Here is a 72,089-nt window from a genome sequence, read left to right on the forward strand (position 1 = left end):
TAAGTAGTTTTATAATAAGTTTCGAGTAGGTTGTTTTATACATAAGGACTAAAATAAAAAATTTCAATAAAATCAAAAATGCGAAATATTATTTTTTGCGAATACCGTTCGGCTTGTAAAAGAACGGCACATATACAAATATAAACCGAATTCGCTCTTATAAGAGACTGTTGGGTCAGTAAATTAACCCAAAGAAGACAAAAGTCACGTGAAAGAACAAAAAAAAGTATAATAAAGAAGTAGGTGAAACGACTGCGAAGCCACAGAGCCGAATGCGACGGCAGCAAATCGTCTTTTAAGCGCATTTTTAGTGTTTTCCTTCTCGTGCATTATACTCCTTTTATCCAATTTGAGCGGATTTTCACTTAATTTCCTTTCATATTCTTAATTTCTTTCGCGAACTTTTTATTCACTTCATATATACTACCCAACCGTTTATCTTTTTTGTTTTTAAATATAATGTTCTTTTGAGCTTTGTTAATTTCGTCAAATGTATTATCTAAATTATCACGAAATAATAACCCGCACAACAAAGAAGGAACACAAAAAGGAAAAATGCAACAAAAACAAGGAAGAACGCTATAGTCGAGTACCTCGACTATCAGATACCCGTTACTCAGCTAAAGGGACCAAAGGAAAATGGAGATATGCAAGCAGCAAAGCGAGATTGAAATGCGCCACCTACCGGCGGTAGACAGATTTAAGCGTTGTGAGCGTTAGAGTGGGCGTCGATCAATCGATAGGTATTGACGAGACCAATACATTTCAGTTAAAATTTTTTATCTAGCATGAAAATTGTGGGCGCCACAGGCTTGGGCGGTTTGTGGGCGTTAGAGTGGGCGTGGCATATTCGCGTAACAAACTTGCGCTGCGCTCAAGCCTACGGAATCTAAATCTGAAATCTCGTTTCTCTATCCTTGATATTTTCCGAGATATCTGCGTTCATATTTACGATTTTTTGAAGTTTGTGGGCGGTTTGTGAGCTTTACAGTGGGCGTGGCAAACTTTTTTCAATCGATAGGTATTGATGAGAACAATAAATTTCAGTTAAAATTTTTATTCTAGTATCAAAACTGTAGGAGCCACAGTTTTGGCGGTTTGTGGGCGTTAGAGTGGACGTGGCACTATGCTGAAACAAACTTGCGCTGCGTAAGAAGCTCAGGAATCTGCACGCCTCAATAGCCTAGCTTTTATAGTTTCCGAGATCTCAGCGTTCATCCGGACAGACAAACGGACATGGCTAGATCGACTCGGCTAGTGATGCTGATCAAGAATATATGTATATACTTCATGGGGTCGGAAATGCTTCCTTTTGCCTGTCACATACTTTCCGACGAATCTAGTATACCCATTTACTCTACGAGTAACGGGTATTAAAACGTAAGCCTGGACATGCCTTAACATTAAGAATTTATTGTATTTTTATTTTACTCACCTTTAAGCTGTACTTTTCTCTTTTTTATAACACTTAAATTAAATTATGCGTTTAAACACTTTTATCTCTCTATTAAACACTTTTATCACGATCAGGAGAGCAGCTTACAGCGTGACCGCGCCGGACCAAACGAGAAATACCAATTTGGTCTTAAAAATACTATTTCATATTTTACAAAATACCACTATAAATACCATAACAAATAAATGGACTGGAAATTTAAATTATAATATGTAATATGTAAAAATAATAATTGACTTAATAAGGTTTTTCCCATTGCAAAAAATGTTTGTTTTTTATTTAATGCTAGAGACCAGTTGCTCCTTCATCACAGGTGCCAGTACATTGTACGTAAGCGAAGCTGTTTTGGTGCGTTTGCAGTAAAACCCTTGCGCAATGGCACTATCGGGAAACGCATGCTTGATCACATCGCTAATATGGTCCATTGCTCTCATTGATATGTTGTGTTCAGCAATCGCTGCAGCGAACATGATTTCTGCCTTTTTTAAGGAGGCAGCTAGAGTGTTACCCGACTCTTTTAAAAACGATTAAATCTGAAAAACGAATAGTTATTATTTACATATAATTTAAAAGCATATATAGAACTCATCTTTGATTTTCCACAGAAGTATTTCATATTTTCTTTATGTTTTTGTTTAGCCGCGTGCTGCTTAAGTGACGCCAGCCTACTCAAAATGTCCGTCTGGCACGCTTTGCAGTGCGCATCCATCTTATTTGCGCTCCTGCCCAGCCATTTTTGATTTTCCGGCATAGTCTCCCACTCAGCTGTATATTTTTGCTTATTACTCATGTTCACTATTTGTTTGTTTTAATAGATTATCACAAAATTAAGACTTGATTCGATTTGCTATTCAATAAATAGAGAGCGTCTCATTTGTTAAGGTGTGACCAAACCGAAAACACCATAAAATCTAAGAAAAATTCTACTAAATACCTATATACCATTAAAATACTTTTGAGCAAAATCAAAGCTGACAAAATACCAAAAAGTATTTAAAAAAAAAAAATATTCGGTCACGCTGACCGCTTACTTTGCAGTGATCGCCGGACTCGCTGCGAAGCAGGGTGTCAAAATATTTCGTGTATACATACATACATATGCATGTGTGCAAAAAGCACGGACAAATTCTGTCGCGTGCCGTTACTTTACAATAGAGGTCAAAGTCATAAGGAAGAAAACGAGAAAATATTTACATATAAGTCCTGAAGTTTTATAACATGTATATGTCAATTGAGTAATATTTATTTTATTTATTATGTGAACATATCTAATTGTCAAAACATCGCTACACAAGAAATATTTATGTTTTTATGCACATAAATATTTTCTTGACCGCCATAAATAGTAATTACAAAGCCAAATCTTATGATAATTGTCATGGAAATAGAAAGAGGCTGCCGGTGGTTGGGCAGCCGTAACTAAAACCATAATCCTTAAATATCAAAGCTGTTTTTCTTTTGCAAACCTAACGCACCCAATCAGTTGTGGCATCAGCTTTGGTATTTCCTGCGGACGATGGGCCAGCCAACAGATTAGGGCCAATAAGACCTCGCCCTCGGAATTGACACCTAAAGAATCCTGGTACGTCATGGTCATCACATCCTCGAAGGGCATCTGCCGAAAATGAATTTCCCCCACCACGGCCAGAAAATAAACCCCGATCCTCTGAAGCATCATCTTGCGGAGCTCTTCGAGCTCGGGATACTTAAATTTAATAACATAATTTAAATTATGTTGTGTATATGGGTTACAAATTTAATACATACATATATGTAATTTGAGTTATATTTTACAATTATTTGGTCAAATAGAAATCTTAAAATCGTTCTATATTCAAAATAAAAGACATCATATTCCGAACAAATTGAAAAAGTATTTACTCGAAATATAAAAAACCATCAAATATACTATGAATTTAACTACTTCTTATAATAGTTAAAACCAAGATGGCCACATTGGATTGGAATGTGACTAACTTGTTTTTAAATAAAATTCACTTTGAATTGAATACTTACATATTTGACATAAGGTGTAGATATGTTTTTTATTTAAATGAAAGGTTTATATATTAAGGCCGCTGAAACTAGCTCGAACTTTTTGTTCACAAAATGGAAAGTTACTGTGATATAGGCTTCATTTGCACGGGAAATCCATCCATCCACGGTAATTGCAACATACTGGACCCCTTCGAGCTCATATGCAAGGTCCTTTCCCAACTCGATGTATAGCTTAGGTAGCATTATGTCTCTGAAATAGGTTCTGCTCGTCATTTTATAATTAGGGTCCATGCGCTGCATCAAATCACGGAATCCATCGTCGTCAACCATACTTAACGGCTAAACGTCCCGTGCTTTCATTAGCATTACATACTTATCCAATGATGTTTTTTGTTGGGACTCTGACGCATACTCTACATTCCGTTGCATGTAACTATCCAACCTAGGTGACTGATTATCTATTTCACAAACACTATAGTTTAGATGAATCCGTTTAAGGTGGTCCATTAGGTTAGTTGTATTTCCCGCAGTTTTTTCTGCTGTTTTTCTTTTGCAAATCTAACGCACCCAATCAGTTGTGGCATCAGCTTTGGTATTTCCTGCGGACGATGGGCCAGCCAACAGATTAGGGCCAATAAGACCTCGCCCTCGGAATTGACACCCAAAGAATCCTGGTACATCATGGTCAGCACATCCTCGAAGGGCATCTGCCGAAAATGAATTCCCCCCACCACGGCCAGAAAATGAACCCCGATCCTCTGAAGCATCATCTTGCGGAGCTCTTCGAGCTCGGGAACTTAAATTTAATAACATAATTTAAATTATGTTGTGTATATGGGTTACAAATTTAATACATACATATATGTAATTTGAGTTATATTTTACATTTATTTGGTCAAATAGAATTCTTAAAATCGTTCTATATTCAAAATAAAAGACATTATATTCCGAACAAATTGAAAAAGTATTTACTCGAAATATAAAGAACCATCAAATATACTATAAATTTAACTACTTTTTATAATAGTTAAAACCAAGATGGCCACATTGGACTTGAATGTGACTAACTTGTTTTTAAATAAAATTCTCTTTGAATTGAATACTTACATATTTGACATAAGGCGTATATATGTTTTTTATTTAAATGAAAGGTTTATATATTAAGGCCGCTGAAACTAGCTCGAACTTTTTGTTCACAAAATGGAAAGTTACTGTGATATAGGCTTCATTTGCACGGGAAATCCATCCATCCACGGTAATTGCAACATACTGGACCCCTTCGAGCTCATATGCAAGGTCCTTTCCCAACTCGATGTATAGCTTAGGTAGCATTATGTCTCTGAAATAGGTTCTGCTCGTCATTTTATAATTAGGGTCCATGCGCTGCATCAAATCACGGAATCCATCGTCGTCAACCATACTTAGCGGCTAAACGTCCCGTGCTTTCATTAGCATTACATACTTATCCAATGATGTTTTTTGTTGGGACTCTGACGCATACTCTACATTCCGTTGCATGTAACTATCCAACCTAGGTGCCTGATTATCTATTTCACAAACACTATAGTTTAGATGAATCCGTTTAAGGTGGTCCATTAGGTTAGTTGTATTTCCCGCAGTTTTTTCTGCTGTTTTTCTTTTGCAAATCTAACGCACCCAATCAGTTGTGGCATCAGCTTTGGTATTTCCTGCGGACGATGGGCCAGCCAACAGATTAGGGCCAATAAGACCTCACCCTCGGAATTGACACCCAAAGAATCCTGGTACATCATGGTCATCACATCCTCGAAGGGCATCTGCCGAAAATGAATTCCCCCCACCACGGCCAGAAAATGAACCCCGATCCTCTGAAGCATCATCTTGCGGAGCTCTTCGAGCTCGGGAACTTAAATTTAATAACATAATTTAAATTATGTTGTGTATATGGGTTACAAATTTAATACATACATATATGTAATTTGAGTTATATTTTACAATTATTTGGTCAAATAGAAATCTTAAAATCGTTCTATATTCAAAATAAAAGACATCATATTCCGAACAAATTGAAAAAGTATTTACTCGAAATATAAAAAACCATCAAATATACTATGAATTTAACTACTTCTTATAATAGTTAAAACCAAGATGGCCACATTGGATTTGAATGTGACTAACTTGTTTTTAAATAAAATTCACTTTGAATTGAATACTTACATATTTGACATAAGGCGTAGATATGTTTTTTATTTAAATGAAAGGTTTATATATTAAGGCCGCTGAAACTAGCTCGAACTTTTTGTTCACAAAATGGAAAGTTACTGTGATATAGGCTTCATTTGCACGGGAAATCCATCCATCCACGGTAATTGCAACATACTGGACCCCTTCGAGCTCATATGCAAGGTCCTTTCCCAACTCGATGTATAGCTTAGGTAGCATTATGTCTCTGAAATAGGTTCTGCTCGTCATTTTATAATTAGGGTCCATGCGCTGCATCAAATCACGGAATCCATCGTCGTCAACCATACTTAGCGGCTAAACGTCCCGTGCTTTCATTAGCATTACATACTTATCCAATGATGTTTTTTGTTGGGACTCTGACGCATACTCTACATTCCGTTGCATGTAACTATCCAACCTAGGTGACTGATTATCTATTTCACAAACACTATAGTTTAGATGAATCCGTTTAAGGTGGTCCATTAGGTTAGTTGTATTTCCCGCAGTTTTTTCTGCTGTTTTTCTTTTGCAAATCTAACGCACCCAATCAGTTGTGGCATCAGCTTTGGTATTTCCTGCGGACGATGGGCCAGCCAACAGATTAGGGCCAATAAGACCTCGCCCTCGGAATTGACACCCAAAGAATCCTGGTACATCATGGTCATCACATCCTCGAAGGGCATCTGCCGAAAATGAATTCCCCCCACCACGGCCAGAAAATGAACCCCGATCCTCTGAAGCATCATCTTGCGGAGCTCTTCGAGCTCGGGAACTTAAATTTAATAACATAATTTAAATTATGTTGTGTATATGGGTTACAAATTTAATACATACATATATGTAATTTGAGTTATATTTTACATTTATTTGGGCAAATAGAATTCTTAAAATCGTTCTATATTCAAAATAAAAGACTTTATATTCCGAACAAATTGAAAAAGTATTTACTCGAAATATAAAGAACCATCAAATATACTATAAATTTAACTACTTTTTATAATAGTTAAAACCAAGATGGCCACATTGGACTTGAATGTGACTAACTTGTTTTTAAATAAAATTCTCTTTGAATTGAATACTTACATATTTGACATAAGGCGTAAATATGTTTTTTATTTAAATGAAAGGTTTATATATTAAGGCCGCTGAAACTAGCTCGAACTTTTTGTTCACAAAATGGAAAGTTACTGTGATATAGGCTTCATTTGCACGGGAAATCCATCCATCTGCGGTAATTGCAACATACTGGACCCCTTCGAGCTCATATTCAAGATCCTTTCTCAACTCGTTGTATAGCTTAGGTAGCATTATGTCTCTGAAATAGGTTCTGCTCGTAATTTTATATTTAGGGTCCACGCGCTGCATCAAATCACGGAATCCATCGTCGTCAACCATTCTATACGGCTGAACGTCCCGTGCTATCATTAGCATTACATACTTATCCAATGATGTTTTTTGTTTGGACTCTGACGGATACTCTACATTCCGTTGCATGTAACTATCCAACCTAGGTGACTGATTATCTATTTCACAAACACTATAGTTTGGATGAATCCGTTTGAGGTGGTCCATTAGGTTAGTTGTATTTCCCGCCGTTTTTAACGATTTCTCACAATAAACACAGGTGGCCTTCGTCTTGTCCTCGGTTTTTTTTTAAAGTGCTGCCACACACATGATGATTCTAGCTTTCTTTTCGGAGACGGACCTTCAACGTTTTCCTTCGTTGTACCTATAATATAAAAAAAGGACACATGGAATTGGCCGCAACACGTGGGACGTGCACAATCTACTACAGTGCTTGCAGTTGGCCATGCACTGCGCAGTTTTAAAATTACTTACGGTTAAAGAACGTAGGCTCGGTTCAAGTTCGTCGGATGTCGGGGTTCTTCCCTGCTGGCAGGTACTATATACTCTGACACATTTATTTAGTGCGCGTTTTCAATGAAACAATGTTAATATGGTACTAGGACATTATGCGCCGACATGCCAAATAACAACTGGGAATTTAATAAGTTAGGGAATTTGATGTTATTTTTCCCTAAGTCTTTACCGTCCCTACCTTGACAATGTCATTTGGAGTCAGTGGCCCCAACTTTAGAGACCCACACTTCGTTTTCAAGCGGTGGCCATCTTAGTGACGTCACAATCTTCGCCTCAATCCTTACAAGATCAAATTGACGCATCTTTGCTGATTTTGACTAGAAAGGTAAAGAAAAAAGTAAAAAACCTTTTCAATTTATTTATGTTTCAGCAGTGCCAGAGCAAAGATTTGTGGAAAACCAAGTCAGATAAATATTTACAAGTATTAATAAGACCTTTAGCAACAGTTCTTGGTATACTCATAAAATTATTTTTCCAAATACTAGAAAAATCGCCCTAAGCATGAAATCGCCCTAACATTAAGAAAAATCGGCCTAAGTATAGAAAAAAATCGACATAGAAAATATGTTTTAGGGATAATTTTTCTAAAATTTCTATTATTTAGGGCGAATTTTTCCGAGCGTATGGTTTTAATATTTTATCATATGTAGGGTAAATCGCCTGATTTCGTAGAACATAAAATCATTTAAAATCGCCATTGAAACTAGAAAATCGACCTTGAAATTTGAAGTTCGGTGGCCTAGCGGTCTAATGCGTTAAACTGTTAAACTCAACTAAATGGCGTGAGTTCGAGCCCACAAAGAGTCAACCCTTATTTTTCTTTTTTGTGCAAGTTTTTAGAATTGAATTCTTAAACAATTTTGTGTGCAAAGGCAAAAAAAAATTTATAACACGACAAAATAACAAATAAAGTAATGTATATTACATTAAAATAATAGTTTTTTAATGTATTTAGTCTAAGGTAAAATAAAACATAATTTGTTGTCGTTAGTGAGAATATTTCTTAGAATTAAATTGAGAATTGGTTCTTAGAAAAAATTGAGATATGCACCCTTTTTGCGCGTCGCCTAGCGCGATGCGTCTTCGGTGCAGCGGTAGTGCTCTCGACTGCAAACCCAGCGGTCGTGAGTTCGATTCTCGCTGCGACCACAAAGATTTTTCTCAAGAAGTAAGTTGTTTTATATTAATGTTATTTCCCTGATTCTGTTTAATGACTACTTTTCAGTTCATATGACTCTAATTAGCAGTTTACCAACATGCGTGGAGCGGCCAAATAATAACCTTGCCCTTTTCTCACCCTCTCAAATTATAGTGAAAAAGGGACACTAAGTCAAATAATCCTAAAAAATTCCTGAAAAAGGACTTCAGATAATGTTTGCCGAGAACCAGTAAACATGTCCAAACACGATTTTTTTTTATAAAAATTAGTTTTAATATTTAGGACACTTGCTCTTGTTTTTAGGGCGCTTCACCATAATTTCAAGAAATACCGCCGTTGATGCCTAAAATATTTTTTCATACGGTAAGGGTATTTACCTTTAAAAAACAGAAAAATCGCCCTAGACTTAAGAAAATTAACCCTAGATCTAAGAAAAATCGCCCTATTTTTAGAAAATGTTGCCCTTATTTTGTTACCCAGCCCAGTATTTAGAAAAATAATTTTATGAGTGCACTTATAGAAATTTTACTGTAAAATTGCCCTAAAAACAAGAAAAATCGCCATAAAACGGGGGTCAATGGCGACTGGGTAACAAAATAAGGGCAACAGGGTAAAGACTTAGGGAAAAATAACATCAAATTCCCTAACTTATTAAATTCCCAGTTGTTATTTGGCGTGTCGGCGCATAATGTCCTAGTACCATATTAACATTGTTTCATTGAAACCGCGCACTAAATAAATGTGTCAGAGTATATAGTACCTGCCAGCAGGGAAGAACCCCGACATCCGACGAACTTGAACCGAGCCTACGTTCTTTAAAAAACATCATTGGATAAGTATGTAATGCTAATGAAAGCACGGGACGTTCAGCCGTTAAGCATGGTTGACGACGATGGATTCCGTGATTTGATGCAGCGCATGGACCCTAATTATAAAATGACGAGCAGAACCTATTTCAGAGACATAATGCTACCTAAGCTATACAACGAGTTGGGAAAGGATCTTGAATATTAGCTCGAAGGGGTCCAGTATGGTGCAATTACCGCGGATGGATGGATTTCCCGTGCAAATGAAGCCTATATCACACTAACTTTCCATTTTGTGAACAAAAAGTTCGAGCTAGTTTCAGCGGCCTTAATATAAAAACCTTTCATTTAAATAAAAAACATATTTAAATTATGTTATTAAATTTAAGTATCCCGAGCTCGAAGCGCTCCGCAAGATGATGCTTCAGAGGATCGGGGTTCATTTTCTGGCCGTGGTGGGGGGAATTCATTTTCGGCAGATGCCCTTCGAGGATGTGGTGACCATGATGTACCAGGATTCTTTGGGTGTCAATTCCGAGGACGAGGTCTTATTGGCCCTAATCTGTTGGCTGGCCCATCGTCCGCAGGAAATACCAAAGCTGATGCCACAACTGATTGGGTGCGTTAGGTTTGCAAAAGAAAAACAGCTTTGATATTTAAGGATTATGGTTTTAGTTACGGCTGCCCAACCACCGGCAGCCTCTTTCTATTTCCATGACAATTATCATAAGATTTGGCTTAGTAATTACTATTTATGGCGGTCAAGAAAATATTTATGTGCATAAAAACATAAATATTTCTTGTGTAGCGATGTTTTGACAATTAGATATGTTCACATAATAAATAAAATAAATATTACTCAATTGACATATACATGTTATAAAACTTCAGGACTTATATGTAAATATTTTCTCGTTTTCTTCCTTATGACTTTGACCTCTATTGTAAAGTAACGGCACGCGACAGAATTTGTCCGTGCTTTTTGCACACATGCATATGTATGTATACACGAAATATTTTGACACTCCGCTTCGTAGCGAGTCCGGCGATCACTGCAAAGTAAGCGGTCAGCGTGACCGAATATTTTGTATTTTTAAATACTTTTTGGTATTTTATCAGCTCTGATTTTGCTCAAAAGTATTTTAATGGTATATAGGTATTTAGTAACATTTTTTTTGGATTTTATGGTGCTTTTGGCTTGGTCACACTTTAACAAATGTGACGCTCTCTATTTATTGAATAGCAAATCGAATCAAGTCTTATTTTTGTGATAATCTATTAAAACAAACAAATAGTGAACATGAGTAGTATATATATTCTTGGTTAGGATCACTAGCCGAGTCGATCTAGCCATGTCCGTCTGTCCGTCTGGAAACTATAAAAGCTAGGCTATTGAGATTTGGCGTGCAGATTCCTGAGCTTCTTAAGCAGCGCAAGTTTGTTTCAGCATAGTGCCACGCCCACTCTAACGCCCACAAACCGCCCAAAACTGTGGCTCCTACAGTTTTGATACTAGAATAAATATTTTAACATAAATGTATTGTTCTCATCAATACCTATCGATTCAAAAAAGTTTTCCACGCCCACTCTAACGCTCACAAACCGCCCACAAACTTCAAAAAAATACTAGAAAAATCGCCCTAAATATAGGAAAAATCGCCATAGAAAATATGTTTTAGGGTTAATTTTACTAAAATTTCTATTATTTAGGGCGAATTTTTCCGAGCATGTGCTTTTAATATTTTCTGATATTTAGGGCAAATCGCCTTATTTCGTAGAACAAAAAATCATCCAAAATCGCCCTTGAACAAAGAAAATCGCCCTTGAAATTTGAAAATCGGTGGCCTAGCGGTCTAATGCGTTGAACTTTCAAACTCATCTAAATGGCGTGAGTTCGAGCCCACGAAGAGTCAACATTTATTTTTCTTTTTTGTGCAAGTTTTTAGAATTGAATTCTTAAACAATTTTGTGTGCAGAGGCAAAAAAAAATTTTGAACACGTCAAAATAACAAATAAAACAAGGAAGAATGCTATAGTCGAGTGTCTCGACTATCAGATACCCGTTACTCAGTTAAAGGGACCAAAGGGAAATGGAGACAAGCAAGCAGAAAAGCAAGACTGAAATGCGCCACCTACCGGCGGTAGGCAGATTTAAGCGTTATGGCCGTTAGGGTGGGCGTGGCAAATTTTTTTTTGGGTCAATCGATAGGTATTGACGAGACCAATACAGTTCAGTTAAAATTTTGTATCTAGCATGAAAATTGTGTGCGCCACAGGTTTGGGCAGCTTGTGGGCGTTAGAGTGGGCGTGGCATATTTGCGTAACAAAATTGCGCTGCGTACAAAGCTACGGAATCTTAATCTGAGATCTTGAATCTCTATCTTTGATAGTTTCCGAGATATCCGCGTTCATATTTATGATTTTTTGAAGTTTGGGGGCGGTTTGTGGGCGATAAAGTGGGCGTGGCAAACTTTTTTTTGGGTCAATCGATAGGTATTGATGAGAACAATACATTTCAGTTTAAATTTTAGTTCTAGCATCAAAACTGTAGGAGCCACAGTTTTGGGCGGTTTGTGGGCGTTAGAGTGGGCGTGGCACTCTACTGAAACAAACTTGCGCTGCGTAAGAAGCTCAGGAATCTGCACGCAAAATCTCAATAGCCTAGCTCTCATAGTTTCCGAGATCTCAGCGTTCATCCGGACAGACAGACGGACATGGCTAGATCGACTCGGCTAGTGATCCTGATCAAGAATATATATACTTTATGGGGTCGGAAACGCTTCCTTCTGCCTGTTACATACTTTCCGACGAATCTAGTATACCCTTTTACTCTACGAGTAACGGGTATAAAAATGTATATTGCATTAAAATAATAGTCTTTTAATGTATTTAGTCTAATTGGGTAAAATAAAGCATAATTTGTTGTCGTTAGTGAGATCATTTTTTTAGAAATAAATTGAGATTTTATTCTTAGAACAAATTGAGATATGGACCCTTTTTGCGCGTCGCCTAGCGCGATGCGTCTTTGGTGCAGCGGTAGTGCTCTCGACTGCGAACCCAGCGGTCGTGAGTTCGATTCTCGCTGCGACCACGAAGATTTTTCTCAAGAAGTAAGTTGTTTTATATTAATGTTATTTCCCTGATTCTGTTTAATGACTACTTTTCAGTTCATATGACTCTAATTAGCAGTTTACCAACATGCGTGGAGCTGCAAAATAATAACCTTGCCCTCTTCTCACCCTCTCAAATTATAGTGAAAAAAGGACACTAAGTCAAATAATCATAAAACAAAATTCCTGGAAAAGGTACCGCAGATAAGTTTGCCAGCAAAACATGTCCAAACACGATTTTTTTTATAAAAATTAGTTTTAATATTTAGGGCACTTGCTCTTGTTTTTAGGGCGTTTCACCATATTTTCAAGAAATACCGCCGTTGGTGCTTAAAATATTATTTCATATATTAAGGGTATTTACCTTTAAAAACAGAAAAATCGCCCTAGACTTAAGAATATTAACCCAAGATCTAAGAAAAATCGCCCCAAATGTAAGACCAATATATGCCTATTTTTAGAAAATGTTGCCCTTATTTTGTTACCCAGTCGCCATTGACCCCCGTTTTAGGGCGATTTTCCTTGTTCTTAGGGCGATTTTACAGTAAAATTTCCATGAGTGTAACAATGATATGTTATATAACAATGTTTTGTAAATCGTTTTAGTAACGACGATTTGCTAACGGGAAAAAATGTTCTAAGGGGAACTGGACCATATGTAATGGGTAGATCAGCGAAATAAAAAAAAATAATCGCCCGGTTTTCTTCAGTGTACTGAATATCCAGTGTAAAATGTAAAAAGAAATCCAAGTTACATGCGGGCCTCGGGCTAAACAGTGGTAAACTTTTGGCTCTCAACACTCACTGCAATCGAATGCTTCATTGTATCCTTTTTCGTTCCTCGTATTTCGGGAACATTTGTAAAACTTTCGTCATGCTCATAAAATTGCTCGTTTAACTCATTTAACTTTTTGTGCTTGGCTTTCAGGCTGTGAGTGTGGGCGACAGTGTTTTTTTAGAAAGTTTGCATAAATTGCAGCAACAAGAAAAGTTAATAATGCCAACAGGCAAAGTCGAGCTGGGGCGACAATGAAAATAATTCAATTAAAACACTTTTGCCAGCTTTTGGTTCTCCGCCATTCACCCCTTAACCTCGAAAACTCCACTGCCGCCCTGGCGTGCATGTCAAGTTAGAATTACGCCGAACCAAATTAACACGTAGACCCTGTGGAAAGCGGGGAGCCATGTGTGGATTGCCCGCGAGGCGTTCTCTGCATAAAGTTCGGACCGGACTGGGCGGTCCTTCTGGGGGCAGGATCCGTTCTGCATTTCGCCTGGCCCTCCCAACCCCGTCTGGTCCCTTGGGCCCAGTGCTACATCTATGCCATGTTTACTTTGGTACTTAGAGCCGTTGTTGTTGCTTAAAGCCGCAAAGAGGCTTCGTTTTCTGGGAATTTAAATGTTTGGCCTGGATTAGTCTCGAAAAACTCTGACCTATTTGCATTCATATACTGCATCAGCTTTCCGTGGCTGCTTAATCCGTCTCTCTGTTTGTGTGAACGCTGAGACCTCGGAAATTATAATCTTTTCAATGTTTAGAATAGGCATAATGCCGAATAAGTAAATTTTTGAAAGTGTATTTATAAAGCCGAATTAACAAGCATTTTTCTTCACAAAATTTAGTATCAGATCTTTTGGAAGCTGAAGGTGCTTTCGTCAGGATCATAAGTTAGAAGTTGTTGTTTTAAAAATCACTAGCACTAGTCTTCTATGTGTCATTCGACGCGCTGTCTAGGCGCGTAAAACTAGGCTAAAAACCTGGGGCTACAGCTCCCATTTTCTAAATTATTGATTTAATAAAAAAAATTATTTTAATGCTCAGCAGAAGAGAGGAAACAACTTAATAAGTCCGATAGACTTCATCATGCAAGGAAGCACAGCAGAATTTGTGGATTCACATTTGTGGATGGGTGCTTAGGGTGACACGACCACTTTTCCAAATTGAATCTAATCTAGGCACAACTCCTACCACTAGAAAAAAAATGATCAAAATACCTTGCGTATTATTATTATAAATTTATGCCAAAAAAACAGGTCAAAGTCCCCATAGTGCACTGCAGATAACATTGAATCTTTTCTAGCACTTATGTTAACCTAATCGGAATTAGACAAGTAAAATTGTTCTTAAATTTAATAAATAGTTTAAATGATTCATTTTTTAACAGAATAAGTTATCCGCGCAGTCTGTTTCCCTTAGCTCTGGCTGTGCTTTTCGCTCACATTTTTCTGCACCTGCTCATGTTTCTGGCATCTAACACGAGTGAGCGAGAATCACTACTTGCTGCATCATGCATTTGTATACATAATCAGAGGGCTTGTTAGAAACAATTCGATATTTAAAAAAAATGGTTTAAAAACTCCGATTATAGGTAATGAACTTGCGTATATATTAAAGTTCAAAAACCCTTTTTTTCTAAAAATGTTTTTTTAATTTAATTTGTTTTTATTTTTTACTTTAAGAACTAGTGTCTTTAAATAAGAAGAAATAAATACAATAGAAATGAAGTCAATACGATAACTTCAGCAGGAAATATAGATATTCAAAAGTACTTTTTGAAGTTTGATGTTTTTTAAAACATTAAATAATTCTAACTAAAAATAATTTTTTTCGACCTTATAGACGTATAGTAGTAGAACGGCCCAAGTGAGCTTTAAAAGATCCGCACCATACATACTGAGAGACTGAGTTACCCGCAACTCTGAAGCCTAGTACTCAGATCGGCTAAGAGTTTCACTAGTCGAAAAATCTTATTCTTTGTAGTGTGACCGAAGTTTTCAAAGTTCACCCGCCATGCATGTGGCATGGTCTTACTATCAAGCAGCCTAGTACTCACATCGACGGAAGCCGCGAGCTAGCCATAGGAGTGAGCGAGAGGCAAACACGCGGCTAAAGCTTTTCCTCGGGTCTGCTTTTCAGCGCGGTACTCAGATGAGCTTAGGAAATACCAGAAAAAGTACCTGATTTAGCGAGTGAATTTCGATGATCGCCGTTAGCCGCGACCTAAAGAACACGAAATTTAATCTTTGGCGGTGATATTATAATACTGGAGGTTCTGCTAAAAAGATACTTATATTAGTACAAAGTAACCAAATTCTTTTGGCCAGGTCTTACTTTATTTACGAGGACACGCCCCGGACGATGTCCATGTAGAGAGCGGAATCCCACTCAGCATGTTCCTTCCTACTGGGATTCTCTAGTGGATCTCCTCCAGCGCTTCAACTATTCTGTGGATTTACCCCGTTGTGGTATTGCTTCCTGTCGGTGAAGTCCCACAATAATGGGCAACAGCTTGGATTAGGTGTCCTTTTTCATCTGCACTGACCTCCCTTAACCGTTTTTGGGGTTTTTCTTCCATTTAAAATTTTTAAATTTCCCACCGCTTCTGCACGAACACCGCCAAAGATTAAATTTCTTATTCTTTGGGCCGCGGCTAACGGCGTTCATCGAAAATTCACTCGCGAAATCTGGTAGTTTTTCTGGTATTTCCTTAGCTCATCTGAGTACCGCGCTGAAAAACAGACCCGACGAAAAGCTTTAGCCGCCTGTTTGCCTCTAGCTCACTCCTATGGTTAGCTCGCGGTTTTCGTCGATGTGAGTACTAGGCTTTAGCCGCGACCTAAAGAGCACGAAATTTAATCTTTGGCGGTGTTCGTGCAAAGACGATGTGGAGACTAAAAATTAAAAATGAAAGGAAAACCCCAAAATCGACAGCAGGAGGTCAGTGCGGATGAATTAGGACGCCTACTCTAATCTGTTGCCCTTGATTGTGTGATTTTACCGACAGGATGCAAAATAACAGGGGCAAATCCGCAGAATAATCGAAGTGCTGGAGGAGATCGACTAGAGAATCCCAGTGGGAAGGAACATGCCGAGTGGAACTTCGCTCTCAACATGAACATCCTGCCGGTCGTGTCCTTGCAAAGAAAGTAAGATCTGGCCAAAAGAATTTGGCTACGTTGTAGTTGTAGTAGAAGTATATTTTAAGCAGAACCAGTAAAATGATCTTCCTCTGACCTCGACCTCTCCATTAGGACTCGGTACACCACCACCACCAGCTACCTGGCAGCTTAAGCGGAGCTGGACGACCCGCTGGCTTCTATAGGGAGGAGGAAAATAGGGCGCCCGCTAAGGAACAGTTTGAGAAGCCATAGGCAGCCACTGCTAGGATGCTGGGCGACTTCCTTTAGTTTCCGTAGACTTGAGCGCAGCGCAAGTTTGTTACGCGAATATGCCACGCCCACTCTACCGCCCACAAGCTGCCCAAATATGTAGCGCCCACAATTTTCATGCTAGATAAAAAATTGTAACTGAAATGTATTGGTCTCGTCAATACCTATCGATTGATCCAAGCCTGTGGCGCCCACAATGTTCGTGCTAGATACAAAATTTTAACTGAAATGTATTGCCACAACGCCCACAACGCTTAAATTTGTCTACCGCCGGTAGGTGGCGCATTTGCTGCTTGCATATCTCAATTTTCCTTTGGTCCCTTTAGCTGAGTAACGGGTATCTGATAGTCGAGGTACTCGACTATAGCGTTCTTCCTTGTTTTTATTTTAATTTCTTTGTGTACCAGCAGACTTCTCCTTTTTAAATTTCTCCAATTGATTCGGTTTCCGTTTGGCAACAGACCCAGCTGCTTGACAGTAAGACCATGCTACATGCATTGCGGGTGAACTATGAAAACTTCGGTCACACTACAAAGAATAAGATTTTTCGACTAGTGAAACTCTTAGCCGACCTGAGTACTAAGCTTAAGGCGGGGAATATACCGATATATAGTGCAGAGGCAGCAAATACCTTGGAAGCATAAATTTAAACCGGCCATGATATGTATTTCGGTCTCTGCCCGAAGCATCTGCGAGCCCTGGCATATGAATTTCGCTCTTACACTTCGCAAACCTGAGGCCACCAATATGGCCCGAGCAACAAGCTTTAACTTGACGAATGTTGGGATATCGTTAATAATAATGGTATTTTATTAGTAATGTAGGAGACAGGTGTGGGGAAAAGCCGTGAATCTATTTTCTTAAACATTTATATTTGTTTAAACATAGAAATGCATTGAATTAGTTTTTCCCTTTGAAGAAAATGTGTTAAGTCTGTTAAAGAAACGCAAATGATATAGTTTTTAGCAAAAGCATATCAAGAGATATTATAACGAATAGTATTTAAACGAATCTCCCAGCCCCCGTCAGCTGCGAATGTATAGATGTAATTACAAGCACGGATATCTGGTTTTTGGTATTCTTACTTTCATTAATTTCCCACCTGGATTAGATTAATTCGCACATTTTCTTTGGTCAATTAAGCACCTTATTAAACACGCCTTTAAAGTAGTACATGTGGTATTTTGTTGGTATACGTTCACACCTAACGGCTTGGCTATTTCCATATGCCAGAGAGCGAGACAGCAAGACGTCAAAACAGACAAAACGGAATAGGACAATATTGTGGATCTTGGTTCAGGAGGCTTAAACAACCACGATAACTCCGATTCCCAATTAAAAATGTATTTTCTATTCAAGGCCAGCTGCCTGTGGCACTTTAAGTATGGCGAATTAAGTGCAATTTTTTCTGAATATTTGAAATATGTTTAGAAATTTGCATTTGTGCCAAATTTTTTAATACTACTTTTTTCTGACATTGTCACATTCGAAAAATCATAAAAAAAAGGAAAGTGGTGTTTGAAAAATTCATTTTGCAGTTACTATTAGTTTTGCTTGGAGAAACTTTAGGCATCAAAAAATTTTAGTTTTAAGACGTTTTCTTCTCGTTGCGAGCAAAACCGAAAAAGGTCCTACTGTCACTGCTGCTGTCATCATTTATGTTTTCTGTTGAGCGCTTTTCGTTGAGCTCGTTGTATATTGCTCCTTAATGAGCAGTGCGTAAAGAGCGGAACGAGAAACGCTCGCACAATGACAGTCAACAAAAGACCGATTGACCGAAAAACTCAAGGCAAACGGTCTTTACATTTACTTTCGTTGTTGTGAAAAAGAAATAATATAATTTGTTTAATACAACATTTTAAATTTATTTTCAAATGTTTTGGTTAACAAGTTCCATTTCGATTCCATATTCCATATAACAAATTGATATCAAAAAGCAATAAAAAGTTTCAGAATATGTTGTTTTTACATTTTATTTTAACATTTAACATTTTTTTTTATATTATGTGTTAAGCTTTATAACTAATAAGGCGTTCAGATTCTCTGCACTAATCGAACTTCTTCGTTCACTTAATATAAAGTGTAAGGCTGAGAATGCCCGTTCGGCTGCAAAACCGACGATTAACGATTTGCTTGCCTATGCGTGTAAGTGTATACCAATACATACGCAAAAGACCGTTTGCCTCACCTGAACAGGACAAAACGGTCCTGGAACAACCATAACAAAACAGAATAGAAAATAAAGGTTTTGCTCTGAGCGCGAGCGAGCTCTTTCAAGAACCCATAAATCGGTTGCTCTCTGAGTCTTTTCGTAAAGAGTCAGGAAAAGACACTTATTTCCAGACAACGAGAAACGGTCAACAGTTTTTTGCGAGCTCTGCATAATATACATAAAGTACTTTTGTTTTGTGTAATTATTTTTTAGCACCCTTGTATATCATATTTATATGAACTCGTCTCAATTTGATATGAATTGCTATCAATTTGATATGCAAAAACTTATATATGAAGTGACATCCACATTTTTTTGAAGTGGTGAAGAATGTTTCTAATTTACAATAATTTGCAGCTTAACTATTTGTCAGAAAATGTAAACCTACTCATTTAAAGGAATTCCAAGCTTAAAATTCCGTTTCTGTCATTGAATTCAAATAGTTATTGTCTTTTATCAAAGTTCTACAACTGTGGACGTCGAATATTTTATCATTTATTGAAAGCAAAACCTTTGCTTGTTTAGTGCCTTAAAAAAAGTGTTTAATTAAAAAAATTAAGCCAAGATTTATGTGCGGGGGTGTGACAATAATTTTTTCTGTGGGTATTAAGGCTGGATATCTTTTATTTTAATCTCCCAAGAGCAGTGACTTTCTTTCAGGCCAAATGGTTTTCTGCGATTTCTGCATTGTATCTCTGCAATCCCGCAAGCATAGAAAGAAGGGATACTTTCTATAGCCGCTTTGTTGACCTAAAAATTGTTAACCATTTTTAAGTCCACGCACACAGTCCAATTGTGATCACTGCATTTTTTTAACTAATAAAACTGTGTGGTACACTTCCACACAGATACGTTTGCAACAGTCTATAAAAAGTCGCCATTCTGTAAGTTTGTAAGCAAATAGACCTATCTTTCTTAGGAGCCCCTTATACCCTCTGCATTCAGCCGCATAAAAATCGCTGTTGCAACCTTAAGCGGTTTCCTGTTCAAATAGAGAACCGCTGATGCGAACAGCTGATCGCCATAAGCAACCCGTATCCGAAGGGAGAGGAAATGCAAATTCAGTTGCTCTGAAAAAATGTAAAAGAACGCAAAAATAAATACAATTTGATCGCCAACATGTGGAATGTTTTCAGTGCCAAATGATCAGTCGACACGTGACGCCACGTGAATTTTCAGTTAGAATCGTTTTGACCCTTTCAAGTATTTCTAACACCTTTCTCGCATATTGTTCTTTGACTATATCCAACAACCATTTTGGGAGGTGGATGCGCCTTCAAATGGTTTTTTTTTAGCAACAGATGTCAGGTCTTGCCAAGAAGGACATAGGCTGGTCATGTCCTTAAAAATGTATATTTGTTTCAAGATGATATCAGTTGCTGAGTTCTGAGCCGTTGGAAGGCTCCTTCGGCCAGCACCAACAACAATTTCCTTATAATGACGCCATTGCAGTTCAAATGCCTTTCCTTTCAAAAAAATGCCGACATTCAAGTACAAAAATCACCTAAACTCGTAAAAAATACTGCATAAAATACGGGAATGCTAAATCAATTTGCGTGTTCGGTCCCATTTTCCGCTGCACCGAGTTGTTGCTGCTTTTTTTCGTTGGGAATTGTTGGGAACTATAAACACATTGGATACAATTTGTAAAGTTATTGCTGCATACTTTTGAGCGGAAGTCTTTACGTTAGGATAACCATTTTTATACCCTTGCAGAGCGTATAATGATTTCAGTCGGAAGTTTGCCACGCAGTGATGGAGACGTTTTCGACCCCATAAAGTATATACACTGGTCGGCATATGTATTTTGACAAAACAAAAGTTAAATATACTCATAACTTGAATTTACTTTTTGTAAACTATACACTCAAAAAAAAAATCACCATAAATATTAGAAATTCGCCCGTGATTTTAAAACGCCATTGAATTAAGAAATATTTTCTTGAATTAAGAAATATTTTCTTGATTATAGAAAAAGTTTCTAAAATTTACGGAATTTCGCCATATTTTTTTTTCTTTGTAAAGAAGAAGAGGAAGAATAAAAATTTTTCTTTAACTAATGGCGAATTTTTCTTGATTTTTTTTCTTGAAATAATGGTAAATTCTTACTTAAATTTAGTAAAGAAATACCCATATTTTAAGGAAAAAGTGACTTTTTTTATACATTTTGATGGTGGTCTAGCTGGTAAAGACGTCCGGTCAATAAATAATCGTACAAAAGTACCTGGTTCGAGCCCACGCCACGGCAAGTGTACCCTTTGTTTATTTATTTTTCTTTTTTTTTTAATTTTTTTAATTTTTATTCTTATTAGTTTCACTTTTCTATTTACCAAATTGTTTAAACGGTTGTTAAAAGAGTTTAGATTAGAATAAACGTTATTGGTATGCGTAAAGCTGGACCAAAAGCACCATAGCTCTCTTTAGTCATTGTATGACAAGAAGCACGCGTGGCCGAATGGTTAAGACGTCTGGCTATGGTGTGAGCAGTTGCGGGTTCGAGTTCATGCCGGGGTTGTCTGAGGTAAGGATTTTTCCATTTGTTTATTTATATGTTTATAAAAAGTATTTATATAAAATAAATCTTACATAAATACAGGTAAATATAAAAATTTATATACTATATTACCATGTAATAATTGCCCTTAAAATTAGAAACGGTTTTATCCATTTAAAATCCAAAATTGGTATACAAAACCAACCAAATTCCTCAAATGTAGAAAAAGGTAATCTTACAAAATAAATATTTTTTTTCTTATTTTAAGAAAATTTTCCTTAATTTTAAGGTTATTTACCATACATTTAAGAAAAATTTGTCATTATTTCCAGAAATGGCAAACCATAAATTCAAGAATATTATTTACTTAAAATAAAGGCGAGTCGCCGTTGGCTCAAAATCATAGGCGATTTTCTTGATTTAAGGGCGAATTTCTTGATTTAAGGGCGATTTTTTTTTTGGGTGTAGGCATCAATGGAAAGGTAATTTAAATGCCGTTTGAATAATACAATACATTTCTTAACCCATTCAGTATTTATTGAAAACTTAAGACTGAAGAATATTTCACACTTCATGTAGACCGAAAGATTCTAAAATCGTACAAAAATCGAGTAATTCTGTCTTGAAAATTCTTACTTGAAAGCAGTATTTTGTTCTCGAGAAAAGGATTTTCGATGCTCGGCGAAGTCTTGATTAAAGCTCGAAGTACTGGATTTTTTATCTGAGTGCTTACATTTTCCGTGTTGCACAGTGTAATTAAGCCCTAATACCCTAGACTAATCTACCATCTAGTTTAATTGAGCCCCACTCCAATTGATCGGCAATTAACCCATACAAAGCTTCCCATTTTTCAGTCATTCAGGTCCATTAAAAATTGCTTTTCCATAATTTTAAACATCACTTTTGAAAAGCCCTCAAAAGCGGTAAAAAAATACGAATTGATAGAGCGTCGAGTTCATGCTCGTTAAAAATCAATCCCCCAGTGGGATCATGTGGGTCGGTTCAGCAAAGGTGTCCACCCTCGTGGTCAATATGCGCGACATAAGTCTACATAAGCGCCGAAGCTGCCATCGTGCTGCGGATATCTTTTGGTATCTATGTACATTGTCTCTCTCTGTTGGGATTTCCGGCTTCAGGGTGTGTGTATGTATCTGAGGGCTATTGTGAATATATGGGAATTCGTTTTGTCATATCGTTACACTATACACTTTGTACCATACATTCGCTACAGCTCAAGCTAGGCGACGGGGAATGTGTAAAAAACGTATTATATAAAAAGTATAAAAAACGCAATGAACTAATTCATTTTTCGTTAAGACCAAAAATTAAATTTGATTTTGCGTGCTTGCAACTTACCCGTGAAGAGCATTGACTAGCCGCATTGGACTTTATGTTTTACTTTATTTTTTGTTCGTAATCGTGGAAGGGAATCACCACAAACTGAGGCGCAATGAAGCGCAACATCCACGCGACATTTCCAATCTACGCGGTATCTATATGGCTCTGACCATGTCCAACGATGTGACCGTGGCCATGACTCTAGCCCCCAAAAACGTCCGATGTAACGCCACAACAAAGAACGTTAATTGACGCCAAAATGCTGCTGCATAAAAAGGCAAAAACCCCGAGCGAAACTGAAAAGAGGCAAATCGCCAGTGAAGCGGAGTATCTGAAAAAAGAATTGTTCCGTCGGGTACAAGTTGGGCAGGACAGCAGCCCCGTTTCTTGACAGGGTCTGGTGAAATGCAACGTTCCTCCGAATCGAATAGACCGATCCGACCTGAACCGCCCCAACCTGGGGTTCAAGTGGCTGTATTAACCCCGAGAGGTCAGCGGGGTTCCGCCCCATCCCCGGGCCCTCACAGAGTGGGCGTTGTTGAATCAGCACACGTGATTAATGGCCTTTAATTATGTCAAAGCGCGACGGCAGCCCCCGACCAGGATCGGAGTGCAACGGTACGCCAGTTAAACGCTTGACATTAAAAAATTGACACCGTTTGGGGTGAAATGTCGGCAACGTTCGGCCTTCCGCCTCCGCGTTCTCCCCGCAGCCCCACTCCTGAGGCGATGTTTTTGCCTGTGACAACTGTCTGGCACACGTAACCGAGTTCCCTGCGAGTTCGCTTGTCTTTTGGGTCTGCCCCGAAACAAATTTAAAATACACACCCACTCCGGGGACGTTCACCGAGCAACTCCTTTGGCCATTCGTTACCCAGCCGTGATTGTGTGTGGGCGTTTGTCTCGCTTGTCGCTTTTAATGAAAGCGTCATAAATTATGTCGCAGTTGACGAAAGCAACAGCGAAGCTCCAGTCTGCGAACGGTATGCCCTGGGAAAGGCGTCGAGGTTGCGGGGTCACTTAGCATACTGTATGTGTATGACCATTCGGGCAACACATGTGGAGGACTTGATGAGCTGCTAAAATGGCATAGGATCCCACAGGCCTTAAATATGTATGTGTGGTCCTTGGGGACCCTAAGACAATCAGTAACTATATTTGTAAGGATAAAAAGAGGAAAGAACGTTGAAGTTTTGCAGCGGATGTTACGTTTCCATTCAGAGTTGGAACCCAGGGAAGAAGACATTTTAGGGTGCCACCCAAACTTTATCATCTCGGCTTTTCCTTTCGGGCACCCATATCCATATCCCTTGTTCCCGGCGAGAGAAGGTGAGAAGGGAAACGATCCTCACGAGAGAAGATCCTGACAACTTGGTTCCAGCCGACCGCTTTAGGCGCGCGCCTTCGAAACACGGAAATAAAGGAGAGGATCACTGTTTACCAAAGAATTTCAGTTTAAATTTTAAATTGAATTTTCAAAATGTTGGCGCTACATTTGGTAAAACAACAGGGCCAGCGAAAAATTTGCCTCGATGAACCACGATTTCGTGCAGACATTTTTTTACGGAAAAGTGTGGTTCTGTTGTAAATAAATCTAAAAGTTCAGTTTTCCTATTGAACTAGTCCAAAAATCAAACGGGTGACCATTACATGTCGCCTGGCATTTCTGATGATAAACTGCCAACTCTTTTTGAGGGTAAACTTTTTATTGAACCAAACACCGTCTTAGAATAAAACATACACCAGGTAGCTAACGTATATGGTAAAGAACAGTATGTAGAGGTTGGTTTTTCCGTCGACCCTCAGTACCTGCCACACGTTGTGTTCCCACCTATCCGATGTCGAGATAGAGTCATTAAAATCTCCAACATGCTGAATCTTCTGGGGCCTTAGAGCTCTTTTGTCCGAACTGGTAATGCGCACAATCCGTCGTGATGTTCGATGGGCTACGTGTCGTACCTTGATCGCCGGAAGGTGCGTGCTACGTAATCGAATGTGCGGGGATGCGTTCGCAAGGGCTCCTCCAGTGGTGTTCCTCTCAGGGATCAGAAGACCGATCAGAATGATCCAGGCCAAAGACATTCCCCGCCTGTAGTCTGGGCTCAACTGGAAAACGCTCTTGGTAAATTTGTCGCGGTGTGTTATCATCGAAACAAAAAGAGCGCGCCGGTTGTTTTTTGTTTGCATACCTCACAGGTGTTTTCGAGCTCTACTCGATGTTTGCTGTTCTTTGGGTGCTCATACCTAAGCCCCTGCCTTGACCTTCCAAACTTTATTTATATTTAGTTTTTGAATACTCATCCCAGACGACTCTGTCAACGAAAGGGATGCCCCATTCGAAAAAAGTGAGCCGGCCCTTTCCGCTTTGCAACTTTTAAATAAAATTACACTGAGGCCAAGAGAACAGAATGGCCGCCTTCATTCCTCTGCACGAACTGCCTTTGCTATTTGATAAATCAAATAATTACAAAAGTTCAGACCAAGCCACTCCCACCGTCTTTTATATTGCTTGGGCACAAAACCAGAACTTGAAACTAACTTCTGCCAGGAAGGTGAAGCAGGCAAAAGTTTTGCCAAGTAACAAAAATTGCATTTAGGCGCATTTAGGCGGCAGTTAGGTGAAAGGACGAGATCACAAGATCCATGGCAAGAGCTTGCAAGATAAAATTCGTTCACAGATTCTTAAAGCCATTTCCTCCGCTCGAAGCATGAAATCATATTTGGCCGCAAATTTAATGCAGCCTCAGCGTCGGCGCAAAACTTTTTTGCCAGCTCTGCAGGCCAAAACTTTCGCCACGGTCGGTGTGGAATCAGGCATCCTGTCTGCCTCCCGCCCCCATCCTGGATGCCCCGACATCCTTTGTGCCAATTCGAGTTGCAGAACTCCAGCGAAGCGTGTGAAATGCGCCGCAGCCTGGTTAGGCCTTCGAGCTGGCGCCGCTTTGATGGATTCAAACATAAATGGGGCCAAGCCAAGGATACAAGGCGACAATGTCCAACCTTATAATTTCGTCTATCTTTTTCAAATAGCTTGTTTCGGACTTTTCATAATCATCCACAAGTTACTAGTAAGAAAACGGGTATTTGGTTTTCGTTGAAAAGTACTTACCAGGTTGAAGTGTAGATTCGACTTTTTTGTTCACCAGTACCCGTCTACCAGGGAACGAAAACAACAGTTATTTTTTTAGAGTCCTTTAAAATGTAATATAAATAAAAATAGATAGAATTCTTCTAAAAAAGCTGAAATGTTTATTTTGATGCACTCTATTGATTCATACAAAAAACCTTTTTTGTATGGCTTTTATATATCTCACAACAAATAACAGTTATTCAACGACTTTTATATTTTAGAATAAAAGTTCTTTTGAGACTTTTATTTTCATATAGAAGTCACGACCGATATTTTTCAGACTTTTAAAATGAAAAGCAGTTAGTGACATTTATTGTGTTATTTATATAAAATAGCGGAAAGTTTGGAAGAAGAAGATAACCATACTCGCATTTATGCTCTGAAACTTATACCAACAGTTTTAGTTCAAATTTATAGAATAACTCGTACACTCAGATAAAAACGCTTCCTAAATTTGAGCGCGATTTATACTTGATTTCGGTTAATATTTTTTGGGTTTGTTTTAAAATGAATATGCTGCGTGGTCTTGAATTAAAAATCGTTCGTAAAACACAAAATATCCGAAAAAGTGCTTGATTCAAGAACATTATTCAATAAACAGGATCAAACTAGTACGATTTCTGCTTAGCCTAAGTATAATCAAACAAAAACACCTCCTTACGAGGTAAAAAGTAGTGGCGAACGCGCCTTTAAAAAAATTTCTGATATCAACAATTGTGACGAAAAATGATATTACATTCGATAAAATAAATAAACTATATAAAATTTATGATTTGAGGTGTCATTCGACGCGTATTCTCAGTAAGAATACACAGCCGGGGGCTTTTATCCCCACCGTATCCAGCAGAACCCATTTTCTACATTTTTACTTTTACACTTTCACCGCTTTTTCTCCCAAACAAATCTACATTTCGAAAGTCTTCGTATGCAATCTTCTTAGTTTTTGCGATACCTTTTGATTAAAGTATCACTCGTTAAGATCGGACCATAATGGCAGATTTTCAATTCTGCGGCTATATATAGTAGTTGTCTTCGCACGCTATCTTGCGCGCTTCGCCAAATTAAATAAAAATAGAGTAAAAAGGTATACTAGATTTGTCGGAAAGTATGTAACAGGCAGAAGGAAGCGTTTCCGACTCATAAAGTATATACAGTGGTCGGCATAAGTATTTTGACAAAACAAAAGTTAAATATACTCATAACTTGAACTTACTTCTTGTAAAATTTGGCATCAATGGAAAGGTAATTTAAATGCCGTTTGAACGATACAATACATTTCTTAACCCATTCAGTACTTATTGAAAAGGATGAATTTGTGTAAACATCTACTTTTTAAACTTTTTTCCTCGACTTGAAAACTTAAATTTTTTGGTGCAAAAAGTTTCTTTAAACAAAAATAATAGTAACTACAAAAAGAATTTTTCAAAAATCATTTTGCTTATATTTTTTATAAATTTTTGAAGGTGACAATGTCGGAAAAAATTTGTATGAAAAAGAGAAAAATATGGCTCAAATGCATGTTTCTAAGCATTTTCAAAAAATCATAAAAAATATAAGCAAAATGATTTTTGAAAAATTCTTTTTGCAGTTACTATTATTTTTGTTTGAAAAAACTTTTTGCATCAAAAAATTTAAGTTTTTAAGTCAAGAAAAAAAATAAAAAAAAAAATTTTTAAGTAGATTTACACAAATTCGTCCTTTTCAATAAATACTGAATGGGTTAAGAAATGTATTGTATCATTCAAACGGCATTTAAATTACCTTTCCATTGATGCCAAGAGTTTACAAGAAGTAAACTCAAATTATGAGTATATTTAACTTTGGTTTTGTCAAAATACATATGCCGACCAGTGTATATTCTTGATCAGGATCACTAGCCGGGTCGATCTAGCCATGTCCGTCTGTCTGTCCGTCCGGATGAACGCTGAACGTCATCAAAAAAGTTTGACGCCCACAAACCGCCCACAAACTTCGAAAAATCGTAAATATGAACGCGGATATCTCGGAAACTATAAAAGAAAGAGAATTGGGATCTCAGATTTAGATTCCGTAGCCTTGTACGCAGCGCAAGTTTGTAACGCGAATATGCCACGCCAACTCTAAGGCCCATAACGCTTAAATCTGTCTACAGCTTTGCTGCTTGCAAATTGGAGATATGCAATTTTTCCTTTGGTCCCTTTAGCTGAGTGACGGGTATCTGATAGTCGAGGTACTCGACTATAGAGTTCTTCCTTGTTTTTATTAGTACAAAATGTTGCATCTGCGTTGAAAATTGTGCTGTGTACTGTAATTTGTTTTTAATTTTATGATTTTTCACAGATTCCCAGGAATATTTGATCAGCATTCTTCTGTGCGCGGTTTAACCATCGAGTGCGCGCTTCAAGAACGAGAAAGGAAAACTCGTCAAAAGAACGACTATTCTAGACTCTTAAGAGAGTATCGTTTTCAGATTGACAACCATTAATGACTTTATGGTCCAAATAGAGCCATCATCTGTAAATATTATACGTCAGGATTGACTCTACAGCCGTTCTTCATTGTCGTTGGAGTCTCAGACGATGTCAAAGAAGAATTATTTTATATTTTGATAAGAACTTAATTAAGTCCTAAGTAAGACCTTTCCTTAAGCTCCAGAATAATTTTTCAAGTCTTTTCAAATAATATCGTTGGAATATCTGTTTGTGCCTAACCGAAGTAGACACCTGCAGGACGATCGCGTCGCGGCAATGGTAACGATGGTTACTACAATGCCGGACCACAGGCGATGCTGAACTGCGCTGAGGTTGAGCTAACGTGGTTAGCTGCTAGTTGAGATAGTGTATTACGAGCCCTATTCCTAGAGGTAGGAAGTAGAACCGCGGAGTTATGAGGTGTGTTGATAACTGATGTATTCTTCATTTGTACATTATTATATACTACTTGGAACACGGAAGTTAAGTGTAATGATTAGTGAAGTAAGCTATATTCTAAAGTAGGCCAGGGAATTATGATTATGGTAGCAGTTGCGTAGTTGGCTCGGCTGACACCGCAAATGTGCTGACTGCATTGGCGGGTCAGCGTATCGTTGTAACGGTGAGATGGTGAGTTAGTGAGACATATAATATGCTGACCAGCAATTCTCATCTGCAGTGAGTGCTACTGAGCGCCTGGTACTGTTCCCAACTTGGCTACTGCTTGATTTGTTGGGTGTGGTCATGATGAGTACCTTTTGGTACGAACATTCTCCCCCCCATTGAGGGGTACCCTCAATTAAAGGCGTGATGTCGGTCAGCCCTTGGCCGAATTGTATAGAAAGCACCTAACAAATCATTGACCAAGGGGGATCTTTCCTTTAACTGCGGCGGTTCCTGTTTGTGATTCAGGTCCTTCACATCTTCTTGATGCTGCTTACCACTCCCCTTTGCGATAAAATTTACATTACCGTGGGGACTGAAATTGTGCCCTCGTAGAATTTGATCATTTGGCACGTCTATGGTATGATGACGTTCTGCAACAAAACTAAGATCTTTCTTGGTTAAGTTTAGAACTGTTGAACCAAAATCAGCCTTCTTGTAGGTTTTGAATTGATGAGACGTCGGTTCTATATTCATCGGATTTTTAACTTTCGTTGGCTCATAAGCAGCGTTCGGTCCTGCAAAATCATCTCTGTTTTCTATTAGATTGGGGTTGATTTCCGTATCAGATGAGGTTTCTTTATTGAGATAACTTGTGATTACATAACCAAGCCTTGTGCCTTGTGCCAAAGGTTTATTAGGTCCTAGTTCAAGAAGTTCACCGGTAATTACACGAGAAAATACTTCAACCCCTAAAGTTAGGTCAATGGGTCCTGGTTGCCGAAAGTCAGGATCTGCTAACGGCAGTCCCTCGGGAATATTAAGATCGGTTGTAATCGGTACTGATGGTTGGTCTGTAATGACTGTGGGCATAATAAATACCTCTAATAGTTTTTCAAACCCTGATGTACAGGATGAGAGCTTTAGTGTTGATCTAATTGCTGTTGATATCTTTCCTCCGATTCCAGATATTTCAATCGGTGACCTTTGTTTAAGAGATAGCAGATCTGCCATTCTCCTTGAAATAAGATTCACCTGTGATCCACCATCTATTACAGCGCGACATGTTTGTAATTGACCGTTTGGCCCTTGTAATGAGACCTTGGCGGTCGCGAGCAAAGTATATCCTCCTACGTGGTCGTAGCCTGCAATGGTTTCTGCGCCGGACACTGGATTGCTAGTCGGTCCTTGGTGTAACAGTGAATGATGCCGTTGCTGGCAGACTCGACAAGTGGTCGGTGATCCACAGTTTTCAACCTTATGAGCTGTAGACAAACAATTTGTGCATGCTCCTACTTGAATAATGGCTTGGCGCCGTGCTTTGGGGTCCATTTGCTGGATACGGCTACATGCTCTAAGATTATGTTGTCCTAGGTGACAAATCTTACAGCTTTCTTCGTTGTGAACTGACTGATGGCGGAGTGTTGCTGTAGGTTGAGCGCTTATCGTCTCCAGCATGCAAGCGCGCCGCTCAATAAACGTCAGTACACTCCATAACGTTGGAATTTCCGTTGGTGCATCCGCTGAATTTTCGAGAGCAGCTAGAGACTGCTGGTCTAGTTTTCTTCTGATAAGAAAACACAGGATTGGATCCCAGGATTTTGTGCTGATATCAAGGTTTTTAAGAGTACTCATTGAATTTTTTATAGTGTCATGCAAGGCCCTTAGTTGGCGCGAGGAGCCGTCTATAGGCTTATGGTCAATAATTTTTGCAATGGCGGCGAATACTAGTATTTTTCCGTTCTGGTACCTGGCCTTTAAACGCAACCAGGTGTCGTCATAGCCACCCTGTGAGAAGGCTGTGTCTGTCAAGACGTTTCTCGCTTCACCACGAAGCGAACTCTGTAGAATATGTAGTTTTTGACTGGCCGAATATGGTTTGTTATGTACCAATTCCACAAAGAGATCATGGAACCGTGGCCAGTCTAGATACTCGCCGTTGAACTCCGGAATGCTAATTGGCGGAAGTGCCAAGTTTAGGCTCATTGGCGCGTCGTTTTCTCGTAGCAGGTTCATTTCGTATTCCTCGTATAATGTGTGGAATTGGGCTAGCTCTGCTTCTGCCAGAGCTGCGGCCCCAGGTGTGCTATCCAATTCGTCGTGGGCTTGCCTTAGTAACGCCCAATGGAGATCCAGGTGCCTTTGTAGGGCTGGGGTGACAGTTGGAGCGTTCGAGGCTAATGTTAATGATGACTCCAATTCGTTGCATCTTCTCTGCAACTGTCGGATCACCGTGTCAATTGTGGAATCTCCTTTGACTTGATCTCTTGTTGCGAGCTTGATGTTGGCCGAAGTTCGTCTGGGGGCCTTCGGAAGCCCGCTTCCAGTCGGCATGTTGTCCATAAAGATATTCTGATATTTTTCGACCAGCTCTTTAAGTGCTACTAGTCGTGAAGAGTACTCACTTCCAGTGGGTAGTGCCGCTTGCTGGACCTCTTCATCTAGGTCGCAAAACTGCTGCCAGAGATCGTTTAACTGAGTTAGTTTACCGGAATAATATCCGTCTCGGTGGCGTCGGTCGGCAGAATCCTTGCCATAATTCTTAATGAGCTGTTGGATTTTCCCTTGTAGCTCGTTTTGGGTGTCTAGTAATCGATTGTGTAAATCGATTCTTGTGTGACTTGTTTCCTCAATGAATGAAGTAGACATATTGTGTGTCTTGGAAACAAAGAATCTTGTGAAGCTGGATGAAGCTGAGTATCCTGTTAAGCTGGATGAAGCTGAAGTTCCTGTGACGCTGGAAGAAGAAGCGTATCCTGTGAAGCTGGATGAAGCTGAAGTTCCTGTGACGCTGGAAGAAGAAGCGAATCCTGTGAAGCTGGATTGAGCTGAAGTTCCTGTGACGCTGGAAGAAGAAGCGTATCCTGTGAAGCTGGATAAAGCTGAAGTTCCTGTGACGCTGGAAGAAGAAGCGTATCCTGTGAAGCTGGATTAAGCTGAAGTTCCTGTGACGCTGGAAGAAGAAGCGAATCCTGTGAAGCTGGATTGAGCTGAAGTTCCTGTGACGCTGGAAGAAGAAGCGAATCCTGTGAAGCTGGATAAAGCTGAAGTTCCTGTGACGCTGGAAGAAGAAGCGTATCCTGTGAAGCTGGATTAAGCTGAAGTTCCTGTGACGCTGGAAGAAGAAGCGAATCCTGTGAAGCTGGATTAAGCTGAAGTTCCTGTGACGCTGGAAGAAGAAGCGTATCCTGTGAAGCTGGATTAAGCTGAAGTTCCTTTAGTGGGAAGGGGGTTGCTTGAGTGTGATCCTTTGTTGTTAAAGGATCACGTCGGGGTCACCAATGTTTGTGCCTAACCGAAGTAGACACCTGCAGGACGATCGCGTCGCGGCAATGGTAACGATGGTTACTACAATGCCGGACCACAGGCGATGCTGAACTGCGCTGAGGTTGAGCTAACGTGGTTAGCTGCTAGTTGAGATAGTGTATTACGAGCCCTATTCCTAGAGGTAGGAAGTGGAACCGCGGAGTTATGAGGTGTGTTGATAACTGATGTATTCTTCATTTGTACATTATTATATACTACTTGGAACACGGAAGTTAAGTGTAATGATTAGTGAAGTAAGCTATATTCTAAAGTAGGCCAGGGAATTATGATTATGGTAGCAGTTGCGTAGTTGGCTCGGCTGACACCGCAAATGTGCTGACTGCATTGGCGGGTCAGCGTATCGTTGTAACGGTGAGATGGTGAGTTAGTGAGACATATAATATGCTGACCAGCAATTCTCATCTGCAGTGAGTGCTACTGAGCGCCTGGTACTGTTCCCAACTTGGCTACTGCTTGATTTGTTGGGTGTGGTCATGATGAGTACCTTTTGGTACGAACAATATCCTAAAGCCTCTTATGATCCATGGTTGTTCATACAAATTTATTTTTTTGAAATAGATTATCGATTTGATATAAAGTTGCAAATAGAATTCATATCCCTTCCAATTCATGTCTACACTTTAAATAATTCTAAGTCTTATATAACACTGAAGTATGTGTAGCATATAACGCATGTTACAAAACTTATGTATGTATTATTTCCTTTTTAAATTTCCAGTATTATACTACAATAAGAATCAACAAACTCAATGATGCGATACATTAAAACAATAAAAGAAAAAAAAAATAAAATAAAACCAGCTTTTATACCCGTTACTCGTAGAGAAAAAGGGAAAACTAGATTCGTCGGAAAGCATGTAACAGGTAAAAGGAAGCTTTTCCGACCCCATAAAGAAAGAGAATTGGAATTTCAGTTTAAGATTCCGTAGCCCTGTACGCAGCGCAAGTTTGTTACGCGAATATGCCACGCCCACCCAAATTAAGAAATTAAGACTCGGCTAGTGATCCTGATTAAGAAAATATATACTTAATGCGGTACTTAAGGTGGTCATCCTGTACATACTTTTCCTCGAATACAATATACCCTTTTACTCTGCGATTAACGGAGTAAAAACAACAAATGAACTGATGCGTACCTTAAAAATTTGTGGGGCTAGCCCTAAAAATTTTTAAACTTTTTTTCAAAATTATAACAAAGAACGATTTTTTTTATTTTGAAAGAAAGGATTTTAGAGATATAAATTCAACAGAAACGAAGTAAACACAGAGGACAATTTTAAAATATGGCGTTTGGAGTTTGTTAAAAACTTTTAAAAAACTTAAAAAAAAAATGGTTTTTTGTTGGTTAAACCGTAATACGTAAATCCTATACGTAAAGAAAGTTTTCCTTTTCCGTTTGCAGGTTTATAAATGGACAGAAATACATACATGTACAAATATTCGATAAAAAATCACCAACATTGAGATATTGTTGGCTTGAAACAATTTTATCAAAGTTTGATCAAAGTTGGTCTTTTAAATCTTGCTGCAGTAATATATCCAGTGGGACGAATTTAAGGAACTATTTTATGTAGAGTAAATATTAGTTTCAAGCTGCTTAACATTTTGGATCTATAACTGATAGCTGTAAAGCGAACGGTTTTATTATATGGATTCGTTTATAGAAACCAAAATCAGTTTTGGGTAAGGTTAAGTTCAACATTTAAAAGGGGACAGTAAAAAACAGTTACATGCGACTTGTCAGTTTATTGTTTGTTTCTTTTTTTTTTTTTTTGTGATACTCAGGCTTATCCCTGGAGTTGGTTGATCAGGCGGCGCTGCCTGGCGATCAGATTCTCCATCCGGCGCCTCCTCGTCTCCTGGCGCTGCCTCCGCTCCTGGCGACGACGGCGCTCGCGAGCCAGGCGGCGGGCACGCCTGCGTCTCCTGGCAGCCGCCGAGGAAGAGGACGAGGATGAGGAGGAGGAGGCGGTGGTCGTGGTGGTGGCCGAGGCGGCGGTGGTCGTGGTGGTGGCCGAGGCGGCGGTGGTCGTGGTGGTGGCCGAGGAGGCAGTGGTAGTGGTAGTGCTGGCAGAGGAGGAGGTGGAGGTGGTGGAGGACGCCCCACTGCCCTCCTGAGCCAGGAGCAGGCACAGGAGCACGCCGAAGCCAAAAGCGAATAGGAAGCGCATTGTAGTGTGTCTGATCTAGAAAACTGGTCGGCCTTTTATACGCAATCTGGGGCAAAGTTAACATTCATGTTTGTATGTGTGTGTATACCATGTAATCGGTAAATACCTGGTTCGAGCTAGTCAACACAAAATATTTGCTCAGCTTCTTGGTTCTCACACTGTCTTTAGCAAAATCGAAAATGGTGTTGTGCTTGTAAGGTCGACTGAATGGAGCCTACTTGTTGAGATACCGATGTTAATGGTAGGCAAAGCAGTTTAAGGTAGACAAATGTAGCGGTTTTTTTTAAATCAAGAAACCTTTGTGTGCCTGCTTCCCTGGTTTTTTCTTAAGTGACGTCCTGTTACTCGGCGGTACTTTTCCTTAGAGGCACTTCTAAAGTCAAAGCAGGTTTTCTGCGTTTGAGAAACCGGCTACTGCGCAGCCATTATCGTATATGCTGATAAAGACTGGCCAGTCCTCTACGTTGCCATTGAAGGTGGGTAGACCCGGAGAAAGGACCTGTCTTGCGGCTAGTTGAGTCGCAGTTGGTCCAATTGCTAATGGTGGAAGTAAAATGGCGTTTGCTCCTTGTGTCTGGGAGAGCAATGTGTATTTTTTCTCGATGCATCTCTGTTCAGTCTTACGTGTTTTTTCCAGCACTGCCAACATCAAAGTATTTGGACCCGATGTGTTTGTATTGGTGGGACTAAAGTTCAGGTTTGCAAAGGTTTTCAATATGGAGACATCCAAGTTGACTTGATTAGTTTGTATGTCAAACGGATTGTACTTTTCCAATTGATGTTGCAGTCCACTTGTTGAAGCCGCTTCACCTTCCGAAACTTTACAAATCCAGTCCAGCGCAACAGCGCTGTAACATATGGGGAAATTGACCCTTTCGTCTGGCCAAAATTAATAACTCCCACAATTTTAAAAATATCAAAGTAAAACTTAAGCAACCGTAGTTTTTATCAAAAATCATATTTATTTATTTAAATGTTTACCAACTTTGTATAAAAATACCGCGGATCAGACAATTATATCATATAGCTGTCATAGGAATTTTTGCGGATAAAAGCACATAAGTTTAATACAGTATTAAGTAATAACATATCCTAAAGTTCTCATAAAAAGCATTGGGCGGAATTTTCTATACATTAAAAAAAATTTTTTTTTTAAGTAGTAGCAGAGATTTTGGTTTACAGCCTGTAAAGACCACTTAAATTGGTCAGAGCTAGGTACTTCTGCTCAGTTATGATATTATTTAAAGGGAATTTTGTAAATTTGAGTTTATGGTCTACAAAATTAAATAACAGAAGAATTGGCAATAAGTGGCGACTATAACACTATACATTTTGACAAGAACTAAGTACTCTACAAATCTCAGTAGGTTGAACTCATTTAATTACACTATTACAATTTAGTTGAACCCAGAGAAAACACTATAGTCCATGGACTTAACTATTAAATATCCGTTACTCAGCTTAAGGAAGTCAGAGAGGGATTGAGATATGCTTAAAGCAGTGGTCGGCGCAGAACACTTCCCTATGCTCACTAGATAGGCCGCTGCCGACCCCTGGCTTAAAGCAACTATACTTTTTATACCCGTTACTCGTAGAGTAAAAGGGTATACTAGACTCGTCAGAAAGTATGTAACAGGCAGAAGGAAGCGTTTCCGACCCAATAAAGTATATATATTCTTGATCAGGACCACTAGCCGAGTCGATCTAGCCATGTCCGTCTGTCCGTTCGTCCGGATGAACGCTGAGATCTCGGAAACTATAAGAGCTAGGCTATTAAGATTTGGCATGCAGATTCCTGAGCTTCTTACGCAGCGCAAGTTTGTTTCAGCAGAGTGCCACGCCCACTCTAACGCCCACAAACCGCCCAAAGCTGTGGCTACTACAGTTTTGATGCTAGAATAAAAATTTTAACTGAATTGTATTGCTCTCGTCAATACCTATCGATTGACCTAAAAAAAGTTTGCCACGCCAACTTTAACGCCCATAAACCGCCCACAAAATTCAAAAAATCGTAAGTATGAACGTGGATATCTCGGAAACTGTCAAAGATAGAGAAATGGGATTTCAGATTTAGATTCCGTAGCTTTGTACGCAGCGCAATTTTGTTACGCGAATATGCCACGCCCACTCTAGCGCCCACAAACCGCCCAAAACTGTGGCTCCCACAATTTTCATGCTAGATAAAAAATTTTAACTGAAATGTATTGGTCTCCTCAATACCTATCGATTGATCAAAATTGCAACGCCCACTCTAACGCCCATAACGCATAAATCTGTCTACCGCCCGTAGGTGGGGCATTTCAATCGCGCTTTGCTGCTTGCATATCTCCATTACCCTTTGGTCCCTTTAGCTGAGTAACGGGTATCTGATAGTCGAGGTACTCGACTATAGCGTTCTTCCTTGTTTAAAATTTATTTTTCCGATTGTTCCTATGTGAGCTATAAGAGCTCGTATAGTTGACCGATCCGGCCGGTTCCGACTTATATACAACCTGCAAAAGAAGGAAGACTTTTGGGAAAGTTTCAGACCGATAGCTTTAAAATTAAGAGACTAGTTTGCATAAATACCAAAACTGGTTATCAATCAAGTATTGTGTTTAGTGGGGAACCCAAAAGAAAGACTAGATTTTATGGGCTCATAGATTCTAGAAAACTATTGCTACAGATACTTGATATATGTCAATGCTATGGGCGAGGAAGAGGGCTTCTCGCTCTTTCTCTCTCTCTAAAATTTAGAGTCTAAATTGACCTGCAGAGCATTGCGCCAAAAAGAGACGGACGATTGTTTACGTAATGTTGCAAAGAACTAGAAGGCAGTAAAAGGACAGAATCCGTGCACGTAAAATGGTCGACCAGGGACTTTACAACGCTGTCAATCTTTCTGAGTCTCATGACTCTACGACAGTTCCGCTACTGAAGTTCCGCTATTCAGCACTGGCACAAAATCATCACGCAGTCGACTGCGACGCTACAGAGCCGAGCACAAGGCGGCAAAGCGTTCCTCAGCGGTTTTTTAGTGCTTAAAAATGCGCTTAAGGTAATAAATTTGGCCATTTTTGTGCAATGATGAATCGTAGGACATGTTTGTCTTAAAATGAGCACCACTTTTCATACAAAATCAGCGCTGACTAAGCGCACGGTGATGTCCTTTTTACAGTGATTCAGTGCATAAAAAGTTGAATGGTACTGCTAGTGTGCTGGCAGAGGCCGAGACAATATACAAGGTGAGTTCCAAAGTAAACAGGTCTTTTTGAATCTAGCGCCCTCTAGTGGCGCCATCTATATGTCAACTGGTGCGTTAGAATCTGCTATCGTTTATCGACTTCCATTTCATGACATTTCATCTATTGGAAGTGAGGTTATTGCGTTTTAAGTGTCAGTATGTTTTTGTCATCGGTGCGAAAATGAACTTCGAACAAAGAGCCGACATTAAATATTGTTTTAAAATTGGTAAAGCTTTTACCGAAACGTTTCAATTGATGAAACAAGTTTATGGCGATGATTGCTTCTACGTTTTCAAAATGGTCGTGAGGACATAAATGACGATGAACATGTGGGCCAACCAAAATCCGTGATCACCGAAAATTCCATCGAAACTGTGCGTGAATTCATAAAAAATCAGCCGAAATCATCATTGAAATTCATGGAAATAGAATTGAACATTTCCAAAACATCGATTTATCGCATTTTGACCGAACATTTGGGCTTACAAAAGATGTGTGCACGGTTTGTCCCGCACAAATTGACTGACGTCCAAAAATTGCACAGAATTCAACATTCGAAGGACATCATTAAAGAGGCAAAAAAAGACCCGAACTTTCTTTACAAGATTGTGATTAGTGACGAAACGTGGTGTTTTCAATATGATCCCGAAACGAAACGCCAGAGTGTTGAATGGAAGGCGCCGGACGAGCCGAAACCCAAAAAATCGCGCCTGGAGAAGTCAAAAGTGAAGACAATGCTGATTTGTTTTTATGATTCCAAGTGTATTGTCCACAAAGAATTTGTTCCACCCGGCCAAAACGTTAATGCGGTATTCTACATTGGAGTTTTGAAGCGTTTGGTGCGCCGTATTCGACGTGTTCGGCCCGAAAATCGCGAAGATGGAAGTTGGCGTTTGTTGCACGATAATGCGCCGTCTCATCGATCGACGCTTGTGTCCGAAATCACATTTTAACCATCAACCACTCCCCGTATTCACCTGATATGGCACCGTGCGACTTCTACCTTTTCGGAAAAATGCATTTGCCGATGAAAGGAAAGCGTTATGCAGACGTAGAGGCCATTCAAAAGGCTTGCACCGGCATACAACGAGCTAAAACACTCGTACGATATGCTTTTGGACCGTGCAAAACGCTGTATTAAAGCAGAAGGAGACTATTTTGAATAAAATAAATTGATTTTGCCGAAAAAACTATTTGTTCTGTCTTTTTTTTTAAAGTCCTGTTTACTTTGGAACTCACCTTGTAGATATGTATATATACATTTTTTAGAGACTGGCTATTCCCTATGGCCGCTCAATAGGACGTGTGCCTATTGCAATTTTTTCGAATTTTCCAGGTGTCCTCCAAGTTTAAGGCTGTCACCTTAACGTAAGTTAAGCTTTATCAATTTTCAACTTAAAAGCTGAGAAACGGGTATCTGATAGTCGAGATACTCGGCCTTAGCATTCTCACATGTATTTATTTCAGCTGTTAAACTCAAAATATAAATGGTTCTGTGTGCAGTTTAAGCAACTTAATGGAGTTTTTTAATATTCTCAAATAGGGCGTGTGGGTACTTTGTAGATAGGAAAATGTTTCCAAAGCGATCTTTAACCGCGCAGCTGATTGATCAGGCGGCGCTGGTTCTCCAGTTGCAGGCGCAGTCTCTCAGCTTGGCGCTGCCTCCTGCGCTCCCTACGCTGGCGCTCCCTAGCCAGACGACGGCGGCGGGCACGCCTGCGTCTCCTGGCAGCCGCCGAGGAAGAGGACGAGGAGGAGGAGGAGGAGGCGGTGGTCGTGGTGGTGGCCGAGGCGGCGGTGGTCGTGGTGGTGGCCGAGGCGGCGGTGGTCGTGGTGGTGGCCGAGGAGGCAGTGGTAGTGGTAGTGCTGGCAGAGGAGGAGGTGGAGGTGGTGGAGGACGCCCCACTGCCCTCCTGAGCCAGGAGCAGGCACAGGAGCACGCCGAAGCCAAAAGCGAATAGGAAGCGCATTGTAGTGTGTCTGATCTAGAAAACTGGTCGGCCTTTTATACGCAATCTGGGGCAAAGTTAACATTCATGTTTGTATGTGTGTGTATACCATGTAATCGGTAAATACCTGGTGCGGGCCAGACAACACAAAATATTTGCTCAGCTTCTCGGTTCTCACACTGTCTTCAGCATGATCAAAAATGGTGTTGAGCATGTAAGGTCAACTGAATGGAGCCAACTTTTTAATCACTGTGGACGGCAGTACACGTAGTGGCGAAGCGCGCAAGAGAGCGTGCGAAGACAACTACTATATATAGCCGCAGAATTGAAAATCTGCCATTATGGTCCGAATGATATACAAATCAAAAGGTATCGCAAAAACTAAGAAAGACTTTCGAAATATAGATTTGTTTGGGAGAAAAAGCGGTGAAAGTGTAAAATTAAAAATTTAGAAAAATTGATCTGCTGGATACGGTGGGAATACGCGTCGAATGACACCTCATTTGTTGAAATCCGATGTCCCGTTCAAAAGTAATTCAAAAAACAAGACTTTCTGCTTCTTCCCAAAATGAAAATGTTTGTCCCTTTGTTTGTGGGTTTGTATGCATCCCATCTTAGGTTTAGGGTTTTGGAAACCCTATGAGTGTATAAAGTAGCTTGAATTACAAAACGTTTGTTCGACGACTTTTGGAAAAACCAGCTAGTTTAGCGAAAAATCCAAAAAAAAAAGCCAGACTTAAAATGCTTATAGTATCTAAACAACTAATGCTACAGAAACGTGCTATGTATCTCTGAAAAGATAATTTAATTTGCTAAATACCCTTCATATAATAAAGTTGTCTGAATATAATAGATTTAGAGTTATGACAAAAAGTTATTTTTCAAAACAACTTTTCTATCATACTTCTACCATATTCTAAAAATTGAGTCAAACGATTTCTTTTTAAATTTCAAATCATATAGTCATTGAGATTCCTCAACTTTTGATCTATAACACTTTTTGCCCTAAAACTCGTTTCAGCTCCGTATACGAATATTTCATACTTATTGGAATAAACAAGAAAACAACCAATTTGATGAAAAATATTCTTATTACATTTTTTCAAACGGAAAATCTTTTATGGTTTTAGGGTCCTTTACTTGCATGAAGCTAATTGAAATAGGAAACTTGATCTATTTGTTCTACCACTTTGGAAAAACCCGCTAGTTCGGCGGGAAATGTAAGAAACGACAGGTTTCTCTTGAAATCTGAAACTATACTACTATAACTATATTAAATTTATGTATTCGGCACGCTACAACAGAAAATGTACGTGTAGGTAAATAAATATTTACTGTTGCGGGCCGAAATTATAAATTTAATATAGTTTATTTATTTTATCGAATGTAATATCATTTTTCGTCACAATTGTAAATATCAGAAATTTTTGTTAAAGGCGCGTTCGCCCTACTTTTTACCTCGTTAAGAGGTGTTTTTGTTTGATTCAAAGTTAAGTCTGAAACTTAAAAAGAAATCGATTAAACCAATTTTAAGAAAATGTTACAAAAATTGTTTACTATAACTTTAAATATACTGTATTAAGAGAATTTAAGCAAAGGCAACGTGCTTAGCATATTCAATTAACTTTTCAGACACATCTGGAGCATTAGCTTATTACACTCATAAAATTATTTTTCTAAATACTAGAAAAATCGCCCTAAACATGAAATCGCCCTTACATTAAGAAAAATCGCCCAAAATATAGGAAAAATGGCCATAGAAAATATGTTTTAGGGTTAATTTTTCTAAAATTTCTATTATTTAGGGCGAATTTTTCTGAGCATAAGCTTTTAATATTTTCTCATATTTATGGCAAATTGCCTTATTTCGTCGAACAAAAAATCATCCAAAATCGCCCTTGAAACTAGAAAATCGGCCTTGAAATTTGAAATTCGGTAGCCTAGCGGTCTAATGCGTTAAACTTTCAAACGCATCTAAATGGCGTGAGTTCGAGCCCACAAAGAGTCAACATTTATTTTTCTTTTTTGTGCAAGTTTTTAGAATTGAATTCCTAAACAATTTTGTGTGCAGCGGCAAAACAAATTTTAGAACACGTCAAAATAACAAATAAAAAAAATGTATATTACATTAAAATAATAATTTTTTAATGTATTTGGTAAAATAACACGAAGTTTGTTGTCGTTAGTGAGAATATTTCTTAGAATTAAATTGAGAATTGGTTCTTAGAACAAATTGAGATATGCACCCTTTTTGCGCGTCGCTTATTGCGATGCGTTTTTGGTGCAGCGGTAGTGCTCTCGACTGCGAACCCAGCGGTCGTGAGTTCGATTCTCGCTGCGACCACGAAGATTTTTCTCAAGAAGTAAGTTGTTTTATATTAATGATATTTCCCTGATTGTGTTTAATGACTACTTTTCAGTTTATATGACTCTAATTAGCAGTTTACCAACAGGCCTGGAGCGGCCAAATAATAAATAACCTTGCCCTTTTCCCACCCTCTCAAATTATAGTGAATAAAGGACACTAAGTCAAATAATACTAAAAAAATTCCTGGAAAATGTACCGCAGATAACCAGCAAACATGTCCAAGCACGATTTTTTTTTATAAAAATTAGCTTTAATATTTAGGGCACTTGCTCTTGTTTTTAGGGCGCTTCACCCTAATTTCAAGAAATACCGCCGTTGATGCTTAAACTTTTTTTTTCATATGTTAAGGATATTTACCTTTGAAAACAGAAAAATCGCCATAGATTTAAGAAAATTAACCCTAAATCAAAGAAAAATCGCCCTAAGTGTAAGACCAATACATGCCTATTTTTAGAAAATGTTGCCCTTATTTTGTTACCCAGTCGCCATTGACCCCCGTTTTAGGGCGATTTTACAGTAAAATTTCTATGAGTGTAGAAACTAAAAGCCTTTAAAGGGTTCCAGGACTCTTAAATCAAAAAGGTATTAATTGAAATACACAAACAAAGAGACAAACATTTATATTTTGGAAAGTCCCCCAAAACCTTGCTTTTGGAATAAATTTTAAAAGTATCCTTGGATTTTTAACAAATGAGGTGTCAATCAACGCGTATTCTCAGTTGGACATGTTCCCTTTCAAAAGAATGAAATGCATTTTGATAAAAAGTTTAAGATAAGTTTTAAGAAATTTAATAAAATCAAAATTTTGCAAGGAAAGTCAGCAAAATTAAGGCATAAAAAGGAAAGCAATAATATTTAAAACAAAGAAATAATATAAAAAGAAGTTGCAAAATTTAATATGTTTGAAGTTAGGAGAACAAACAAGGGAGAACGCTATAGTCGAATACGTCGACTATCAGATACCCCTTACTCAGCTTAAGGGACCAAAGGGAAATGGAGATATGCAAGCAGCAGCGCGAGATTTAAATGCGCCACCTACCGGCGGAATACAGATTTAAGCGTTGTGGGCGTTAGGGTAGGCGTGGCAAATTTGCTATTCAATAAATAGAGAGCGTCACATTTGTTAAAGTGTGACCAAGCCGAAAATACCATATAATACCATAAAATCTAAGAAAAATGCTCCTAAATACTTATATACCATTAAAATACTTTTGAGAAAAATCAGAGCTGATAAAATACCAAAAAGTATTTAGAAATACAAAATATTCGGGGTGGTTGGGCAGCCGTAACTAAAACCATAATCCTTAAATATCAAAGCTGTTTTTCTTTTGCAAACCTAACGCACCCAATCAGTTGTGGCATCAGCTTTGGTATTTCCTACGGACGATGGGCCAGCCAACAGATTAGGGCCAATAAGACCTCGCCCTCGGAATTGACACCCAAAGAATCCTGGTACATCATGGTCATAACATCCTCGAAGGGCATCTGCCGAAAATGAATTCCCCCCACCACGGCCAGAAAATGAACCCCGATCCTCTGAAGCATCATCTTGCGGAGCGCTTCGAGCTCGGGATACTTAAATTTAATAACATAATTTAAATTATGTTGTGTATATGGGTTACAAATTTAATACATACATATATGTAATTTGAGTTATATTTTACAATTATTTGGTCAAATAGAAATCTTAAAATCGTTCTATATTCAAAATAAAAGACATCATATTCCGAACAAATTGAAAAAGTATTTACTCGAAATATAAAAAACCATCAAATATACTATGAATTTAACTACCTTTTATAATAGTCAAAACCAAGATGGCCACATTGGATTTGAATGTGACTAACTTGTTTTTAAATAAAATTCACTTTTATTTGAATACTTACATATTTGACATAAGGCTTAAATATGTTTTTTATTTAAATGAAAGGTTTTTATATTAAGGCCGCTGAAACTAGCTCAAAATTTTTGTTCACAAAATGGAAAGTTACTGTGTGCTTAATTTGCACGGGAAATCCATCCATCCGCGGTAATTGCAACATACTGGACCCCTTCGAGCTCATATTCAAGATCCTTTCTCAACTCGTTGTATAGCTTAGGTAGCATTATGTCTCTGAAATAGGTTCTGCATCAAATCACGGAATCCATCGTCGTCAACCATGCTAAACGGCTGAACGTCCCGTGCTATCATTAGCATTACATACTTATCCAATGATGTTTTTTGTTGGGAATCTGACGGATACTCTACATTCCGTTGCATGTAACTATCCAACCTAGGTGACTGATTATCTATTTCACAAACACTATAGTTTGGATGAATCCGTTTGAGGTGGTCCATTAGGTGGCCTTCGTCTTGTCCTCGGTTTTTTTTAAAGTGCCACACACATGATGATTCTAGCTTTCTTTTCGTAGACGGACCTTCAACGTTTTCCTTCGTTGTACCTATAATATAAAAAGGACACATGGAATTGGCCGCAACACGTGGGACGTGCACAATCTACTACAATGCTTGCAGTTGGCCATGCACTGCGCAGTTTTAAAATTACTTACGGTTAAAGAACGTAGGCTCGGTTCAAGTTCGTCGGATGTCGGGGTTCTTCCCTGCTGGCAGGTACTATATACTCTGACACATTTATTTAGTGCGCGGTTTCAATGAAACAATGTTAATATGGTACTAGGACATTATGCGCCGACACGCCAAATAACAACTGGGAATTTAATAAGTTAGGGAATTTGATGTTATTTTTCCCTAAGTCTTTACCCTCCCTACCTTGACAATGTCATTCGCCTGTAGCATTGTCCAGTGGCTAAGTCCCTAGGGTTCCTAGCACATCTCGTATAAAGAGTTAGACATAAGTACTCGACAGACAATTTAGTTATTTATTCAAAAATCATTTCCATTTCGATTTAGTTTCTAATTATTTCATTTAAATTCCAATTTCAATACCTGACCTTTCGCTACAAAGTATGCATTTCTTAATAACAATTGAATTCCAAGTTCAGTTTCTATTTAGTAAGTACACCCAGAAATAAGATGGACAAAATTTTAGGTCACGCATGACCTAAAAATTTTAATATGGACTAAAAGTTCATCTTTAGGTTATACACTGCCTAAAAAGTTACAATTTTGTACTTTTTGCCACATTTTTTAGGACACGAACAGCCTAATATTTTAGGTCATCGTGGGCCTTAAAAATATAGCATTTTACCTAAAAATATTTGACAGCTAAAAACCTTTTAAACGAATTATGTCTGTTATATATTGATGTTGGACCTAGCCAAATATATAATTACTTAATCAATTATTTAAGGTACTATTTTAAGAATAAAAATGTATTAACATCAAGGTAAGCTGTACAATAGAGGTGGACGACAGCCGATAGATAAATGCAATACACAGCGTAACCTTTCATGCTATCATCGCGTTAAAATCGATGGTTTGCCATCTCGCGCAGAATAATATTCATTCTCAGAATATTTTGTACATGGTAAGATTCAGTTAAAAAGTTCTACATCGTTTCTTGGCTTGCATAAAGGAGTATAATGGAGTATATTCGCGTAACAAGCTTGCGCTGCGCTCAAGCCTACAGAATCTAAATCTGAAATCCCGTTTCTCTATCCTTGATATTTTCCGAGATATCTGCGTTCATATTTACGATTTTTTGAAGTTTGTGGGCGGTTTGTGAGCGTTACAGTGGGCGTGGAAAACTTTTTTCAATCGATAGGTATGGATGAGAACAATACATTTCAGTAAAAAATTTTATTCTAGTATCAAAACTGTAGGAGCCAGTTTTGGGCGGTTTGTGGGCGTTAGAGTGGGAGTGGCACTCTGCTGAAACAAACTTGCGCTGCGTAAGAAGCTCAGGAATCTGCACGCCAAATCTCAATAGCCTAGCTTGTATAGTTTCCGAGATCTCAGCGTTCATCCGGACAGACAGACGGACATGGCTAGATCGACTCGGCTAGTGATATATATGATATAGGGGTATATTGAATAGGCCTGGTAAAGGAAATACTCATAATCATTAATAGGAACTGTTACCCTACTTCGCATCGCGTGATGTAGAACTTCATTTAGAAATTGTTGGCATATGCCATGGGAACCTTTTTGTACACAAGTATCGGATTGTGGGGACTAACTTCTTTCTTTATTTGTAAATAATGAAATATTTCACTAAAACTCGGCTGCAATACCGCAGGTTCAAATAGCGATTGGAATTTTTGCGGTTTATAGGAAGCGACCCCTGACCGCTAGGCTTGGAACTTCGCCTATCCCCGGTTCTGTCGCCGCCTTTGCTGGCGTCTATTTTGCTGTTGTTGGCGGCGGCGCCTTTGGCGCTGTTGACGCCTGCGACGTTGCCGTGCCAAGCGGCGGCGGCGGGCGGCGGCTCTGCGACGACGGGCAGCCGCGCTTGAGGACGAGGACGAGGACGAGGTGGTGGTGGTGGTCGTGGTCGTGGAAGCCGTGGTTGTTGTGGTGGCAGAAGAAGAAGCGGCGGCTTCAGTCGTCGCGGAAGAGGATGAAGCGGTGGTTGTGGTTGTGGTTGTGGCTGAGGAGCTAGAGGTCGAGCTTTCAGTGCTTGTGGTAGTATCTGCTGGGCAACCCGGCTGGGCGAGCAGAAGGCAGCCCAGAAGGCCCAAGAGCAAAACGTATGTGAAGCGCATTCTGTGCTTTGGTTTTGGAAAGTCAAAGGGACGGTCTATTTATACGAAAATATTCAGGGAATTATGATCGTCACGCCAGTTGGTTGTTTATCATGTCTCCATACTTTCAAGGTTACAACTATTTATCTCTTTGTATACGTCAATCTGAGTAAACATCACCATGCTAACAAACTAACAACCCTATTTACAAGCACTTGGTAAACCACCACAACTCAAATTTGCTATAAAAACCTGCGTAGGTGGGAAAATCCGTCAGACACATTCAGCACGCGCTTCTCGTTCGTTTTAGTCCTTGTCGTCCTAGGATGTCTTCTGTTCATCCAGGAGGGCAGTGGGCAGTCGAGCTCATCCACCACCGACTCCTCTGCCACCGCTACCACTGACTTGTCCGCCACCACGACCACCGCCTCCTCCTCCTAGTCCTCTTCCTCGGCGGCTGCCAGGAGACGCAGGCGTGCCCGCCGCCGTCGTCTGGCTAGGGAGCGCCAGCGTAGGGAGCGATGGAGGCAGCGCCAACCTGAGAGACTGCGCCTGCAACTAGAGAACCAGCGCCCCCTGATCAAACGATGCGCAGGATAAAGATCGCTTGGAAAACAATTTTCCTATCTACACATTGGTTCTAGAATACTAAAAATACTCTAGAATTGAGAGTATGCGTACTCCTGAGATAAGCAACACTTTCTCTTGAATTCGGATGGACTACATCCAGGAAATTTTTGCACTTGCATTTGAGAATTTGAGAATAAATCGACCTTATCTCACATTTGAGGTTTAGAGATACGTTTTGAGTGTATAGACTCGTAAGAATGATAGTATTTTAAAAATCTAGTAGTAGTATGTAAAAATCTGCAGAAATCATGGTTGATTTGTTCACCTGAGCTAAGAAATAAGTATGTAATGATGTACATAAACCGTTAAATTTAGATCGCAGTAAAGTATAAGTTGCTATGCACAGTAACATCAAGCTAAAGAAAAAAACATCCCTTGTACATTTTTTTCCACAATATATTTGTGTATAAAACAAATTGAGGTTATTATTTTAAATTCTTTCCTAATTGCGTTATCATCAGAACAAATTGTATTGGTTCCAATTTAGATTTAAAATCACGTTATCAAGAAATAAAAGTGACACACATTTTTAAATTGCAAAATATTTTATTAATTAAACCATCGATATAACACTATAGTGGAAAACAGTTTATCACTATGGACGGTACACGTAATGACGAAGCGCACCAGGCGACTACTATATATAATCCGATGCTCGCTGCAAAAGTTATACGCAAAACAAGATTTTGGGGGACTTATCAAAATTTAAACATGAAAGCAAGATATAGTCAATTGCCTCGACTATCAGATACCCGTTACTCAGCTAAAGGAAGCAAAACGAAAATGGAGATATACAAACAAGACGCGAGATTGTAAAGCGCCACCTATCTGCGATTTCAATGTTACCATACATGTGGGCAGCAGACAGATTTAAGAGATATGCTCGTTTGTGGGCGTTAGAGTGGGCGTGGCAAACTTTTTTTTAAGTCGATAGGTATTGACTATACCAATACATTTCAGTTTTTGTTTTCAATTTTTTTTCTAGCATGAAAACTGTGGGGGCCACAGTTTTGGGCGGCTTGTGGGAGGTAGAGTGGGCGTGCCAAGCTTTTGTTAGGTCGATCGATAGGTATTAACAAAACCAATATATATCAGTTCCAATTTTTTCTACCACTAAAACTGTTTTGGGCGGTTTTGTAAGCGCCAGAGTGTTCGTAACAAGGCAAGGAACCTAACTCTGAAATCACAATTCTCTCTCTTCCGAGACACAGGCGTTTATATGGACGATTGTTTGAAATTTGTGGGCGTTAGAGTAGGCGTGGCCACCTTTTTTAGTCTAACGATATGTATTTACAAGAGCAATTAATTTCATTAAAAATTTTGTTTCTTGCTCTAAAACTGTTGGAGCCACTGTTGTGGTCGATTTGTGGGCATGGCACATTCGATAAACAAAATGGCGCTGCAGACGAAATAAAGGAATATAAATCTGAAATCCCAACACTTAAGCTTTGATACGGACAGACAACATGGCTAGTGATGCTGATCAAGAATATATATACTTTATGGGGTCGGAGACGCTTCCTTCTACTTGTTACATACTTTTCCCCGAATACAATATACTTTTTTACTCTACGAGTAAGGTAAAGTATAATTAAAAACAGCTATAAATAGCTAAATATCGTTCGACCGTAACTTGTGAATTACCAAAGCTATATGTTGTTAAAAAGGTATTTTGAAATAATATATACGCCTTTCTACGTGATTTGTCTAAATATCAAAATTTATAATATTATGGCCCAAAGTTTTATATTTTGTTATATATGATATTTATTACTATGTTTATGCTATGAATTTCATGCATTCTCCAATACATGAAATTATAATAGCCCCTGTTTATACAACACAGACAAATTCATAAAATGATATTAGAAAAGCTGTCAAATATGTTGAGTTTGATATAGAACTCTATAGAGTAGTAGGCTGTGAAGTAGGCTGTGCCTCAGCATTTCGTAAATTGGGACTGAATTCATAGTCAACTTTCGTGTGTTATCGAACTCATGAAACGGTGTTTATGCACACACGAATTTGCTAATTTCATGAATTGATTTCATGAAATAGGCATAGCATAAACACAGTAATCGTTTAGCATTGAAATTTGTATTTGCGTATTCAAATTCTATTTTAAGGTAAGGACCATTTAAATAGTGCTAAACAGCTCGATATAAGAATATACCACTTTAAAACAAGGAAGAACGCTATAGTCGAGTACCTCGACTATCAGATACCCGTTACTCAGCTAAGGAAAGTGGAGGTATGCAAGCAGCAAAGCGAAATTGAAATGCGCCACCTACCGGCGGTAGACAGATTTAAGCATTGTGGGCGTTAAAGTCGGCGTGGCAACATTTTTTTGGATCAATCGATAGGTATTGACGAGACCAATACATTTCAGTTAAAATATTTTATCTAGCATGAAAATTGTGGGCGCCACAGGCTTGGGCGGTTTGTGGGCGTTATAGTGGGCGTGGCATATTCGCGTAACAAACTTGCGCTGCGCTCAAGCCTACGGAATCTAAATCTAAAGTCCCATTTCTCTATCTTTGACATTTTCCGAGATATCCGCTTTCATATTTACGATTTTTTGAAGTTTTTGGGCGGTTTGTAGGCGTTAAAGTGGGCGTGGAAAACTTTTTTTTAAGTCAAACGATAGGTATTGATGAGAACAATACATTTCAGTTAAAATTTTTATTCTAGCATCAAAACTGTAGGAGCCAGAGTTTTGGGCGGTTTCTGGGCGTTAGAGTGGGCGTGGCACTCTGCTGAAACAAACTTGCGCTGCGTAAGAAGCTCAGGAATCTGCACGCCAAATCTCAATAGCCTAGATCTCAGACAGACAGACGGACAGACGGACATGGCTAGATCGACTCGGCTAGTGATCCTGATCAATAATATATATACTTTATGGGGCCGGAAACGCTTCCTTCTGCCTGTTACATACTTTTCGACGAATCTAGTATACCCTTATACTCTACGAGTAACGGGTATAAAAATCGCACAAGTTTGGCGGGATATTCTGACGGTGAGAATAGTTCATCTTCATATTTACAATTTGTACAAAAACGCAGTCATGAGCCAAAAGCTTATCTAGTATATATCCATTGGTATCTATCGATGCTTATCAGCTGATCCAATGCACATGTAAAGCCGAGCTTAAATTTTACAACCCCGTTTCCGTTCTCACCCCGATCTCATTCTCTCAATACCAAAGTTAAGTTCATATCAAAGTATTCCCGTGGCGATCAATATAAAAAAAATGTGTGAAATTGAATTAAATTCTTTAAATTGGTTGTCTGCGAATATTTAACTACCCCCTCAGTTGTGGGTTGTGGTTACAGCCCCCGAGTACCTACTTGGCTAGGGTAAATATTAGTGAAAAGTGTGTGACAAGGACTTAACCTCAACCTGTTTCTGTAGGGTCTCTCCAGCATCAAGCCCTATCAAGGTGGGCAATAATTAATTCTTATGGAAAACATCATTGCCTGGATAACTAACCGCCCTCCAAAAACCGTTCTTGGTGGCCCATTAATTCTCGCACTTTTGGGGGCCAACATCGCTACCGCATGGCGGAAGCGCGGAAAGCAACGCTCTTATAGCCTTATTTTGAGTGACGATTGCATGTGATTTTTCCGGCGAAATTGTTGCCTCAGTTGATCCTTCAATTTTTTGAGAATCCGTTGGCCTTCCCCAGCAACTTTCATCGAGATTCATCACGACTTATGCCAACCCTCTTTATGTGCTTTTAAACGACGTGAAATTTTTGTATAAACCAACTATAACCCTATTGTGTATTGATTTTGACTATTTTGAATATATACCTTTTCTTTATTTTTACGTTAATATAATTTAATATAGTATATTTAATATTTTAGTATAGGGTAAACTTATAATAAACTTTTGAATTACATGTGCTGCTAACGAGCTGAAACTTTCATATACATATTACATTTAACACTTACATATATGCAAGGTCACAACGTCGTCCACAGGTCTGTCGACATCGGAGAACCTGGTCGTAAGTACGGCATAGCCGAGAATACCTCACAAATCTATATGAAAGAAGCCTATTGTCAGCACACAGAGTAAACCCTCTTTAAACCCCTATAAATTAAAATAAACTAAATACTAGATTTAATACCCTTTCCAAAAAACCGCTAAGATAATATTTGGTTTGTAATAGTTTTTTACTTTTGTTAAATTGTAATATATATGGGATATGTATTTAATATGTGATTAATTACAGGCTTAAATCTCTTATAATATTAAGGTAATGCAATGAAGATTGTATTAACTGGACTTTAAGAAATGTATAAAAGAAGATACTGGAGAAGACTTAAAGTCAAAAGGAGTTATAATATTATAAAATTAAGTTTGTAAAAACAACCATGCCTGCTTGCAAGCTTGTGGGTACTCAAGTGCAAGAACTTGGAAGACTTTAAAGCACGCGACTAGACTTTTATAAAAGTATTAAACTTAAGTAATTTTTATCAAAGTATACATAGAGTCCTTTAATAATTCTGTCGTCCATCCCTTCCACGATGACAAACGGTTGAATGGTTTGACCCTCCGAGTAGTACTTATTTGTAATTTTGTTTATCTTTCTCTCGTAGTCGTTAAGTGTAGTGAGTCTAAGGACCATTCTCTCCTGCGAGTCCGAAATTGTAGCTTTACGTGTTTTCTTGCCACTTTCTGAAGTGATCCGGGCGTTACATGGCACAACTGTTTTCAAGAGTATCGCAAAAAAATAATCTTCTGTATCTGAAAACATAACAAATTAGTTTTAAATAAATCGGGTTTTTGAAAATATATCCAAATTTTTATCAAAATCATTGCTTATATTTGATTCAAAATAGGCAAGTGATTTGATTTTAAAACAAGGAAGAACGCTATAGTCGAGTACCTCGACTATCAGATACCCGTTACTCAGTTAAACGGCCCAAAGGAAAATGGAGATATGGAAGCAGCAAAGCGAGATTGGAATGCGCCACCTACCGGCGGTAGACAGATTTAAGCGTTGTGGGCGTTAGAGTGGGCGTGGCAAAGTTTTTTTTGGATCAATCGATAGGTAATGACGAGACCAATACATTTCAGTTAAAATTTTGTATATAGCATGAAAATTGTTAACGCCACAGATTTGGGCGGTTTGTGGGCGTTAGAGTGGGCGTGGCATATTTGCGTAACAAACTTGCCTACGGAATCTAAATCTGAAATCCCGTTACTCTATCTTTGATATTTTCCTAGATATCCGCGTTCATACTTACGATTTTTTGAAGTTTGTGGGCGGCTTGTGGGCGTTAAAGTGGGCGTGGCAAACTTTTTTTAGGTCAATCGGTAGGTATTGATGAGAACAATACTGTTCGTACCCAAAGGTACTCAACATGACCACACCCAACAAATCAAGCAGTAGGCAAGTTGGGAACACTACCAGGCGCTCAGTAGCACTCACTGCAGATGAGAATTGCTGGTCAGCATATTATATGTCTCACTAACTCACCATCTCACCGTCACAACGATACGCTGACCCGCCAATGCAGTCAGCACATTTGCGTTGTCAGCCGAGCCAACTACGCAATTGCTACCATAATCATAATTCCCTGACCTACTTTAGAATATAGCTTATTTCACTAACCATTACACTAAACTTCCGTGTTCCAAGTAGAATATAAGGAGGTATCAAATGAAGAATAAATCAGTTATCAACACACCTCATAACTCTGCGGTTCTCCTTCCTACCTCTGGGAATAGGGCTCGTAATACACTATCTCAACTAGCAGCTAACCACGTTAGTTCAACCTCATCGCAGTTCCCGCATCCCCTGTGGTCCGGGAGTGTCTACTTCGGTTAGGCACAAACATTGGTGACCCCGACGTGATCCTTTACCAACAAAGGATCACACTTTCAGCAACCCCCTTCCTACCAAAAGCTGAACCTCTGACTGGTGAGAAGACCCGTTAAGTTCACTACATCCACCCGCCCTGGAAACCCTAGCTCATCCAGCTTCACAGGGTACGCTTCGTCATCCAGCGTCACAGGATCGTCAGCTTTATCCAGCTTCACAGGATACGCTTCTTCTTCCAGCGTCACAGGAAGACAGCTTAATCCAGCTTCACATGATACGCTTCTTCTTCCAGCGTCACAGGAACTCAGCTTAGTCCAGCTTCACAGGATACGCTTCTTCTTCCAGCGTCACAGGAACTCAGCTTAATCCAGCTTCACAGGATACGCTTCTTCTTCCAGCGTCACAGGAACTCAGCTTAATCCAGCTTCACAGGATACGCTTCTTCTTCCAGCGTCACATCAACTCAGCTTATTCCAGCTTCACAGGAAACGCTTCTTCTTCCAGCGTCACAGGAACTCAGCTTAATCCAGCTTCACAGGATACGCTTCTTCTTCCAGCGACACAGGAATTCAGCTTAATCCAGCTTCACAGGATACGCTTCGTCATCCAGCGTCACAGGATCGTTAGCTTTATCCAGCTTCACAGGATACGCTTCTTCTTCCAGCGTCACAGGAAGACAGCTTAATCCAGCTTCACATGATACTCAGCTTCATTCAGCTTCACAGGATACTCAGCTTCATCCAGCTTCACAGGACACACAGCTTTATCCGGCTTCACAGGATTCTTTGTTTCCAAGACACACAACATGTCTACTTCATTCATAGAGGAAACAAGTCACACAAGAATCGATTTACACAATCGATTACTAGACACCCAAAACGAGCTGCAAGGGAAAATCCAACAGCTCATTAAGAATTATGGCAAGGATTCTGTTGACCGACGCCACCGAGACGGCTGTTATTCCGGTAAGCTAACTCAGTTAAACGATCTCTGGCAGCAGTTTTGCGACCTAGATGAAGAAGTTCAACAAGCGGCATTACCCACTGGAAGTGTGTACTCTTCACGACTAGTAGTACTTAAGGAGCTGGTCGAAAAATATCAGAATATCTTTCTGGACAACATGCCGACTGGAAGCGGGCTTCCGAAGGCCCCAGACGAACTTCGGCCAACATCAAGATCCCAACAAGAGATCAAGTCAAAGGAGATTCCCCAATTGACACGGTGATCCGACAGTTGCAGAGAAGATGCAACGAATTGGAGTCATCATTAACATTAGCCTCGAACGCCCCAACCGTCACCCCAGCCCTACAAAGGCACTTGGATCTCCATTGGGCGTTACTGAGGCAAGCCCACGACGAATTGGACAGCACACCTGGGGCCGCAGCTCTGGCAGTAGCAGAGCTAGCTCAATTCCACACATTTTACGAGGAATACGAAATGAACCTGCTTCGAGAAAACGACGCGCCAATGAGCCTAAACTTGGCACTTCCGCCAATTAGCATTCCGGAGTTCAACGGCGAGTATCTAGACTGGCCACGGTTCCATGATCTCTTTGTGGAATTGGTACATAACAAACCATATTCGGCCAGTCAAAAACTACATATTCTACAGAGCTCGCTTCGTGGTGAAGCGAGGAACGTCTTGACAGACACAGCCTTCTCACAGGGTGGCTATGACGACACCTGGTTGCGATTGAAGGCCAGGTACCAGAACGGAAAGATAATAGTATTCGCCGCTACAGCAAAAATGGTTGACTACAAGCCTATAGACGGCTCCTCGCGCCAACTAAGGGCCTTACATGACACTATCAAAAACTCAATCAGTACTCTTAAAAACCTCGATGTCAGCACGAAATCCTGGGATCCACTCCTAGGTTTTATTATCAGAAGAAATCTAGACCAGCAGTCTCTAGCTGCTCTAGAGAATTCAGCGGATGCACCAACGGAAATCCCAACGTTAAAGAGTGTACTGACGTTTATTGAGCGGCGCGCTTGCATGCTGGAGACAATAAGCGCTCAACCTACAGCAACATTCCGCCATCAGTCAGTTCACAACGAAGAGAGCTGTAAGATTTGTCACCTAGGACCACATCATTTTAGAGCATGTAGCCGCTTCCAGGAAATGGACCCCAAAACGCGGCGCCAAGCCAATTTTCAAGTAGGAGCATGCACAAATTGTTTGTCTACAGCTAATAAGATTGAAAACTGTGGATCACCAGGCACTTGTCGAGGCTGCCAGCAACGGCATCATTCACTGTTACACCAAGTACCGACTAGCAATCTAGTGGCCGGAGCAGTAACCATTGCAGGCTACGACCACTTAGGAGAATATACGCTGCTCGCGACCGCCAAGGTTTTATTACAAGGGCCAAACGGCCAACTACAAACATGTCGCGCTGTAATAGATGGTGGATCACAGGTGAATCTTATCTCAAGGAGGATGGCAGATCTGATATCTCTTAAGGAAATGTCACCGATTGGAATATCTGGAATCGGAGGAAAAATATCAACAGTAATCAGATCAGCACTAAAGCTCTCATCAGTTACATCAGGGCTTGAAACACTAATAGAGGTATTTATTATTCCCACAGTCATTACAGACCAACCGTCAGTACCGATTGATACCGATCTTAATATTCCCGAGGGACTGCCGTTAGCAGATCGTGACTTTCGGCAACCTGGACCCATTGAGCTAACTTTAGGGATTGAGGTTTATTCTCGTGTAATAACCGGTGAACTTCTTGAACTAAGATCTAATAAGCCTTTGGCACAAGGAACAAGGCTTGGATATGTAATCACAGGTTATCTCAATAAAGAAACCTCATCTGATACGGAAATCAACCCTGTTCTGGTAGAAGACAAAGATTATCTTGCAGGACCGAACGCTGCTTATGAGCAGACGAAAGATAAAAATCCGATGAATAATAATCAATTTGATATAGAAAAAAGCAAACGGCAAGTTGAGATTTCACTCGATGAAGAAGGGATTCATTCAACGAACGTAGCATTGATGGATCATAAAATAAAAGAGCCTGAAGATATGTGTAGCCAATTAAAAACTAGCGACACTGACTCGTCCGATCGAGAATCAACCGATACATATAATGGTTCATTGCAGCTGACTGAACTTTACACCGCAAGAGAAAAACCAATTAATATAGAACCGACTTCTCATCAATTTAAAACCTACAAGAAGTCTGACTTTTGTTCAACTTTTCTAAACTTATCCAAGAAATATCTTAGTTTTGTTGCAGAAGGTCCACATACCATAGACGTGCCAAATGATCAAGTTCTACGAGGGCACAATTTCAGTCCCCACGGTAATGCCAATTTTATCGCAAAGGGGAGTGTTAAGCAGCATCAAGAAGATGTGAAGGACCTGAATCACAAACAGAAACCGCCACAGTTGAAGGAAGGATCCTCCTCGGTCAATGATTTGTTAGGTGCTTTCTATACAATTCGGCCAAGGGCTGACCGACATCACGCCTTTAATTTAGGGTACCCCTCAATGGGGGGAGAATGTTCGTACCCAAAGGTACTCAACATGACCACGCCCAACAAATCAAGCAGTAGCCAAGTTGGGAACAGTACCAGGCGCTCAGTAGCACTCACTGCAGATGAGAATTGCTGGTCGGCATATTATATGTCTCACTAACTCACCATCTCTCCGTCACAACGATACGCTGACCCGCCAATGCAGTCAGCACATTTGCGTTGTCAGCCGAGCCAACTACGCAATTGCTACCATAATCATAATTCCCTGATCTACTTTAGAATATAGCTTATTTCACTAACCATTACACTAAACTTCCGTGTTCCAAGTAGAATATAAGGAGGTATCAAATGAAGAATAAATCAGTTATCAACACACCTCATAACTCCGCGGTTCTACTTCCTACCTCTGGGAATAGGGCTCGTATAGTAATACACTATCTCAACTAGCAGCTAACCACGTTAGTTCAACCTCATCGCAGTTCCCGCATCCCCTGTGGTCCGGCATTACAGTAACCATCGTTACCATCGGCGCGACGCGATCGTCCTGCAAGTGTCTACTTCGGTTAGGCACAAACAAATACATTTCAGTTAAAATTTTTGTTCTAGCATAACCGGCCGAAATTTGTCTCTGCGAGCGCCGAGTGCAGGCAGATTATAAGACATAGAAAGAAAGGGAACTTCCGAATATCTGCCTCTCTTTGTTGCACGATCGTTTTCGTGGGCAGTCTTCTACGCTGCGCCGACTGCTCTGCTGACGTCAACAGCGGCACAGCGTTTTAGGCACAAAAAAAAGCTTTTTGCCTTGAGCCATGTCAACGCGTCCCTACTGCAGAACTGAAGGGGTGTTACAGGTCAAGTCAAAAGCCAGCAAAACAAGATACCTATAGATATAAAAAAAAACCACAAAATGATATCTTTTCAAATGGATTCCGGAGCCACTGCATCCGTAAAAAGTGCGTATACAACGAAAAACTTAAAAAATCTGAGACCATCTCCAAAATGTCCTGCTCACATACTTAAGCCACCTGGAAAAAAAATGGTTGAAAAAGTTAAAATTTGACCAATATTCCTTATACTTTTAATAAATTTACTTTAATATTGAGTGGGATGACCTTTCTGCTTAAGAACAGCGGATCAACGCTTTGGCATTGAACCCACAAGAAGTGCGCAATGTTGAGGGGTGATTTTCTTCCACTCTTCTTGCAAAATTCGTTTTTCGGAATTCCCCACAAGTTCTATATAGGGTTCAAGTCGGGGCTCTGCGGTGGCTATTGCAAAACATTGATTGCCTCTTGGTTAAGCCACGACTTGACTATCTTGCTGGTGTGTTTCGGGTCGTTGTCCTGTTGAAATATCCAGGCAAGTGGCAAATTATCGGCATATTCTCCAGATAAATTGTTAATAAGGATGTCCCTGTACATTTCGCCGTTCATAGTGCCTTCTATCTTCACTAGGGGACCTACGCCCGATGCGGTGAAACAGCCCCAGATCATAATCGAAGCGCCACCATGTTTATCTGTCTTCTTCGTGTAATTGGGGTCCAATTGTTTGTTGGGAGGACGTCGTACATATGGTTTACCATCACTCCAAAGACATTAAACTTGGATTCGCCGCTCCAAACAATCATGTTTCAAAAATTGGGACCTTTTTGAATATGCTCTCTGGCGAATTGAAGGCGATTTTTAACATATTTAATAGACAGCAATGTTTTTTTTTGGGTAATGCGTCCGTATAACCCGAATTCATTAAGCCGTCTTCTTATGGTCTGAGCTGACACATTCACGCCATAATCTGCCACCATTTGACATCTGATATGCGTCGAAGTCAAGAACGGATCGGCTTTACAGATTTTGGAAATCCGTCTATCGGCGTTTTAAGTGGTTTTTCTGGGCTTTTGACGTGGAATATTTTCCCAGGCTCCATGTTTCTTATAAAATGCAATGGCATTTCTGACTTTGCCACGCGAAAAATGTAAAGTCTAACAAATTTGTAGAGTACTTGTGTTTTTTTCGTAATATTCCCATATTAGCTTTCTTTCGGCCGGATTTGTATTTTTATTTTTAGCCATAGCGGTCAAATAGTTTTGGGAAACGTATTTAGTATTCAATATTTTAGTTTAGAAAATAACTAGCACAACTTTCCCGGAAAAAAACACAAGTTTGACGATTTTAGCTCAAGGTGGCTTAAGCATGAACAGAGCGCAATAGTCCTTTTTGACATTTAGTCAATTTTTTGAGAGCCCCCGAATTCCTACTTGTTATACCCGTTACTCGTAGAGTAAAAGGGTATACTAGATTCGTCGGAAAGTATGTAACAGGCAGAAGGAAGCGTTTCCGGCCCCATAAAGTATATATATTCTTGATCAGGATCACTATCCGAGTCGATCTAGCCATGTCCGTCTGTCCGTCTGTCCGTCTGTCCGTCTGCCCGTCTGTCCGTCTGTCCGTATGAACGCTGAGATCTTGGAAACTATAAGAGCTACAATACTGGGATTAGGCATGCAGATTCCTGAGATTCCTGCGCAGCGCAAGTTTGTTTCAAAAGAGTGCCACGCCCACTCTAACGCCCACAAACCGCCCAAAACTGTGGCTCCTACAGTTTTTATGCTAGAACAAAAATTTTAACTGAAATGTATTGTTCTCATCAATACCTACCGACTGACCTAAAAAAAGTTTGCCACGCCCACTTTAACGCCCACAAACCGCCCACAAACTTCAAAAAATCGTAAATATGAACGCGGATATCTCGGAAAATATCAAAGATAGAGAAACTAGATTTCAGATTTAGATTCCGTAGGCTTGAGCGCAGCGCAAGTTTATTACGCGAATATGCCACGCCCACTCCAACGCCCACAAACCGCCCAAGTCTGTGGCGCCCACAATTTTCATGGTAGATAAAAAATTTAAACTGAAATATATTGGTCTCGTCAATACCTATCGATTGATTTAAAAAAAACTTTGCCACGCCCACTCTAACGCCCACAACGCTTAAATCTGTCTACCGCCGGTAGGTGGCGCATTTGCTGCTTGCATATCTCCATTTTCCTTTGGTTCCTTTAGCTGAGTAACGGGTATCTGATAGTCGAGGTACTCGACTATAGCGTTCTTCCTTGTCGTTTTATACTGTGATCAGCTGCTTAAATAACAGTGTTGCAAAATGCAAAAAATTTCAGGCCGGAATAAATATGTTCAAAAAAGTTATTAAGAAAACAGTTTATGGTAGTGGCAGTGGCTTAAGTCTATGAGCACCAAAGATATTTAGAGCAACTTATAAAGGGAGTAGAAGGAAGTGGTAACTACTTAGATGACATCATCATCTCAGCACCTACAAGCGAACAACATATAAGCGTATCCACCAAGTTCTCAGCATTCTACAGGAGAATGGTATCAGATGCAAGAAAAACAAGGAAGAATGCTATAGTCGAGTGCCTCGACTATCAGATACCCGTTACTCAGCTAAAGGGACCAAAGGGAAATGGAGATAAGCAAGCAGCAAAGCAAGACTGAAATGCGCCACCTATCGGCGGTAGACAGATTTAAGCGTTATGGGCGTTACGGTGGGCGTGGCAAATTTTTTTTTGGGTCAATCGGTAGGTATTGACGAGACCAATACAGTTCAGTTAAAATTTTGTATCTAGCATGAAAGTTGTGGGCGCCACAGGTTTGGGCGGTTTGTGGGCGTTAGAGTGGGCGTGGCATATTCGCGTGACAAAATTGCGCTGCGTACAAAGCTACGAAATCTAAATCTGAGATCTTGATTCTCTATCTTTGATAGTTTCCGAGATATCCACGTTCATATTTACGATTTTTTGAAGTTTGGGGGCGGTTTGTGGGCGATAAAGTGGGCGTGGCAAACTTTTTTTTGGGTCAATCGATAGGTATTGATGAGGACAATACATTTCAGTTAAAATTTTTATTCTAGCATCAAAACTGTAGGAGCCACAGTTTTGGGCGGTTTGTGGGCGTAAAAGTGGGCGTGGCACTCTACTAAAACAAACTTCCTGATCAAGAATATATATACTTTATGGGGTCGGAAACGCTTCCTTCTGCCTGTTACATACTTTCCGACGAATCTAGTATACCCTTTTACTCTACGAGTAACGGGTATAAAAAGCTTATAAATATACCCGTTACTCGTAGAGTAAAAGGGTATACTAGATTCGTCGGAAAGTATGTAACAGGCAGAAGGAAGCGTTTCCGACCCCATAAAGTATATATATTCTTGATCAGGATCACTAGCCGAGTCGATCTAGCCATGTCCGTCTGTCCGTCTGTCCGTATGAACGCTGAGATCTCGGAAACTATAAGAGCTACAATACTGGAATTAGGCATGCAGATTCCGCAGCGCAAGTTTGTTTCAGAAGAGTGCCACGCCCACTCTAACGCCCACAAACCGCCCAAAACTGTGGCTCCTACAGTTTTGATGCTAGAACCAAAATTTTAACTGAAATGCGTTGTTCTCATCAATACCTACCGATTAACTTAAAAAAAAATTTGCCACTCCCACTTTAACGCCCACAAACCGCCCACAAACTTCAAAAAATCGTAAATATGAACGCGGATATCTCGGAAAATATCAAAGATAGAGAAACGGGATTTCAGATTAACTGATTGATTTAAAAAAAACTTTGCCACGCCCACTCTAACGCCCACAACGCTCAAATCTGTCTACCGCCGGTAGGTGGCGCATTTGCTGCTTGCATATCTCCATTTTCTTTTGGTCCCTTTAGCTGAGTAACGGGTATCTGAGGTACTCGACTATAGCGTTCTTCCTTGTTCAAGAATGAAATCGTGTATTTAGCACAAGGGATCAGCGCACAAGGGATTCTTCCAGACAACTCAGGCTAGGAGGCTCTTAAACTGTCGCGTCCGCCTTCTAATTTGCAACAATTGGAAGCGTTTATTGGTAAAGTTAATTACTATTGCAACTTTATGCCCAACTTCCGGAGTGAAACGTTTCCATCAATATTTGTATGGCCGAATGTTCACCCTCATAACGGATTACAAGCCGCTGGTAACGATTTTTGATTCAGGCAAGCATCTTCCTTTGATGACGTCAAACAGGCTACAGCGCTGGTCCATCAGTCTCATGGCCAATTATTTTGATATTCAATATCGATCCACATCTGTTCATGGCAACGCAGATGCTCCATCGCGTCTTCCTGTGGGCACGGAACCGTCTTTCGATAGAGAAGAAGAAGCTTGTCACACTGTAATAGAACTGTCAACACCGATCTGAAACCCTGTGCAACAACATCGAAAAGAATAAACTTCTCAAACAGGTCCTACGGTATGTTACTGAAGTTTGGCCAGAAAAACTTCAGCAAGGCGAGGAAGCATTGTTGCCACACTTCAATGGAAAGGTTGCCCTCACACTCAACCAAAATTTGCTTTGCCTACCCAGAGATGTTAGTCGTGTAGTAATTTAAGTGACTCTTCAAGCGCACATTCTGAAGCTCTTGCACGAAGGACATTGGGGCATTGTTCGAATGAAGCATTTAGCTAGACAACATGTTTGGTGGCCTACAATTCACGAAGACATTAAAAGCCTGGTTCAGTCATGCAGCATCTGCAAGAGCAACAATCCTGCTTTTCCGAAAGAGTACCAAAGATGGCCTGCAGCAACAACAGCCTGGGAGCAAATTCATATCGTCTTCGCCGGCCCAGAATTTGACTCTATGTGGCTTACCTATGTAGACGCCATCTCGCAGTTTTCATTCGTAGTTTAAATGCCGTCCACTGCAACGATCGCTGCACTATCATCGATATTCGCCATCGAAGGATACCCAAAAACCATGGTCAGCGATAACGGTCCGCAGCTTACGGCTGACGCCTTTGGGGAAGTCTGCAAGCAACACGGAACAAACAACATAACCACAGCACCGTTCCATCCTGCATCCAACGGATTAGCAGAGCGTTTTGTTCAGACGTTAAAATTCTCAGTCAAAAAGAACCTCATCGACGGTATACCAGTCCGAGTAGCAGTAACGAAATATCTTTCTTCTTACAGGCTCACTCCAAATTTCCATGGAAAGTCTCCTGCCGAGTTAATTCATGTTCGTCCAGTCCGTGCCGTGCTAAGTCAACTTTCCGAGCAGCCTTTCGAAGCCCAGCATTCATTTACCAAGTACGCCCCTAAACAAATGGTTTACACTCGTAACTATCCAAGGGAAGTAAACTGGATTGAAGGCATAATCGACCGTCCCATTGGAAAAATGCTCTTTATCGTTCGCACCCCAAATGGCTATGTCAAGCGCCATGTCAATCAGCTGAAACCGAAGCTCTCATCAAGAAGCTCCATCGGAAAACCTCCAGAGTTTTGGTGGGTCCCTGAAATCCCGCAATCAGTTCCAGTCAGAGAAGATCAGGCAGAAACCCTACCTGCTCACCAACGTGATCCTGAACCTGAGCCGCCCCATACCTCCACCACACCTACCGATCACCCAAGGCAAACTTAACCAGCAGGACTGTCATCCGGCATACCTGTGGGCCAAAGCAGTCGTGTTCGCCAGGAAGTGGATCATATCAAAGACAAGGATTTTAGAAAATCCAAATATCCTAATCGTTCTTAATTATAGGAGGAGATGTGTTATATATTGTCAATTTTGTAGCTCACATCTGTTTTTTTACTTGCTCTGTTAACTTTTGAGAAAATCTGGCAGCCCTGTAAGTTGCACATTAAATAAAGCAGTCTTTAATAAAAGCTCGACATGAACACAAGACGGACAGACAGACGGACTTGGCTTCATCGAATCGTCTAGTGATCGATTATATATATTGTATCTTCTTCTGCTTCACAAATTTCCGACCAAATAATTCTACCCTCTGGAGCTGCTCCACAGCTATTTGTTCCTGAGAGTCTTGATTCGCACACTTCACAGTTATAGCAATACCTTTGGTTCACAATTTTGCATAGATAAAAACATTAATTGATAAATCTATTATGTTATTAAAAAGTTGGCTCTATTCAGTTGACCTTACATGCACAACACCATTTTTGATCATGCTGAAGACAGTGTGAGAACCGAGAAGCTGAGCAAATATTTTGTGTTGTCTGGCCCGCACCAGGTATTTACCGATTACATGGTATACACACACATACAAACATGAATGTTAACTTTGCCCCAGATTGCGTATAAAAGGCCGACCAGTTTTCTAGATCAGACACACTACAATGCGCTTCCTATTCGCTTTTGGCTTCGGCGTGCTCCTGTGCCTGCTCCTGGCTCAGGAGGGCAGTGGGGCGTCCTCCACCACCTCCACCTCCTCCTCTGCCAGCACTACCACTACCACTGCCTCCTCGGCCACCACCACGACCACCGCCGCCTCGGCCACCACCACGACCACCGCCGCCTCGGCCACCACCACGACCACCGCCTCCTCCTCCTCCTCCTCGTCCTCTTCCTCGGCGGCTGCCAGGAGACGCAGGCGTGCCCGCCGCCGTCGTCTGGCTAGGGAGCGCCAGCGTAGGGAGCGCAGGAGGCAGCGCCAAGCTGAGAGACTGCGCCTGCAACTGGAGAACCAGCGCCGCCTGATCAATCAGCTGCGCGGTTAAAGATCGCTTTGGAAACATTTTCCTATCTACAAAGTACCCACACGCCCTATTTGAGAATATTAAAAAACTCCATTAACTTGCTTAAACTGCACACAGAACCATTTATATTTTGAGTTTAACAGCTGAAATAAATACATGTGAGAATGCTAAGGCCGAGTATCTCGACTATCAGATACCCGTTTCTCAGCTTTTAAGTTGAAAATTGATAAAGCTTAACTTACGTTAAGGTGACCGCCTTAAACTTGGAGGACTTGTGTCGATGGCTAAGTAGTACGAGGAGGTTGTGGTGCATCCCGGCATTTAACGGTATTTAATGGAACACCGACGAAGTGATCCAATTCGGCGAATGCATTCCTAAGGAGCCACTTCCCCTGCAGCGTGGACCGTATCATTTGTCATACCAATGGTGCTAAAAGAAGAAGTCGTTCGCTACTTCATAGTGATCCAGGACCAGAATGATGGTTAGTGATAGACGGATAAATGGTTTGTGGCGAACCAAAGTGATCTTTAGGAAGGTTGAGACAAGGCAGTTTTCGGAGATAAATTGGAGATAAAAGCTGCCTGTCAACTTCTCGCCCGAATTCTAACTTTTGTAGTTTCCGAGATCCCATCGCTCATACGGACGGACAGACAGACGGACATGGCTAGATCGACTCGGCAAGTGATCCTGATCAAGAATATATATGGGGTCGGAAACGCTTCCTTCTACCTGTTACATACTTTCCGACGAATCTAGTATACCGTTTTAATCTACGAGTAACGGGTATAATTATTGAAATCGGACCAGTCATTACAAAGATATAACCAACTAATAATCGATATTTTTTAATTCAATCGAGACTGCACACCACATGCAGCAAATCAGCTGTTTTACTAGTACGCCACTAGGGGCGCTATAGGCTAGTTGGCGCTAAAGGAAAAGTGGCGCTATATTGAAACAAGAAAGGAAGTTAACTTCGGCACGCCGAAGCTTGTATACCCTTGCAGCTATAATTATTAAATTTAAAAACACAAAAAATGATATTGCCAATAGTATAAGATAATATGTCAAAAAACACCGAAGCTATTATTTTCCCACTAATTTTCCGATCGTTCCTATGGCAGCTATATGATATAATCGTCCGATTTTGATAAAATTAAAATTTGAAATTCAGAACTAATTAAAAAATGTTATTTCCAAGCGTAGGAGGTTATATGTTGAAAAACACCGAAGCTGTAATTTGTTTCATATTTTTTTTCCACCAATTTTCCGATCGTTCCTATGGCAGTTATATGATGTAGTCGTCCGATTTCGATAAAATTTAATTCGAAATTCAAAACTAATTAAAAAATGTTATTTCCAAGCTTAGGAGGGTATATGCTAAGAAACACCAAAGATATAATTTTTTTAAATTTTTTTTCCGAATATTCCTATGGGAGCTATAAGATACAGTTGTCCGATCCGACTGGTTCCGACTTATATACTACCTGCAAAAGATATAAGACTTTTGGGAAAGAGCAGAAATACCTAGCTTTGACTAATTTAAGTGGACTTTAGAGGCTGTAAATCGAAATTTCTACTACTACTTAAACAAAAAGTTGTAAAAATAATTTTCCGCCCAATGCTTTTTATGAGAACTTAAGGCTATGTTATTATTTAATACTGTATTAAACTTATGTGCTCTTATCTCCAAAAATTCCTATTACAGCTATATAATATAATTAATAATATTATTAATTAATAATAATAATAATAGTTGTTAAACATTTAAATAAATAAATATGATTTTTGATAAAAACTACGGTTGCTTAAATTTTAATTTGATATTTTTAAAATTGCGCGAGTTATTAATTTTGGCCAGACAAAGGGTTTAGCAATTGGACCAACTGCGTCTCAACTAGCCGCAAGACAGGTCCTTTCTCCGGGTCTACCCACCTTCAATGGCAACGTAGAGGACTGGCCAGTCTTTATCAGCATATACGATAATGGCTGCGCAGTAGCCGGTTTCTAAAACGCAGAAAACATGCTTTGACTTTAGAAGTGCCTCTAAGGAAAAGCCTATGGCCGCGTTGGCAAAAAAAGCAGCGAACTAAATAATGACATGGTACCGCCGAGTAACAGGACGTCACTTAAGAAAAAACCAGAGAAGCAGGAACACAAAGGTTCTCGAGCTCTTTTATAATTTGGTTTCTTGATTTAAATAAAACCGCTACATATGTCAACCTTAAACTGCTTTGCTTACCATTGACATCGGTATCTCAATAAGTAGGCTCCATTCAGTCGACCTTACAAGCACAACACCATTTTCGATTTTGCTAAAGACAGTGTGAGAACCAAGAAGCTGAGCAAATATTTTGTGTTGACTAGCCCGCACCAGGTATTTACCGATTACATGGTATACACACACATACAAACATGAATGTTAACTTTGCCCCAGATTGCGTATAAAAGGCCAACCTGTTTTCTAGATCAGACATACTACAATGCGCTTCCTATTCGCTTTTGGCTTCGGCGTGCTCCTGTGCCTGCTCCTGGCTCAGGAGGGCAGTGGGGCGTCCTCCACAACCTCCACCTCCTCCTCTGCCAGCACTACCACTACCACTGCCTCCTCGGCCACCACCACGACCACCGCCGCCTCGGCCACCACCACGACCACCGCCGCCTCGGCCACCACCACGACCACCGCCTCCTCCTCCTCCTCCTCGTCCTCTTCCTCGGCGGCTGCCAGGAGACGCAGGCGTGCCCGCCGCCGTCGTCTGGCTAGGGAGCGCCGTCGTCGCCAGGAGCGGAGGCAGCGCCAGGAGACGAGGAGGCGCCGGATGGAGAATCTGATCGCCAGGCAGCGCCGCCTGATCAACCAACTCCAGGGATAATTGGGGGGCGCCCAAGGATTTTTTAGCGGACAACCGTTCTATAGAAATACAAACACTGCATTAGCCAACCAGATTTGTTGTAATTCCAATGGTACATATCCGCAAACGGAAACTTTGTAAAGGGGTTTCTGCTGCGAGGGTAAGCTCTTCTGTTAAGATTTTTCAGAGCACTAAAGAAGTATCTATCGGCATGCCCGCGCACATCTGCATATTCAATCAGCCAGGGAATGTGCGCGTTTCTGAGGCAGCAGACAATTGGCCCTATCCCAGGAGTTTATTATGCCAGAGATTGAGCGCTTAAAAATGCTTTTCTTGTAGCCAGCTCAGCAGTCAGCCAGCCTGGAATCAATCTAATAAAATATTCATTTTGATCTTTGAACTGTGCATAAATGTGCTGCTGCCTGCCGAAGGGATTGAGCCTCCCACGCCCCGGATACGAGATACTTAAATCCATTGGATGCGCATAAAAATTGTGATGTATGTGTGCTCATATACAACATGCGGTTTGGCGAAGGCACGTCATCATATTCATCGTAGTTGTATAAAGCCAAAACTGAAAACGAGGATGGAAAATAATGTTTTTGGCTTTTATTGTGGGCTGAGTGTCGTTTGAATAGCTGCTTGCAAGCCAAATTGACTCAGGATTGGGGTAAAAAGCAGTTTAGTTCAGTTAACAATTTATTCTAAACTAATTTTTTTGTGTCTATTAATTGCTCAGATCTAAGAATATTCATTTATATATTTATGAAACTTAAATGCAGCCAACTCCAGCCTAAAGAAATTCGCACAAAAGTGGTTTATCAGATTTGCTCTCTACCAAATTGCATTTAAGGGAACTTTGTCCGCAGACTGCGCGGCAATTGAGGGAAAGAATATAAATAAAATGCCGCCAGCCAAAAGGTAAAATGCGTTAGGCAGGGGAATTTCTTATTGTTGTTATATTCACAGAACCTTTCCAATATGCCATGGATGCGAATTCTAAGAACGAAGAAAGGGAACAATGTATACTCTCTCTGTGAAAAGAAAGATTGCGACATTTCTTAAGGTGATTGCTCCGTTAATCAGGGTCTAGCAAATACTAGTTAGCTTAGCTTTGAAAACCTGGAGTCAGTTATCAATACGTAATTGAAACTAAGCACCAGCCTTGAGGAGTTACGAGTAACTAAAGCCCTCTCTTAAATGGTGAATTAAAATAGTTGTTTCAGGTAAGTAAATCAAAGGATCTGGTTAAGAACACAACCCTAAAAACATGGCTGGAAAAGCACCCTCCTACCGCAACTTGGAATTGGCCTTGTTAAAGATTTAAATGCGCTAGAAATCGTTAAGAGTAAGCCCTGGAAACAGGAGATTTATTCGCTCGAAAAGAAAAGCTCTTCGTCTAAAATGTCCCCCATACTGTCCTTGGCATAATCAACTAATTCAATAAACCGACAGTATGGCAACAGTTTCATGGAGAGGGCATTGGAAAAAGGGGAATTGGATGCCTAATAACATGGGGATCTGTGATTTATACCAGGCGAGTGTGAAACATTCATTCAGCTGCTAGAAATGTGAATGTGCTGTGTCCTTGTAGCAACAACTTAATGCGCAACAACAAATATCAATGTTGTGACCAACAGAAAACTCTTCTGACCAGCAACCGAAAGCAAAGCCATAAAAAAGAATACATTCAGCCAGGAAAGAGAAATGTATTGTTTAGCTTAGTTTCCTTTTTGTTTGTTCAACTATAGACTCGAGGCTCTGAAATTGTTTAGCATGTCCTTTACTATTCAAACAATTTGCATATCCTTTTAGTGCAGCGAGTATACTTAAGAAATCAACAACAACCATAGCAGAGGCCAAAAAACCCTGGCCAGGCATACCAACACGACTGTCAACCGAAATCCAATGTCAGTTCAAGAATTCCAGTCGAGAAAGGAGGGACAACTAGAAAAAAATGCTTAGCTGAAAATCGAGTTTCTAATACTCTTTTTGTATACTCTTGCTGTGGGTATTATAGTTTGATTCCGAAGATGCTTTCGCAGTCAAGGAGACAGTTCCGACCATATAAAGTATATATATATTCTTGATCACCATCAACAGCCGAGTCGATCTAGCCAGGTCCGTCCGTTTACAGTCATTCTGAATAACACTTTTTCAAAAGTCCACTTTCTATTGCAGGTAGCACGAGCCAGCCGGATCGAACAACTTATTTTATGCGTTTTATATAAATTATTAGACATCTAAGAAAAACAAATTATTGCTTAAGGAATATTTTTTATAATATTTTGGGGTTAAGAATTTTATATTATAAAAACCGAGAACAATAAATGAAAAATAAATCAAGAAACTAATTTTTTTTTTAGATTTTAATCACAAACTTGTATTATTAAAAATTCCTAGTCATATGCTGGTATGACATATCGCAGCGGCCATGGCTGGCCGAAGGTATTTTCCTTTCTTGATTACCCTCACTCTTTTTGTTTTTTCTTGCCTTTCTATCAAAACTTCTGACGGCAGAACGGAAATTGTACTTGATGCCGAAGCAGATGTACCCTGAAGTAGGATATTCGAATCTTTAATAGAGTTTTATTTAACACGTTCGAGGCGAGCGGAGAATGCGAAGCTTAACTTTCAAGGATGAGTTTCTGGGAAATGGAAAAAGCGGGGAGCAGACGAATCGAATGCAAGTGAAAACTGAAAGCAGCCGGGTACGTGGTACCGTTCCTGGCACTTTGGCATAGTCTTTCCCCTGACCAGTTGCCAGCCATAATATTTATGCGCAGACGTTGCTCAATAAGCTGCTCAAGGATTTATTAGCCAAATGGGGAGATTTGACTGGCTGGCTGGAGTGCTGTTCGGGTCGGCTGTTGGGCTCTGTGGCATATGTGCGTCTTGCCCTTTCACTGAGAGAAATATTCCGAAAAATCGACTTTGGATTACCTTTTAACCGATTTAAAAAGGAATCCCGAGTGACAGTGCAGCAACCTCAACGCCGCGTTAGAGAAATTCTCTTTGTTGGGGCTGAGTCGCAGCCAACTTATTGATGAATGTTTTCAAAACGTTAGCTTTGAATGGCAATTTTTCAAGATTTACTGTGCTGCAATCAGATCAGGCAAACCCTTTGGGATCCGTGGGGCAGAGAAGGGGAGCACAGCTGGGCGACTTGGACAATGAATTTCCTTACACTGGGGTGCTTACTGAGCAGCGAGGCGTTTTGTCGCTTTGTGTGCCTGTCTAATGGAGCTTAAATGGCCGTTGGCTTGACCCCTGAACTTTTTCTCGGCTGGGATAAAGTTTTCCGAGTTTAACAAAGTGAAAACAAATGCATTGTGCGGATTGGATCGGGGGTCGAGAGCTGAGCACAATAAAACTCGCCCTTTTACACCTCTTTTTTGGTGGCTTCTGGCCAGGTAATTGATAAAAGTTGTTTGGGGCAGATTTGTCCAGAGATTTGTATTTCCATTCCCGGCCTATTATCCCCGGTAATTGAAATTGAAATTGTTATTGGGAACCAACGAGTCAAGAGCGAGACAGAGGCCCCGAGAACTTTTTAGCATTCCTCATTGTTACTGTCGTTTTATTGCTTTCCCAATAACACGGATGGTGCATCAATATGCCAATCGACAAATGACCAAATAACCAAAACCAAAGCTCGACAAACTCAAACTCGCATAAATCATACCAAGTGGCACCTTCAATAGGATAAAAAATAGCTAAAAGCGTTTTTAAAATTCGCAAACTGTCACTGTCGGATCACAATAAGCACGACACAAGTCACAAACATTTCATTGCGAGTATATTGAATAATAATTTGATGTTGTGGGCTTTTTGTTTCTCTCCAACCCCTACCGCTATGTTGTCCCATTTTAATTCAATTTGGGTATGCTGCAAAACCTGAATTGTCTGGTGTCGAAATTCGAAAGCAGCACGTTCAGATCCCGGCATTGAATAATATGAAAAATTTAATTCGAAATGACATTGATGGATGTACGAAACACAGAAAATTTTGGTCGAGCTTAGAAGGCATCCCCGGATCCGAAGGAAATCGGGGCATTTTCCTTCGAAAAAAAAACGCTGTTTCCATGCATAATCGTCAAAGTTCTTATTTTTCATGGAACGGAATACCATTTTTAAAGCAGGCACGTACAATTTACAACTAACTCAACCACCTTGATATAAATATTTTAATAATTAACAAGACACGCTATAGTCGAGTGCCTCGACTATCAGATACCCGTTAATCAGCTAACCTACTTTAAATACTTTTCACTTTTATCTACTGGTTGTGACGTCATTGACGATGGTCTTTAAATGTAAATTATTACGTATGTGGTCCGATTTTAACAATTTCCGGCGTGTCGGTACTCAGAGTAAAAATCTCTAAAACTAGTTATCAATCGGGTATTTTTGTTTATTCATTTTGGTCCCTTATGTTGCTATATCAAATTGATATTTTCGAACATATGAAATTGGTATTTTCGAGCAAATCAATTAGACTTCTACATGAATGTACTATTTGAAGCATAACAGATCTGTACAGTGGTGTAGTGTTCTAAAAAATACTGCACTCATTCTTTACTGTACAGAATACTCTATAGGCCAGAAGAAGATAGCACATTTTAGAACATTTTCAGTGTACTCACTTTGAGTGAGAACATTATATGGTTGTACTCTTCGTGAGTGAGTACTACATTTGTCTTTTTTTAACACGCTGTGCAGCTTGTGTGTTAACTGTGTACAACTGTGCAGATGAGTGCAGTATTTTTTAATATGTGTATAAACATGGATTGCAATTAAGCTTATAGTTAAGATTTTGAGGTTCTGCAGTGGTGGTCAATAATTAATAAAGTGTCTCAGAAGTTACTTCTTCGCGATCCCGACCCTTTTTGTTTTTGTAAAATCTGTACTATCGTCTTCAACGCGATATAGACGATAGAAATATCGTCCTTTTGCATGCAGGGTCATTTGCCGTTTTGGATGCATTCATGATGAAGTCTAATATCAATGCAGAATTTTTTCATACCAGATTGATAACAGAATTCAAACAAACG

At 39.9% G+C, this 72,089-nt stretch overlaps 6 protein-coding genes, 1 long non-coding RNA gene and 1 pseudogene across 7 annotated transcripts; 3 read left to right on the forward strand and 5 right to left on the reverse strand.

Moving 5' to 3' along the window:
• Positions 1-7,244: 7,244 nt before the first annotated feature.
• Positions 7,245-7,814, reverse strand: LOC119555628. The gene is made up of 3 exons (XR_005219900.1): positions 7,716-7,814; positions 7,496-7,653; positions 7,245-7,385 (listed from the first exon to the last, which is right to left on the reverse strand). It is a non-coding gene; the product is annotated as an uncharacterized LOC119555628 (long non-coding RNA).
• Positions 7,815-24,526: 16,712 nt separating this feature from the next.
• On the reverse strand, positions 24,527-25,126 carry LOC119554386. The gene is made up of 2 exons (XM_037865266.1): positions 25,016-25,126; positions 24,527-24,944 (listed from the first exon to the last, which is right to left on the reverse strand). Exon 2 carries the CDS (start codon positions 24,906-24,908, stop codon positions 24,552-24,554), a length of 357 nt encoding a protein of 118 aa, XP_037721194.1. The 5' UTR covers positions 24,909-24,944; positions 25,016-25,126; the 3' UTR covers positions 24,527-24,551.
• Positions 25,127-34,062: 8,936 nt separating this feature from the next.
• Positions 34,063-34,507, reverse strand: LOC119554606 (protein new-glue 1-like). The gene has a single exon (XM_037865598.1). The coding sequence runs from the start codon at positions 34,505-34,507 to the stop codon at positions 34,124-34,126; it is 384 nt and encodes a 127-aa protein (XP_037721526.1). The 3' UTR covers positions 34,063-34,123.
• A 4,611-nt stretch (positions 34,508-39,118) lies between these two features.
• Positions 39,119-39,701, reverse strand: LOC119554280 (protein new-glue 1-like). Its single transcript, XM_037865134.1, has one exon. It carries the CDS (start codon positions 39,699-39,701, stop codon positions 39,321-39,323), a length of 381 nt encoding a protein of 126 aa, XP_037721062.1. The 3' UTR covers positions 39,119-39,320.
• A 6,473-nt stretch (positions 39,702-46,174) lies between these two features.
• Positions 46,175-46,713, reverse strand: LOC119554352 (protein new-glue 1). Its single transcript, XM_037865219.1, has one exon. The coding sequence runs from the start codon at positions 46,711-46,713 to the stop codon at positions 46,318-46,320; it is 396 nt and encodes a 131-aa protein (XP_037721147.1). The 3' UTR covers positions 46,175-46,317.
• A 92-nt stretch (positions 46,714-46,805) lies between these two features.
• LOC119554986 lies at positions 46,806-47,684 on the forward strand (annotated as a pseudogene).
• A 16,138-nt stretch (positions 47,685-63,822) lies between these two features.
• Positions 63,823-64,270, forward strand: LOC119553924 (protein new-glue 1-like). Its single transcript, XM_037864613.1, has one exon. The coding sequence runs from the start codon at positions 63,823-63,825 to the stop codon at positions 64,201-64,203; it is 381 nt and encodes a 126-aa protein (XP_037720541.1). The 3' UTR covers positions 64,204-64,270.
• A 2,396-nt stretch (positions 64,271-66,666) lies between these two features.
• Positions 66,667-67,124, forward strand: LOC119553923 (protein new-glue 2-like). Its single transcript, XM_037864612.1, has one exon. The coding sequence runs from the start codon at positions 66,667-66,669 to the stop codon at positions 67,054-67,056; it is 390 nt and encodes a 129-aa protein (XP_037720540.1). The 3' UTR covers positions 67,057-67,124.
• The last annotated feature ends 4,965 nt before the right edge of the window (positions 67,125-72,089 follow it).

Source organism: Drosophila subpulchrella, chromosome 3L, assembly GCF_014743375.2.
Source record: "Drosophila subpulchrella strain 33 F10 #4 breed RU33 chromosome 3L, RU_Dsub_v1.1 Primary Assembly, whole genome shotgun sequence".
Taxonomy (NCBI): Eukaryota; Metazoa; Arthropoda; class Insecta; order Diptera; family Drosophilidae; genus Drosophila; species Drosophila subpulchrella.

Coding starts and splice junctions, on each gene's coding strand:
- LOC119553923 (XM_037864612.1), top strand. CDS start 66,667: ATGCGCTTCCTATTCGCTTTTGGCTTCGGCGTGCTCCTGTGCCTGCTC.
- LOC119554280 (XM_037865134.1), bottom strand. CDS start 39,701: ATGCGCTTCCTATTCGCTTTTGGCTTCGGCGTGCTCCTGTGCCTGCTC.
- LOC119554352 (XM_037865219.1), bottom strand. CDS start 46,713: ATGCGCTTCACATACGTTTTGCTCTTGGGCCTTCTGGGCTGCCTTCTG.
- LOC119553924 (XM_037864613.1), top strand. CDS start 63,823: ATGCGCTTCCTATTCGCTTTTGGCTTCGGCGTGCTCCTGTGCCTGCTC.
- LOC119554606 (XM_037865598.1), bottom strand. CDS start 34,507: ATGCGCTTCCTATTCGCTTTTGGCTTCGGCGTGCTCCTGTGCCTGCTC.
- LOC119554386 (XM_037865266.1), bottom strand. CDS start 24,908: ATGTCTTTGGCCTGGATCATTCTGATCGGTCTTCTGATCCCTGAGAGG.